Below are 72,089 nucleotides of genomic sequence, written 5' to 3' on the forward strand. Positions count from 1 at the left end.
GTGTATCCTATGGACCTTTAATAAAAGGTAAACTATCTACTAAGGCGTCTAATTATTTCACGAATTTGCTTGGGTTTAGGCAACTAAGTTTAAATTTTAGCTTTCACTGGATTCTTATTTGTATCTCAACATTGGGTGGCAACGTCTATTATATCGATTCTTACCTTAGTAATGAGGCGAGAAATTTTGGTGATGTGAAGGAACTTATTGACAGGTGATTTCTTTCATCCGCATAATAAAAATTAATTTTGTTCATATTATTTACATCATTTTTGGGATTTGACATCATTTACCGCATTTCGCTTGCGCGGACAAAATGCACAGAAGATCAATTGTACAATTTTTTTTTCTGTATGCGCTTTATTTAGTGTTCAGGCCCACATGGCTAATCCATCACGTGTTTGTCCCTGTTAGTTTCAGTAACACTTATACTAGTGAGAGTAAAAGCATGCATGTTAAATTTATTTTTTAGATAATGTATGAAATTAATTTCTATGATCTATGTGTCAGTGCCACTAGCAGCATGTTGGATCCATGTTATGTGGTTTCTAAGTTGCCTATCATTTGGATGTTATAATGGGTAGAACGACATGGCGTCGGCCATTTCAATTGGTATGCAAACATCTTTTATTCCTCTTTTTTGTATTCTTTTCATATTTTGTACATCTTTTGATCATATGTTTTATTACTTTGCAGCCTCATTTCGAGGTGCATCCTTTGTCGGACGGTACACTAACAACCTTCTGTAACCAAATATTTGGGGTTTTGGTTAGAAAAGTGATAAGAAACTAAGGAGAGTTCCACACTCGTTTTTGAGATGTTGCAACTATGATGATACAATTAGAAACTTTGACTTGTTCTTTCAAAACTAAGACGAGGAATGGAACTGTTTTATAAGAAGTATTGAGCCGTGCATAATAAAACTTGATATAATGTCATCATCATTTTTCTTTCAAACATATATATATACTACTCCCTCCATCCATAAAAGAGTATTTTAAATTTAACTAAATTTAGATGCTATTGAACAGAGGAACTACTGCATGGAGCCAACGTGCTAATTTCAGACCTTTTAATGTATCAATCCTACTTTATATTGTATACTACCTAGCAAAATTGGTAAAATTAACCATACAAACATGGGTACGGAAAATGGAAGGAATAAGCTGAAATGTATCTCCTCGTATGCTCAGTGAGTGGAGAGATGTGTTAAAATATATAACCTGGTATTTTCCGTCATTTCGAAATTCTAAAAGTGCATCAATTCAATAAGGAGTAATTCTGCGCACCAAACGAGTAGCTTAACCCCTCTGCAATTCTGCAGTAAGCATTCACTACAGGGCATCACATTTTCCAAATCGAAGTCGATCAGTGAATCCAGTGGTCCAATTTACAGGAGCGCGCATTCTGACAAGGTTACAAGTTGAGTTGAGGGCGTCTGATAGAAGAGTAAAAGTTATGGTACTAGTACTCGTACTACTCCACTTCACTGAAACACTGCTACAGTGCATACGATAATACCATTATGCAAATACAGAGATCTCACTTTAACTACTTCTCTCGTCCAGAGATGCACCCAGAATATCATAAGTTTTGATTTTCACTGGATGCGCCAGTGCGTGCTCGTGACCGAAAGGCAAACCACTAGCGCAGCGCCGCAGCCTATGATGAAGATGAGAGAGAAATTGCGATCGAATCCCTTTACTGTCATGAGTTTCAACTTTCCCATCACATCAATCAATCAGTATGCATGCCAGTCCCCCTGCACAAGGCTCCACCCAACAGGTGTACGAACTACGGTATACACGAAAATAAGTATACTGCTACTTTGCTCTGTGACTGAATCAGCTTTTGAGAAGGCATCCATATTTTGTTTGACCCCACCCGGCTGCCCGGCCGGCGACCGGAGGTGTCTAAATAGTGATTGTCATGGGAGGGCATCTTTAACGGGTCGACCCTTTCGGACATCTAAATTATCCACGCGCGTTCATTTGCATCGGTCCGCGGTTTGCGTCGGGGTATCCTAGTGGTGCGGGTGCATTTTTTTTAGCACAAACATCGTCAAGGCTGTTAACGGGGTTTAACGTGCCATCGAGGCCTACCGCTGACGATTACCGGTTCCCGCGCGACGATGGTCGTACCCATCAGATTAGCGCGTTTCGCCGACATTTCGCGCGCGGGAAATGACCTGCGCGCGAATGCCGTTTCCTGCCCCGTCGTGGCTATATATGGTGGACACCGGCGGGGTGATGGGCACACCTCAACCTAAATCCTAGCATCCATCCATGGACGAGCACAACCTTAGTTGGGGCCAAGTCCACCCAGAGGAGGAGGAGAAGCTAGCCGCTGAGCAGCTGGACCGGGAGGCGGCGGATGCGGAGGCGGCAGGGCGTACGCTAGAGCGTCAGCGGCGGGCGGCGGCCATGGAAGAAATCGCCGACGTAGAACTCCGGGCCGAGCTCGCCGAGGCCAGGGCGGAGCTCGCGGAGGCGCGAGCGAAGATGGCGGCGGCTAGTGCCGCCCTTGCGGCGGCTCTTTCGTTGCCGGCGGTCCCACCCACGGATGCCGTCATCCACGACATCGTCGCTACTGACGAGGTCGAACCCATCCGCTTCATGTTCGGCGGCGACCAGACCGCTCGGTTCGCATCGTTCGAGAGCTTACATCGGGACGCCGATCGCCGTTAGGCTTGGGCAGAGGAGGAGCAAGCTCCCAGCCAAGCGATCTCCATGAGTCGGGCGTACCTGTGCTCCGACCTTGATTCGGTCGCGCGGAGGGGACCGGATCCCACGCGGGTCGAGCAGGAGATCCGTGAGCTAGTGGACGCCATCGCCGCTAGGGACGAAGCAGTGGTGGTGGAGGCTAGGGACAGGGCCCGCTACCACGCCGACATGGCGGCGGCGGACGCGACAGCAAAGTCGGCTGTGAAGAGAGTCCACTGGGACTCCTCTCCGGCCGAGGCCCTCAGCAAGACGAGTTGTCCGATCGTCGGCGTGCGCGGCGCAAGGAGTGCGTCAGGCGATCGCGCTTCGACGACGGCGCCGGCCCCTCTGGCGGCCAATAGTAGGTTGCGCGACTGCGAGTAACCCAATCGTGGTAGGTCGCGCGACCGTGAGTAAGTACGACCGTTGTAGTTTTAGGTTAACTCGACTATCCATCTCTGTAAAGATGGTCATTTTGGCTAATCAGTAGTAATGAAGGATATTTTACTTACCTAGTCACTGCCTAGCAGGTCCTGATGCAATTAACACGATCACTTTGTGAGACGTAAATGTGCTGCATATTTAGGCTATGTTTACATTGTCGTGGCGTCGCTCCGCTGGAGCAGGGTCCAAACGCTTTTTTTCGTCCGCACGGACCTAAACTATCACTCGCATCCATTTGTATCGCCCTGTTGATGGCCGGAGTAGAAAAGTCTGGATGGTTCAGGGAATTATTACTTTGCAGGTCAGGGATCTGGCAGCATTTTTCTAGTATTAAATAAAAAATTGCAGGCTAATTTTAAAGAAAAGAAGTCGTTATTGGAAACCATGAACTAGAGTGGTAGATCTGATTTGAGCTCTCTGGTGGAAACAATCTATACTCAATCGTGGACTTTCAAAGACCATCAAAACTGGACGCTTACCTGATTTCTGGTCAACTTTCGTATTTCGGGATTTTAGACAGAAATAAAAAAAAACAAGTATATGCAAAAGGTATTAAGATACTTCAAAACAACCTGAATAATTGCGTTAGATGCAAAAAAAAAATTGTGCGCACGAAATTTAATGTTTTGAGTTAATAGCATGTTCTATATTCATGATTTTTTTCAAAGCTTATGAAAGATTTCAAGTACAAACCACACTAAATAACTTTGTGTGTTTTGCAGCCAAGTTTGTACGGTTTTGAGAGCATCTCCACTCGTCCCCCGACGAGGCTCCCGGCGAGCCTTTTTTCCATCCGGACGGCGTAATTCGGCCCAGTCGCGCCCCCGGTTCCTCGTTTTCGTCCGGATTTGGGCCTAAATTCATCCGGCGATCCCACGCCATCCCCGGCCCCCGGGGAGCGCTCGGGGACTCCGGACGAAACGAAAGCGCGGGAAATACCGAGGAAACTTCCCGCGCGTCTGGTGGCCCCAACTTGTCGGCGAGAGAAACCGATCGTCTTCCTCATCGCATCGTCTTCCGCACGCTGTAAAAGCCTGCCGCCGGTCTGCATTCGCCGGCCACGCGGCGAGTTAATGTCATCGGCCGCGCACGCATCGTCTTCCGCGCGCACTAAAGGCTGCCGCCGGTCAGCTCGCCGCGGACGCGTCGCATTCCACGCGGCATTTAATCCCCCGCGCCAGCCGCGCCTATATACGCCGCTCCGCTCGCCGCGAGGCGTACCCCGTGCACCACTCTCCCTCCACTCTCCCTCTACTCTCCCGATGGCGTTCTGCGACGACGACGGCGCAGCCAACAACGGCTTCCCCCGCCGGTCGCTCCACGCGTGGGAGGGGCACCTCCTCCACCAGGCGGGGTACCCCTGCCCGCCGGACACGAGGCCTCCCGGAGGCGGCTGGCGGCTAAGTGCTGGCGGCGTACCAATCCCGCCGCCGCGGGGCCACGCCCTCGACGTCGCCATCGAGGAGGCTCGGATGACGATGACGGACGAAGAGCGCGCCGACCCGCGCCACCACCCCGACAACTACACGAGGTGGAACTCGTTCTTCCTCCAGCGGTGGGAGCGGGAGCTGCCGTCCTACGACGGCCCGCCGCCTCCGCCTCCGCGCAACAACGCCGCGGGCCGCCGACGTTGGTGGAGCGCGCCGGGCCGGACACTCGAGGCCGTCCTCGAGCACATCGAGGGCGGCAACTTCCCGGTGCTCACGATGTCCCCTCCATCGAGGGCATCGGCGAGCCGCCGTCGGGAAACGCCTCGGCAGCCACGGCGCATGGCTGCCGGCTCGTCGTCTTCCGGATCGGCGCCGAGGTCATCCTTGGCGACGGTGAAGAGGGAGGAGGCGACGTCGCCTTCGGCGCCGGTGCGCGTCAAGAAGGAGCCGGCGTCTCCGCCTCCGACCGGAGGGCGCAGCGGCGGCGCCCTCGTCATCCGCGACCAGCCTTCCGCGCCGCGAGCGGCCGGAAGAAGACGAAGAAAGAGGCCGCCGCAAACCAGCTCGCCGAGGAGGAGGCGAAGCGCGCGGAGGACGCCGCGATGGCGGAGGCGATCGCCGGGTCGCTGCAGGACATGGAGGAGGAGAAGCGCGCGGACGACGCCGCATCGGGCTCGGGCCAGGCGCGGCCGGGAGCGCCGGGAGGCGGAGCAGCAGCCGGCGGCTGCCGGACCTGGCCGCCGCACGCCAACTCGCCGCCCGCGCCGCTCCAACCGCCAACGATGATGTCGCGCGCTACCGCCGTCCTGCGACACCTCCATCCGGCGTCGTTGTCCCCGTCGTCGACCTCGAGTCCTCCGACGACGAATGGTACAAGCCATCCCCGGGGTGGGGAGACGCCGGTCAGGGCAGCAGCAGCCAGGCCGCGCAGCCGAAGGTCAACGACGACGGCTCCGACGACGACGGCGGCGACTACACGGTGTTCTACCACCATTTCGGCATGTAGAGCGCCGTGTTTTAAATTTAGCATTTGAATTCCCCTAGCCGAATTCGAAATATAGTCGAATTCGGCCTCTATGTATGAACTCCGCCCGTTATATAATAAATATCATTAAATTTAGTCTATATTCACCCGTTTTTAGCCGTAGTTTGTCAAGTTTCCGTTTTTAAATTCGCATCGTCGACTTCGCCCGGGCACGCGGCTGGGAAACTACTACTCCCCACGCCAAATCTTCCTCCAATCCGGACAAAAATTTCGCCGGATTTGGGCGTGGGGAGCGCCAACGAGTGGGGATGCTCTGATTCTCCAGGTCGCCAAAAAATCTAGTAAAAAATGAAGTTTCCCAAGTATGCTACAAAGTGAGAAATCGGCCTCAGTATGATTGTATGTGTCCATACAAAAGGTAGAGAAATCCCGATGACCTTCGGTGTTTTTCCCTTTTCCTTAGGGGTCTTCCTGTAAAAGTTCTGGGACGCGTGTGTCTGTGGGTTTCTCTCGAAGGGTCCGCGTGTGTTGTAACCTGTAACCTCCCTCGCTAATTGAATGGACGCGGCATCTTCTCAAAAAAAAAAGGGTAGAGAAAGAATAATTGTACCTCTCGAAGGCTAGTTGTGCATATTCTTGTTTCTTGGATATGATTTGTAGACTAACACCCCATGACGATGACATACATACAGTGCACCTATGTTTTTCAAAATGTGATGAAAACCAAAATAATCACCTTTCGTAAACCCTAGATAGGGCCCTGGTAAGCCATTTCTGAAATTAGATTATGATTTATCGAGTTATAAGATGTAAGAGAGATCAAACACACAATAGTGCAAGGTTTGAAATGATGAGACCGGCGAGATTAAAAGTACTAATTCAGCAGGACACAAGGGATACAACCTACAAAGTCGCGTTATCATTATGGACCATTTTACCTACGAACATTGCATACATAATCACAATTGTATTAAAAACTACATCAGATCGGAAAATGTAAAAAGTGTGCAAACAACAAAGATTTAAGATAAAGCTAAAATTTACGTAAAAAATACTACAAGCTCATCATCGCCTCTAGCTAACACATATTTTAGCATCTTGGCATTCCCCAAGAGGTAGGTCACCAAAGACCAAACCCGCATAGGTTGCAATAAGAGAGTCACGTCCTCCAAATAACGTTTGGGGGACCATGGACAAGAAATAGAGAAAAAAGGCTCTACGGTTGCGTCCCCCAAAGCTAAACAGCGCTTCATTTTGTGTCTGGCGTTTCCGGTACGTCGGACATAAAAATAACGTCCACATGCATGCAGCCCCTAGTCTTCACATGTCATTCTCTTTTCCCACACTTTCTCTCTCCTACTTTTCTCGCATGGGGTGGTCCCCTCTATTAAAATGCATGCATCTGGACCCTATTTGAGGGACATGGGTTGGGAAGGGTCTCTTTTTTGTATAGATTTTAGTCTCTTTTTGTCCGGCGTTGTCTCCAAAGGTGTCCCAAATCGTCGTGCCAGACGTTTTTTGAGGGCGCGACTGGAGATGCTCTAAGCTCAAAGGTTTTAAAGATCCGCTTTGAGTCGCCCGACCCAACATGCGAGAACAAAATATCGTCCCAACGAATTATGTTTGATAACACACCTCTTGCAATGCGAGTTATTGAACCGTGGTACTGCTTAAGTAGAACTTCATGAGCATCATAGAACGAAGCATGATAAAACTTGACACCAACGCTAAGATTGGCGAAAACAACAAACGATTAACCAACAGATCTAGAGTCGGTGAAATGTGCACCCGGATGTCAGCTAGAGAACACCAAGACAGAGATGGTGCCATGAGCCTCTTATTATCTGCGACACCAAATTCTGCATCAAGACATCGCCACCAACACAGACCTAACAATAAAAAGAGATAGACTATAAAAGAGACATAGATCCTGAGTTTTTCTAGGTCCTAGGTACTGAATCGGCCTCCGCTGATAAGGCTTAAATGGCAATAGCGACGGAAGCCGATTCAACACCTAAGGACAAGGAAAATTCAGGATTTATCTTTTTTATAGTCTATCTCTTTTTATTGTTAGGTTTGTGTTGGTGATGACGTCTCGATGCCAAATTTGACAGTACTATCTGTGATCCATCTTCTGCCAAATACGTAACTTTGTACTCGGCTGCTGATACTGCATTTAACTAGCTAGGACGCGCATCCCATGCGTGCCGGGAATAGCAACTACTAGATTTAGATGTGCGCCTTGGCGCACGATCCCGTGAAGGTCATGCCAATGTTTATTTCGTATAACGGTGATAAAATAGTGATACTTATAAGTTTCATGATGCACACAGAACATATACTATTCCAACTTATCAGTTAGGACATCAAAGAATTTACAGCTCTCCTGAGTTTTCAGGACCCACACGTATCATATATGGGTAGCACTAAGGCAGGAAACTAAGCCACAAAAATAAACCAATGGTCCATAAGAACCAAAAAAAGTTCAGGAAAGAGTGAGGAAAAGGCAAAGACCATTCACATTGCTTACACTCGAACCCAGAATAACATGATGTTAGAAAATGGCTCTATAACCAAATCATATGCAAATCTGAAAGGGAACACACAATGGCATAGACGAGCCAAGTCCTTTTTTCATAGACCTAGATAAGTTCATAGGAAGCACACAATGGCATCAAATCAGGAACTTACAAAGTCTTCCTTCCGACGAGCCACAAAGTCTAGTGCGGAGCACATACTAATAATAAGAACATAGCAGCGGTAGACCAGGAATATACACAAGTCTCTTTCCTGGCCCAAGTACACCAAGTACACCACCCGATGAAGCAAACTGCATAACTAAATAGCTGACAACAGAGAACCAAAAGCACTCGCATATAGCGAACTTCATCGAAGGGTAGAACCACCATCCAACGCACAGAGGAGGACTGCTGCAACAGGTAACTTGTTCATATGTACATGACCACTGCAAAAGGTAGGGGCGTCAAGCAAACAGCTACCAAAGGCCTCCGACGCCTAGAGGAAGCCCTTCTGAAAATGGAACAACACGGTAATAAGCGGTAAATCCTAGGTTGTGAACAACACAGTAATAAGCGGTAAATCCTATGTTGTAATAAACAAGCAGCACAGATTAGTATAGATGCTACTATTAATTCATCTATCACTGGCCTGGTGGGAAATGTCGTGTACAGGGTAACGTGTTGCATACAATCAAGTGAGATAATTTTCAAGAACGAGCAATGTTTCAGATAGACCCAAATGCGTGCCCAACCGCCTGCTCGTGCTCTAATTTCACATACAAGTGTTCAGTTCTTACAAGCATGTGGTTTGTCAAGAACCAAAAACATGTGCGCGCAAATACATAAGGAAAAGTTATGTTATCTTTGGGTACAAGTAGCTTTTAATTCTACAGATAATTTGTGGTGTCATAAGCCGTATATTAATATCATCTGTACACAGCTGCTTTATATGCTCCGACATATTGCAGTTTTAATCACCTACTTGGATATCATTTGGATAATTAGCGAGGGATGTAAGAATGAAGATAGTGAAGAAATTAGCAAATGTGGCCAAAGTAATCCAAAGAATGTACCTCTTTCTAAGTCAAGACTTCTTGTTTTCGCGGAGGCCATCCGCCTGATCACGCGACTGCATACGCCTACAGGCGATTAACAGTAGAAGCTAATCAGCACATACCAGGAAAGTGTATTGCACAAGCTTACTATAACAAAAACCGCCTCAACACTACAAACCTTGAAAACGCATAGCTCTATAAAACCAAGGACTTGCGTAGTCAGCAGGTTAAAACGGACGTAGATCAATCAGTTGCTTAAGCGTTGGAAAGACAAAGCAGTAAATCTAATGCAGGAAATAAAAGTGTGAACAGGAATATGAAAAAAGTAAGACCATGGTCACAGGAGAACACAACACGATTTTAGGGCACGCCTTGTCTAAAATTGGAGGCCGGTGAAAAGAAAGCAACATGTGACAGCAAGAAGGCATAGGTACAACACAGAAAAATGTACAATGAAGCAGAAGCCAAACTCATCTAATTTTTGATGTCTATCTTCAACTAACAAAAATGAGTAAATGGGCACCAAGGGGAATGAAGAACCAACGTGTTTGAGTTTTTGTCCGTCGAAGGAGCAACAGACGGGCCAGGTGAAGATTCAGGAGCCTCGACCATAGGCAAACCAACCTGGCATAGAGAACAAACAACCTGTAACAAAAAAGATGGGTAATGGGAAAACATGCACACACACATTGGTAAAATAGACATATTTCTAGGAATACACGAGGTTAAAGATAAGACTAAAAAATAACCCATTGTATACCATGTTTTGTTGTCATATCAAAAGGCATAAGATAAGATCGTCTTATCAACCATTGTACATGCCCTTAAGACTACTTGGGCAGGAGATGGCTGATTTGGTGGGACCGCTGAGGTGGCATAGCTGCATGTTTAGAGAATTAGGTTAGTGGGGATGAACTTCTTAGTTATGTAGGATAGACATAAACCCACCTCCTCAGGCTCAACTCGAGGAGCCAACTCCTGCACAGCCCCGACGCCATGTTCAGACAATGAGCCAGTGAGCAGAGCCCTCTTGACCTGTGAATCGATATCACACTTGCCATCGCTGCACAACATGCGAGTGGATGCTAAACAATAACCCAAAGCAACCATGTATGTAACTGAGCCAACAAACAAAGCTCATGCATGTACCTAGGTCCAGGAGGCTTCGTAACCGATGGCGGGAGCAGCATTACGGAGCCAACCTATTTACATAAGTCAGCATTAGAAGTTGGATACAGATCTAAATAGAGATAGTCAGACAAGGAAACTAAGGGAGAATCATAGTAGAGGAATAAGCACTCCCACAACACAGCAGGAAATAGTATTCTACTGTGCTCACAAACTCAATATTAAGGCTATGTTGTAGCGTGAGAAATAACTATTAGAAGGACCAGTCTGGAACAGATACTCACCACGAGAGGTAGGCATGTCGATGGAAGCTCGGAGCATCCAAATGACCCCAGTCAATGACCGTATGATTGTCCTGACCATCACTACCTACAGGAACACCTTTGTCTCTAATTCTCTCCAAATATAGCTTCGAGAAATCTGAACCTTTTGTAACATACTTGAACAAGTATTTCATGATGATAGCTTTGTTTCCCCACTCAACATCCATGATACCTCTTTTGAAACTTGACAGTGTGAAGAACTGCAAAGAAAGGCAAGGATCAGCTACCCAACTACTACCCGATTAACGAAGACGGCAGGAATAGGAAGCGCACAAACTGTAAAGCAGAACACAAACTTCATTGGTAAGTGTTGGTCAGTTCATGGTAGCAACTTCATTGTTTTTTCCCTGACCTAAGCCTGCGATTTTAATTGCTAGCTGAATCGAAGCAAGCACAAAAAATGAAGCGGTACTTCTGAAACAAACTTTTTTTATCACATGTGTGCAGTTTATAGTTTAATTGAACATGGCTAAGATCACGTAAACCACTTTAATCATAAAACATGATAAGAAGTTTTACCATAGTTGTACAGTTTACAACCTAACTGCCTCACTTTTGCCAACTTGTGCAGGCAACTTTTCTTTTCAGAAGTTCAGCAAACTTGGCTAACATCATGCAAACCACTTTAATCTTGATCATAAAAACACGTTCAGAATGTTGCACACGCATGAACACCTGTACTACCTGGAAATTATATGGCTATTTTTTGTTTGATTGTACCACTACAACTTGTTTATAACTTAATAATTGCCTCACTGCTGCTGTTCAACTTGGCTTTTCAGAATATGGGACAAATCTATCACCCGAGTAAAACATCTGCTAGACAACAGCAGAGCTGCAAGCCAGCAACCGAAGCAGACACAAGAATTTCATGCTGGAAATAAATTATCTTTTCCTCCCCCTCTCTTTCTTCCTGGCTCTCTATCCTCCACGCACCTTGATAGAAACTAAGATAAGATATATGGGCTGATCTCTGGCCAGCGAAAGAAACATGTACATTACCACCGTGTGTCTACGAATACTACAGAGCGTTTCTTTTGACCTGGTTAAACGCACGCACTCATGTTCTATGCAGATGAGGATGGAACAGAGGGCACTCACCGGGAATACAAGGTAACAGCAGCAAGTAACCTGGAGCACACATAAACATAATATCATTCAGTAAAAAAATGCATCTAAACAGAACAAATAAACAAGCGCTGATACCAAACAGGTAGAGATCGGTACCTGAGAAAGGAGTCGCAGCAACAACTCACAATACCAAATAACCTGAAGCACACAATAAAGGTGAAGAATAACACGGTCAGAATCTTGCACATAGCTGCACATCTGTGCTACTTCAGAATTGTATGGCTATATACAAGTTTCCTTTGGATTCCATCTGAAATAAGCTAAATGATAGTTTTAGATGGTACACTAACTAACTGATGTTGGTTAAATATTTGAGGGCATTCAGGTCTGGATCTTTCAGGACATTTGACTGACAAGCTTCTCGAATTTGCACTTAACAGTATAACAGAGGTGAGACACACACGTGCTTCAGCAGCCAGATTGAACATACCTAAAGAGCAAGGCAACCGCAGAGGAAAAGGAACAAGAAAAGCAAGATACCGGTAATGTAGAAGTGGAAATGATAAAGTACCACGAGACAGCCAAAAGTAAAGCAAGACCGAGAGGAGACTGAACTCGCTTATCTAGAAAAGCACAATCTCATGTATACGAACATGACCGAACGAAACGGTAAATAACTGTTAGGTTAGAAAATGCAAAAAACAGTATCCCCCTCTGCTTGGCTAACCTGCACTATCTGAAGTCTAACATGCATATATAGCACCACACTATCTCCCCCTAGGAAGCCATGCTTAGTTCATGGTAGCAACCTCAGTGGTTTTTCTGTGTCTTAAGCCCGTGATTTAATTTCTAGGTCAACCAAAGGTAGCAGGAAAAACAAAATGCTAGTTCTGAATAACTGTCCTGAGACCTACTACAGAAAGGCAAACAGTTGAACATATACATAAAATTAAATAAACAAAACTGCTTCGTAATACACAATAACTATCTAAATCGTCTCTGCTAAAAGATTACAAACTGTAACATAGCATATGTATATTTTTCTCCCAAAAAAACTCAACCAAGACATGGTCATAGTGAACCAAGTTTCATAGGGCTTCCAACCTGACTTTTCAGAAGGTCAAACAAACATGGGTAAGACCACGCAAAGCACTTTAAGCTTCACAGGGCAGATGCCACATCAAAGTTTAGTTTCTGACAGCTATCACATATACATTTATCATAGCTGCACAATGTATGTACAACCTAATAATTGGTTATGTTATAGATGATTATGAAGCAGAACCAAAGCATCATCAGTTATCAGCTAAGGGGCGTTGGTTTGTATGTTTCTCGGTTTAGAGTGTATCGCTCTGACTCCAATAAAATCTACTGTTAACTGGCTGTAGGAGTGTACGCCACGTGTCTTGGTATCTCATTTCCGCCTCCGGCGAGGTAAATCTCGCCAAAGCCCGTGGTCAGTTAGTAGTAGTAGTAGGAAGCAATGTGCAGAAACAGTTTTGGAACTTGTAAAAAGCAAACAGCGGATCGGATCAGAGTAGGCCAAATCGTAGTTGTTGTAATAATTAAGCAGGAGCAGGAACCTTGGCGGGGTTGCGTGCTTTACCAATGGCACTAATAAACTACACCTCCACCAACCAAATCAGTACGTACTACTGCTACTTACATGGACAGCATAATCAGGTGTGATTTGTTAATCTGAAGACAGGATCAAGAACACACGTTTTTTGCAGGGCTGGAAGATACAGGGAAGAGCACAGCAAGATTTGCATTTACTTTTAGGTTCTCCATCTAAAACTAATATAAAGTAGAACTGCTGTTACTCCCTCTCGTTCTACAGGTGCCGGGTTGGGGAATATTTGTTTCCTGAATGGATTAATTAGGTGTGATTTCTTAATCTGAAGACAGGTTGAAGAACACAAATTTTTTGCAGGGCTGGAAGATACAGGGAAGAGCAGGACGAGGCTCACCACAGGACGAGTCGAACAGCAGGCCAAATGAAGCAGCCGCGGGCAGCAGACGCGGCAATCCCAGCAGACGGACGACCTGCGAAGAGAGGGGAAAAGGAGGACAGTAAGGGGCGCACAAATCGAGCAAGAAACAGAAGAATGAAGGAGGAACGGGGCAGCAGCATGGCCACCGTCGAGTCGCCAGCCGGCGTCAGCCAAGGCCGAAGACCAAGCACGGCCGCGGCATGGAGAAACTCGAATCGGCAACTGACCCGCATCGGTCAAGCAGGGGCTCACCTTAACCGAATCCATGGCAGATCGGCGCCATGAGGCAAGGCCGACCACCGGCGACGGCACGGGACGCGGCGGATGGCACTGGATCTGCGGCGGAGCGGCGATGCGGAGGAGGCGGGGCTGCGAGGACGGAGCGCTCGAAGCGGAAGAGGCGGGGGGTGGGCGGGGGGAAGTGAGGAGGATGGTCCTCCGAAGCGACGGCGCTCGTGGGTATAGTGCCCCGCACAGTGAGAGCTTCTCTCGTGGGCTAATGGCGCGCCGCCACGGAACCGCCCGCACCGGCCATCGATGGAGAAGACGAAGATACCCCGCTATCTACCCGCCCAGGTGAGATATTTCCGGCCACCGTCACGCCCCCATACGAGGCCGCTAGCGAGCCGCAGCGGCAGACACGCGGGCCCGTGCGACCGTGGGGCCCGGACGCACCCTGATGCGGGTAGGGAACGGCTGCTCCATGTCTTCTTTCCACCGCGCTGGACGAACGGTAATTACACCGTGGAGGCTTGCCAGCCAACCAGAAGGCACGCGCGTGGGATAAGGGACGGCCAAGATCAAGTTACTGTGCAAATCCAACGGCTAGCATGCTCAAATCGCTGTGAATCCCCGATGGGGGGCAGCTATTATACCTTCCAATTGCAGTACCGTGTACTCCAACATGTGGAGTGATGCCTAGTCAGAACCGGGTATTTACAACATGTGCAGTGATACGTGTACTACACATGTGGAGTCATCACCTGTATTAAGTTAAATTTTGTGGACTGACAAACTTTTTGCACCCACAAGCGTATGTTCTTGGTGTTTGAAATGAGTTTTAAAAGTATTTCAAAATGCAAAGAATTTCTGACAAAAAAGTGGCCCGTATATCTCAATGTTAACGTTCTATGTGCACGGATGGTTTTTTCACGAAAAACCAATATTTTTGTGTTGTGTGTAAACGAGAAAATTTAGTGCTAAAAATAGCTCTTCGTGAGATAATTTTTTATGCTTTTTAATATAACTTCAGATATATCGGTTTTCCGTGAAACTTAGCGTTCACACATAGAATGTCGAGATATACGCGTGATATTTTTTGGAATTTTTTATATTTTAAAATGTTATTTCTGTTGGCAGAAGCATATGCACCAAAGATCAGAAGTTGATTCTCACCATAAATGTTGTTGCATTTCACCATAAAGTTGATTAAAATTAAAAATACTTTACTTACGAAAAGAGTTACAAGTATAATTATTTAAGGACGACGGAGAAGTATACTTAATTAATTAGTTGAGAGTTTATTCATTCCTCAAATAAGAGGCACACACATTTTAAGATGAAAATCTGACCGAAAAAATCGTACATAACTAGTATGATTACATTTTTATTGAAAAACATTTATTTAATGATACCAATTCTATATTAAGTTTTCAAGAGGAACTAGGCCCTCCATATGAAAAACCTGAATAATTTTAGATGGATTAATTACTACTCAAAGAAAAATTCTATATATATAACTAGGCCCTCTACTTAATTTTCAACAGGGCCCTCCATATGGAAAAGGCTAATAATAATACTGTACGGAAATAGCGCGCTAACACAAACACTACACCACAACACTAGATTCTCAACTGACGTTGGTCGGTAAAAGTCTAGTATACCAACTAACTGTCGGTCGGTAATGATTTCTTCGAACTGGTGGTCGGAGATAGTGGCCTATACTGCTAGACAGTCGGTCGGAAAAGACCTTTGACGACTGGACTAACGGTGTCCAACATGGTTGGTCGGCGAAACTCTTTCCCGACCAACTTTCTGTTGGTGAAAGCTGTTTTCCCAACCAACTTCTCTGTCGGGAATTTAGTGTTGTGGTGTAGTGAAATAGGCTTCAGAAAAATGCTATAGAAGCTATAGCGCGCTATTTTTCAAAATAGCGTTTAACAAAAAAAATGAAAATTCACGATTTCAGCATATATATAATAATAGATATAGCACTCTACAGCTACAAAATCTCGGATATGATATTTTGCAGCCAAACATCAACCAGAGATTGTTCGCATAGTCCATAACTTGATATGGCATAGTCTCAAAATCACAAACCATAGTTCACATTCACATTGTCGCGAACTAGAAGGATTGGAGGAGGGGAACGGAGGCATGGGGTGAATGCGTGAAGGTGAAGCTAGGCGTGGTCGCTTACCACCGATTGACAGAGGAGAAGGGTGGGCGGAGCTGCGCCATCACGTCGTCGCTTGCCGGGCAGAGCAGGTGATAAGGAGTTGGGGAGTGCGCGAGGGATTTAGGATATGCAAGTGGGTCAAAATATGGGATGAGCTACTAAAAACTACTCTGCAAAATAGCGTGCTATGCATAATAGCGAATAGCGCCAAATAGCATGAAATAACGCATCTTTAGCGCGCGTAGCATCATAGCGTGCCTAAAATGCATAGCGTAGCGTTCAACTCGCAAATACACTATAGCGCTGCTATTAGTGTGAAATAGCGCGCTATTTTTTTCGTTGCTTGGAAGTCAATTTATGAATTGTAGGATTTATTATTACTCCATTACTATTCGGATTATTTTTACATCAAATCCTTGTAAAATTCATTAATACGAACCGTATAATATACGCACCCCTTGATATGAAATGTTCAATCAGATTACCACTCAATTGCTCTAATGTTTTTGCGCCAATGCAAATATGATTTTTAAAGGGCTCCTCTCCTCAGGACATCTTCAGCGATCCGACGCATTTCAATCGGCATAAGTGACCGCGTGGACGGCTGGATGAACCACCTAGCTCACGTAGCCTAGGCCGTTCAGGTGGATGGGTTCATGTAGGTTCATGTACGAAGGAAAGTCTCCCGCAACTAGGAAGAAGCTGACAAGTGCACTTTTTTTAATTATTTTCTAGATATTTTGTTTTTTCATTGTTTTTTCTTAAGATTCGAAACTGATCATGACTTTACAATTTTCATGATTTAAAAATGGTATTTTTCGAAATTAATCATGCTATTAAAAAATTATAAAGAATTCAGTACGTAAAGAGATTCAAATTTAAAATTGTTCACACCGGATAAAAATTGGTTCTATTTAAAAAATGTTCAGTTTTTGTAAAAAAAGTCATGGTTTCTAAAAAATATGTTAACAAAAAAATAAAAAAAAAGTCAAAGAAAAAAATACGAAAATGAAAAAAAGATACCTCCTCCGATCCAAATTAATTAACTTCCCCTTATCTAGATATGGATGTGCCTAGAGATACCTAGAAAACAAAATACAAAAATTAAAAGGATACTCCCTCGGATCTAAAAAGGTACACAGGAAAAAACGAAAAAGGGAAAAAAAAAGAGAAAAACCGGAAAGGAGAAGAGGATGGGCCATCCCATGGTACCGATCGCGGCGAGCGAGTCCTATTACCGCTCGCGGTAAGCGATAAATAGCTCATGCGGTGGGCTAGCCGTGCCCTGGTTCGTATAACATGATAGTGTAGATCTAGATGTCATGGCCCAGAGTAGACTAACTTCAGGGAAGGCTATATAATGCGTAGCTGCCGTGTCGCGTTGCATTTCCTAGTCCACCCGTTTGCCTGTTTGAGTTGACTACCATGGAAAAAATAGCGCGCTATTTCGGTACTAATAGCACAATATAGCGTTTCTAGACAGCACGCGCTACATTATTTCGGCGCTATAGCACGCTAATACCGTATTTTTCGGTTGACCCTATTTTGTTATAGCACGCTATTTTTTTCCTTGGTTGACTAACAAAACACGGCCGTTTCTCCGTTTTTTCCTGCACATAAGTGGTGACTCCGAAGTTCGGACAAGCGCGAACACAAAATCCAGTACGGAGCTGAGGCTGCTCCGGACAAAACTTACACGCCTAGCATCCGTTTGTGTTCGTGTGGACTCTCTAACGGCTAGATGTAAAATGACTGCAACGTTTGTTTTAGCCTAAACCTGGTCCAAATTTGCTCCAAAGATGTTCGCGCCAACCCATTTGTTTTGGCATGCTTAGCCCTTCTCTCTCCTAATTTAATTTAATGTATGCACGCTAATGTGACAACTTTTCCTCACACAAAAGACATCATTTTTCTCTCTCCTCCATTGTAGCCAAAAAAGCGTCTCTACCACTAGGGAAGGGATAGATGCATGCGGCTAGGTACGTCACATCGCCTAGCGGCACCGATTTTTTTGGGACCGTTAGCGGTTGGTTCTGATTTCTCGGGATCATCTGCATCAATCGAGGCAAGCGACGAGGAAACTTCGTCGGCAAGCTACGTCAAGCCCATCACCGGCGGAGATCTCGTCGATCTGCTCAGCGGGATGTCTTTCGGGTCGTTCACAGATTCCGATCTGGACAGCGACTCGGAAAGCATCGACAGTTTCAACTTCATCAACAGATCTACTTCTATTCGGGAGGTCTTCGCCGATCGCTACGATGGTGTCACCGACTCCGAAGATGAAAACATAATGACAAAATATCATCAAGTATGTGCAATTGGTGAATCAAGTCACCAGGAGGATGAAGCATCAGAGGCTTTCAATGATTTGGGAAATACATACATCGATCCCGCTGATCTTACGTGAGGATTGGGAAGCAAGTACGTTGGACCTACACCTCGCGAGAAATTACAACTTCCGCAATCAGCTTGGGACAGAGCATCAAGAGCCATGAATGGCACAGAGCCGATGACCACCACGCCTACGGTGGCAGAGCTGCAAGCATATCAATATAGACTCGCGCGTGCTGGTCGAGAGCTGAAAAACAAAGAGTGATACTTGAGCAAAGAAAAGTTGCAGCCTCCGCATCGAGCAGGCGAAGAGCTGAGTTAAGTCGACAATCAGGAACTTCGGGAGATAACCACAGAGCAGCACGTGATAGAGGAAGATCTCGATTGGCGCATGTACCCGAGGATGAGCGGGAGCATCTGATCCAGAACCTCGACATGTCCTTTATGTCGATAGATACAAGAGGAAACATCATCCCCAAAACACCGGAAGCCGGATATATGGCGACTCAAGCCTTCATATTGGCATCTAGGCCACCTCCTGGAGATCCAAGAGAAACATTATACCAAATGGTCATGGCAGGAGTTGGAGCCATGGGAACAGAGTTCGCAAGCTCAAGCACACCACCTGAAGGCGCCCCAAGGCGAAATAGTCCTCGACCCGCCGCGGTAATGCGAGATCTTCCAAGGACAGGTGACGCGCGAGACACAACGACACAAGCACGAGTCGATAGAGCACGACAAGAACGAAGAGAACGTCGGCACTCACCGGAAGTGGATGAAGAAGACATGTGTGGGCTTCCTTGATTCACTCGACGAGTTCGTAAAACTTGGGATTCGTCCAGGTTTAAATTACCCGACAACTACAAAAAATTCGATGGCTTGCAAGATCCTGAGGACTGCTTAGTCGACTACCTGGAGACAGTGAAGTTGACGCGTGGAACTAAAGCAACTTCCATGAGAGCATCCAGGTCCACCTAAGCGGAGCCGCAAGGTCATGGATAAAAAAGCTGCCAGAAGGATCCATCGACAGCTGGGAAACTTTCGAAGATATGTTTGTGAATTTTTTTTGATCCACGTGCAAGAAACCCGCGTCAATAGAGCAGCTAAGGGCCTGCAGGCAGAAGTATGATAAACCAATGAGAATGTATATACATCGATGGAATATTATAAAAAAAATTGGCAGAGAACATATCTGACGAAAGAGCAATAGATGCATTTGTTGCGGGGATCCGAAGAAAGGACTTAATCGAGGATTTGGGAAGGTCTAACCCGAAAACAATAGTAGGGCTCATGGAGATAGAAAATCGCTGGGCAGATGGCGAAGATGATGTTCAAAACAAACGGCACAGGTCACCTGACGAAGACCGCAGCAGAAGCAACAACCAAAATAGGCGACGTTTTTCTCGACAATTCTCACATTATGATGGCCCCAGCCAAGTAGTGGCTGGTTTTCGAGGAAATAGTGGAGGAAATTATCGAAATGACTATCAGAGGAGTAACGAGTAGCGCGGTGATCATAAGGATGCTCCAAGTTCTAGCAGGCAAAATAGTCGGCCGAGGTTCCAAAGGCCATACAATATATCACCCGAAGATATTTTGAATGGACCATGCCAGATGCATTTCTTTCTCGATAATAATGGGAGAAGACAGTCGGGTCATCTTCAGAAGGACTGTCGAACCTTCCAAGCATTGCACAGATACGCAGGACATGCAAACGCACAGGCAGCAGGCAGGGGGCACCCACAGGGGCCAAGGAGTGAGATTCACCTTCAGCCTCCACCCGCAATTACCGACGAAAATCGACATCAGATGCAATTGGCGGCAACCCCAGCCAACAACGGCCCTTACATTGACACAATCGGAGTATTATCAATGATCCAGAAGGGCAGACCCTCGAATAGGGCCCAAAAGGTGATTTCGCGACAAGTTTACATGGCAGAGAAGATGCCTCCACCAACGATCGAGTATTTCAATTGGTCGGCACAGGACATCGGGTTCACCCAAGCGGACCATCCGCCTCAAGTTCCACGACCAGGGCAATCAGCTATGATTTTGCCAGCGGCGATCGCAGGATTCGACGTATCGTGTGTATTCATAGATGGAGGGAGCATCTTAAACCTTATGTACGCAGATACATTGAGGAAGATGAACATATCTCTGGCAAATTTAACACCAACTGACACGCGCTTCCATGGCATCACGCCCAAGAAGCCAAGTTATCCACTGGGAAAGATCAATCTCGATGTTCAGTTTGGAACTCGAGAGAATTACAGAAGAGAGAAGCTGGAGTTTGAAGTCATAGACTTTCCATCGCAATATCACGCCATACTGGGATGACCCGCTTATGCGAGATTTATGGCAGTACCACACTACACATACTTGTTGTGGAGAATCCCTGGACCCAATGGCCCAATCACAGTAAAGGGGAGTTTCGCTTTGGCAGATAAATGCGACAAAGATTTCCACAGGATGTCAAAGACTTTCGGGATGCAGGCCGAATATGCGGCGTCAAGGTTTACAACTGATTATGATGTGTTGCCTGACGGAGGAAGGCCGCTTAAGGAGCAAAATTTTGACACCTCCAAGAACTCTAAAGAAGTACAGATTCACCTGGCGAATCCTAAGAAGACGACAGCTATCGCAACAAACATGGACATCGCATAGGAAAGCGCGCTCGTCGAGTTCCTCCGTGAGCGCTGGTAAATCTTCACATGGTGTCCAGCTGACATGCCAGGAGTACCCAGGGAACTCGTTGAGCACCCCGTTAATATGGATCCAAGGGCTAGGCCAATTCGACAACCTTTGCGGCGTTTTTCGGTGGCAAACCGCAAAGCTATGCTCTCAGAAATTAATCGACTTCGAGAAGAAAATTTCATCAAGGAACTATACACAGAGGCCATATGGGTCGCTAACCCAGTTCTGGCCCCGAAGAAAAACATTGATGTCCTTCGCATGTGCGTCGACATCACGTGTCTCAATAAACATTGTCCAAAGGATCACTTTCCCCTCCCGAGGATCGATCAAATTATCGACTCCACAGCGGGATGCGAACGTCTTTCCTTCCTGGACGCATATTCTGACTATAACCAGATCCGCCTAAAAGAAGAAGATGAAGTCAAAACAGCTTTTATAACCCCTTATGACGTGTTTTGTTACGGAACAATGCCCTTCGGGTTGAAAAACGCGGGAGCTACGTATCATAGGATGATGCAAAAGTGTCTTGCCACACAGATTGGCAAGAAGGTCCAAGTATACATTGACGACATCGTCAGAACAACATAGCAAGGATTGTCTTTGATCGACGATCTAACAGAAACCTTCAACAATCTAGATAAGTTTCGCCTCAAGCTGAACCCGACGAAATGCTCCTTCGGTGTTCCTGCGGGAGAACTCCTCGGATACTTAGTATCAGCCAGAGGGATTGAGGCAAACCCCGAGAAAATACAAGCCATCGTGACAATGAGGAAGCCAACGAAGCTCAAGGAGATACAGCAGCTGACATGTCGTGTCGCAGTTTTAAGAAGATTTGTCGCCAGGCTAGGAGAAAAAGCGTTGCCCTTCTATGCGCTCATCAAACAAGGAGAAAAGTTCGAGTGGAATGAAGAAGCAGACATATCTTTTGAGTACCTCAAGCGTACAATCTCGACACCCCCAATACTGGTGGCTCCAAAGGACAAAGAACCCCTACTGTTATATATCGCGGCCACACCTCAGGTGGTCAGCACAGTCGTTGTGGTGGAAAGAGAAGAAGAATGGAAAATCCATGGAGTCCAACGACTGGTATACTTCATCAACGAAGTTTTATCGCCATCAAAACAGCGTTACCCGCAGTATCATAAATTAGCATATGGAGTGTTTACTATAGCAAGAAAACTGTGACACTATTTTTTGGCACACCCGGTAGTAGTGGTTAACGAGGCGCCTCTTTCAAACATCCTGAACAATCCAGAAGCTACGGGACGTGTCTCCCTTTGGGGAATAGAGATTTCCCCTCGGGACATCACTTATGGAAAAAAAGAAAAGCAATAAAGTCGCAGATTCTGTCGGACTTCGTCGCATAGTGGATGGAATTGCAAAACACGGGACCCTCAGATTTGTCGAGTACTTGGCATATGAACTTCGAAGGATCAAAAAGGTTAGAAGGAGTTGGAGAGGCGTGATACTTGTGTCACCTCAAGGCTACAAGATGAAATATATTTGTGGATGACGTTCCCTAACGCGTCCAATAATAAGGCAGAGTACGAGGCGCTCATACACGGGATGAAGATGGAAAAGGCATGCGGCGCCACCCGATTAAAAATCTTCGGTGACTCCCAGTTAGTGGCCCAACAGGTGATGAACAAGTGCGACATATTCAATGATAGCATGATAGCATACAAGGAGGTGTATAATGAACTCGAGAAACTCTTCGATGGCTGCGAAGTTAATCACATTAGCAGGCTCAGCAACGATGAAGCCGGCGTTTTGGAAAACATCGGGTCGCAATGCCTGCCAATACCACCTGGCGTGTTCTGGGAGGAAATAAGTGAGAGATCAAACAAGGCAAAGAAAGCACTGAGGCAGCCGAAGAAAAAAAGAAGGCTAAGAAAGACTCGGGGGTTCCAGCAGATCCAGAAGCGAATGCATCGGAAGATGAGGAGGAACTACATGAAGTTATGATGATACAAGTAACTTGGATGTAGGTTTACGTGGCATATATCACGAGGAAAGAGGTACCCGAAGATTCGGTCGAGGCAAGACGAGTCATCCGACGATCTAAGGCGTTCACCGTGGTTAAGGGAGAACTATACAAAAGGAGTATCTTAGGGTGTGTTTGGTTGGGGGAGCTGGGTCGACTCGCGTCGGGTCGCACCGGTTCGCCCGTTGTTTGGTTCGCGAGCGGGTAGGGGGCGGAGCGGCCAGGGAGGGAATATACCCAAAATATGCTGTATCGGGGAAACGGCAAAATCGGGCGAATCACCCGGCCCGCGAGTGGAGTCGCTCACTTTCCCTTCGCTCACCACTCCTGCCTCCCTCCACGATGGAACCCTAGCCGCCGGACGTTCCCATCGAAGATCCGCGCCGGTACTACGGGAAGGAGCGGCGGCGGCGGCGGGACGGGAAGGAGCGGCGGCACGGCAAGGACCGGCGGCGGCGGCGGGACGGGAAGGAGCGGCGGCACGGCAAGGAGCGGCGACGGCGTCGGCACGGCAAGGAGCGGCGGCGGCGGTGGGACAGGAAGGAGCGGCGGCACGGCAAGGAGCGGCGGCAGCGTCGGCGACCTTTGAAGCAGCCTCCTCCTGCAGTAGCGGCACCAGCGGCGGCAAGGGACACCGGCGGCCTCCTCCTGCAGTCAACTCGCGTCGGGTTTTCTTCCAGGTACACACATCATTCTACAAAAGGTTGCTTTGCTTCTGAAATCCCTAGAAATTGTTTGCTGAAATTAAATTTTGGATCTGCCTTTAGATGGGAAATCAAACGAATTTGTTAATTTGGGCTGCTGCTGCATATGTTTGGATGGTCATGGTTGTGGTTCTTGTTGAGTCTAAAAAAGAGATGAAGAGCACGACCACCCATTTGCTATGCACCAATTGCTGAAAGAGATAGGATGCGTATGGAGTATTTGAATAACAAAATCTGGAGGGATGAGACTACTTGCACAAACATGCTTAAGCTTGGTAAAGGAGCATTTTTTCGGTTCTGTAATGTGTTCAGGGAACGTCATTTGCTTGAAGATACTATACACTTGTCTGTTGAGGAGCAAGTTGCAATGTTCCTCAACACAATTGGCCACAATCTGAGAACTAGGTTAGTTGCGACAAATTTTGATAGGTCAACTCGAAACTACAAGCGAGATATTTCAACTTAGTATTGCATGCTATTGGTGAGTTGCGAGATGAATACATCAAGCCACCTTCCTCGGATATTGCACCTCAAATTGCGGGCAACCATCGATGGGATCCATATTTTAAGGTAAGATGGGTAGGCAATAGATGTGGGATTTTAGAACCTCTAGAATATTACTAGGTTGCTAACTCGGGTGTAATGTTGATGAATTAGGATTGCATTGGAGCAATTGATGGTACCCACGTGAGATGTTCTGTGCCTAAGGCCATGGAGCCAGCTTTTCGTGGTAGAAAGTCTTTCACTTCACAAAATGTTTTGGCTGCGGTAGATTTTGCTGGGAGGTTCACATATGTGCTGGCTGGTTGGGAGGGCACAGCTCATGATGCAACAGTGTTAAAAGATGCATTAGAAAGACCTAATGGCCTACGTGTACCCACAGGTAAAACTAATAAAATTGTGTTAATTTGCTATGTAGATGACAAATAAGTACCTAGCTAATTAATGTTATGTTGTAGGTAAATATTACTTAGTTGATGCTGGCTATGGGGCTAAGCCTTGATTCCTGCCTCCCTTTCGCAATACAAGATACCATTTAAACGAATGGGGACACCATCCATTTGAAAATGCTGAGGAATTGTATAACCTTAGGCACTCTTCACTTTGCATAAGGGTTGAGTGTTCATTTGGTTCGCTCAAGAGGAGATTCAAAGTCCTTGATGAGGCCAAGCCCATTCACCCATACCCTACGAAAGTTGACATTGTTCAAGCATGCTGCATTATACATAATTGGATGTTGACGGATGGGGCTGATGATATTTTCATAGAAGCACAAAATGATCCACCTGAAGCCCCAACGTATGTTGTACATGCTACAACTACACGAGCCCAAGCTAGAGAACATCAAGCCACCGTCAATCTTATGAATAATATAGCCAATGCAATGTGGGAAGGGCGTGCACAATAACTTGCCAATTAAGATGCTTAGTCCTTTTTTTGTAACATTTATGTAATGAACAACTATTTATGCAATGAATAATATTTGTAATATTTTGAACAATCTATGTAAAGTGTTTAGGGAATGGCTACGGATGCAACGGATGAGTCGGCAGTAGGTTCAGAGGGTCGTTCAGTGGTGTGTTGGACTACTTCCATGTCAACTTTCATGTTGAAGCACCTATGTGCAATTGTGGAAGGTGGTGCAAGGACATCTACAGGATTTAAGATGATGCACTACAATGGCTGTGCAAGGGCATTGAATGAACACTTTCGCCAATCCTTGACTGGAGCACAGATAAGCAACCATCATAGAACTATTAAGAAGAAGTTTGCGATGATCCAAAAAATCAAAGACACAGTCAGTGGTGCACAGTGGGATGATGAAACATCCACCATAAGGATAGAGCATGAAATGGCTATAACATATATTGCGGTACGTTCATTCTTTCATAATATTACTTGCTGGAATTGTTGTATACTTGCATGGAGTTGTTATATTAGTTGCTGAAATCATAATATTACTTGCTGGAATAGCTGTATACTTGCTGAAATTGGTGCATACTTGCTGTATACTTGCTGAAATTGGTGTATACTTGCTGAAATTGCTGTGTATACTTGCTGAAATTGCTGTGTATACTTGCTGGAATTGCTGTATTCTTGCTGGAATTGTCATATTACTTGCTGGAATTGTTATATTAATTGCTGAAATTGCTGTATACTTGCTGCCTTCTTTCATATTCGTGCTGGAATAGTTGTATACTTGCTGCAATTCTTGTATTAACTTGTTGAAACACTTTGTTTCTTTCCCACTCTTTCATATTCTTGTTGTTTACTTGTTAATTTCAGAAGCACAAAGCTGCAGCTGAGTTCATCAACAAACCAATAGAGAACTATCGAGAGATGCAGATCATATATGGTGACCGTTTGGAAACTGGGAAGTATGCTAAAGGGTCAAGCGAACCTATCGGGACTGCTGCAACATCAATGGACTGTGATGAGGATGATGAAGCTGTACTTGCACAATCCAACAATGAAGGGACCTCTGCCACAAGGCAAGTGAAGAAGCACAAGAAGGATCCTACTGAAGAAGAAGGCCTCGTTTCCATTCTTGGTCGTGTAGGATCTGAGCTTGCGGCTGGCATCATCACAGCCGGTGAGAAATCTGCCCCTCAGCCACCTCTTGATGAAATCCCTGATGCACTATATGAAACTTTGTTGGGTATGCAAGGCTTTAGCGAGGCGCAAATTGCTCACTACTTTGCTTTTCTGGTTGAGAATCCTAAAAGTGCCAAAGCTTTCATGAAGATGGGACACACAGGTCAGCAGACTTGGATGGCTAGGTCAAAGAGTGGAAAGATTAGATAAGGTCGAGTGATCTTATGTGTGTCGAACCTTATGTCTGTCCGAACCTTCTATGTATGTGATCTTATGTGTGTCGAACCTTATGTTTGTCCGAACCTTCTATGTATGTGATCTTATGTGTGTCGAACCTTATGTCTGTCTGAACCTTATATTTGTCGAACGAGTATGTGTGTCGAAACCTTCTATGTTTGTGATCTTATGTGTGTCAAAAATTTCGTATTTGTGAGTCTTTATTACAATTATCGTACCAACTGGTATATAATCGGTTGCTGCTCTGTTTTGGTTTGAATTTACTCTAAGGGATCTAATTATATCTTTGCACAAATTTAAAATAACAAGGAAACTGTTTTCTCACTTTTTATGGTTCGCTCAATCAACCAAACATGAAAACTGGTTCGCACCATTTACTCAGACTCAAACAACCAAACACGAGAGTGGTTTGTTTCATTCACTCCCACTCAGGAAACCAATCACGAAATTCGGTTCGCTCCAACCAGACAACCAAACGCTCAGACGAATGGGGTGGCCCGGCAAAATATGGTTGGCCACACCCCATGCAGTCTGAACCCCCAACCAAACACATCCTTAGGAGTACTGCAGAGGTGCGTCACACCCGAGGAAGGAAGAGTTATACTGGTGTGGGGCTTTTTGCCTCACAGTCTTCTCCTTCAAAAAAAAGGAAGAGTTATACTGAAAGATGTGCACGAGGGAATATGCGACCACCACACAAGCAGTCGAGCAATAGCAACCAAAGTTTTCAGGGCGGGTTTTTATTGGCTAACAACAATAGAAGATGCAAAGGACATAGTATGCACCTGCAATGCGTGCCAAAGATTTGCGGCAAAACTTCATTCTCCAGCAGCAGAACTAATGCCAATACCATTGGCTTGGCCGTTTGCCCAATGGGGTCTCGACATGGTGGGGAAGCTACACAAGGCTTGGCCATGAGGATACGTGTATTTGCTCGTGGCTGTCGACAAGCTTACTAAGTGGATCGAAGCAATACCAGTAACTTCGGCAGATGCAGCATCGGTGGTGAGCTTTATCAAGGGCATAGTTTTTCGATTTGGCGTCCCCAACAGCATAGTTACGGACAATGGCAACAACTTTACCTCCAAAGAGTTCAAGGCATACTGCGCAGAGGTAGGCATCAAACTGCACTTTGCATCGATGGCGCACCCGCAAACCAATGGCCAAGTCGAAAAAGCGAACGGTATCATCTGCAACGGCATCAAGAAGAGGTTGCTAACACCATTAGAAAAAGCTTGACACACCTAGGTCGATGAGCATCCTAGCGTACTATGGAGCATACTGACAACACCCAACACAGCGATGCAAGAAACTCCGTTCTTCTTGGTCCATGGAGCTGAGGCGGTGCTCCCGATAGAAATAGAGCATAATTCTCCGAGCATTGCAGAATATGATGAAGACACCTCACGGAAGGCGCTAGAGGATGCTGTTGATGCACTCGACGAAGCTAGGGATGAGGTGCTGTTGAGAGTCACCACGTACCAACAGAACCTGAAAATTTACCATAGTCGACGCTTGCGACCAAGGTCCTTTCAAGTTGGCGATTTGGTTCTTCGACTCACCCAGGATAGCCATGAAAAATTCGAGTCTCCTTGGATAGGAGCATACATCGTCACCGAAGTGATTCCAGGAGGAGCATACTGATTGAAGGACAAGAAGGCAGGGAAGGAAGAACCAAACCCATGGAATGTGGCGTAGCTCCGATGTTTCTACGCGTAGAAGCCAAAATAGTGTCAACTATGTAAGCACACAATGTACTGAAAAAGCTCGCGATTTTTCAGACGCACTCTTTTCCTTTCAGGGCACCAAGTGGGGCTGAAAGGTTTTTAAACAGGCGGGCTCGCGATGCTGCAATATAGTAAAAATATTGGTGATATATATTTCTTTCTTCATCAGGCTCTGGGGCTTAAGCCCGAAGAATTAACAATATATACTCGGATCTCACAAAATATAGCTCGAAACTATTTGCCTTGGTTCAAATACCTCGCGAATAATAAACATAGATACGACCACCGAAACACCCGGGGGCTAGAAGAAAACAATAAACATACAAATTTGCTTTGAGTATACATGAGTCTCGCAAATAATGTTCACAATACATGTGACTCACATTATAAAAACTTTACACTCTGGCCCAACAATGAGAACAATTGAAAGAAAAAACAAATAGCTATAATAGATCATCTATCGTCACTTTTTCGCCCTCAGCGGGAGCATCCAGCGCATCTGCATAATGATAGTCATGGAAGAAAATAGCATCCACCCTCAGAAGCTCCTCAATCATCTTCTCGGAAATCGGTGTCACTGCATCGTTAAGCTTGTCGACATTTCTCCTCCTTTGCCTTAACTTGGAGTAGCAGACATCGATAACGTTATTCAGATCCAGCTTCGAGTGGCAAATATTCAACCAGATCAGTGCAAACCTGACACCAGCCATCAACTGGGCTTTCACAAAATCATCGATTTGATGGAAGTTCTTGAACTTTTTCATCAATTTAGGAAGAGTTTTGGGTTGAGAATTCTGAGGAAACATAGTAATGTACACCATGGCCAAAGTACTAGTGCAGAAGTCAAGAAACTCTCGGACCCGAGTAGCACGATCGTGGAATCGAACATTTCATCGAGTGCGATCCTCGTTAGCCCAGAAATCACTATCATTCTGTCTGGCAAGCCGGAGAAGGATTTCAACTCGCGAATCAACACGTTGATCTTCAGCAACCGCATCAATAAAGGAACCTAGAAAAAAGTCAAGACATGATAAGGTATACGAACATTGTCGAAGATAAAGAAATACGAAGCGCAACGTACCCGCCATATCTTGACTGGCGTCAGTCATCACGTCAAGCATATAATTTTCACGGGCGGTAGCTTGTAAAGCCTCCGCCACCGCAGCTTCCTTTAGCTCCAGAGCTTCCAGAGCTTGTCGAAGAGCAGTTTTCTCCCGCTCGGAAGATTTGCGGGATTGGTCCATAACAGTTATGGCTTGTTTTTTCATGGCTTGGAGTTGTTGTCGAAGTTTAGTTAATTCTTGCAAAGGATCAGCATACGAAGAATCGTCTACAAAATCGCCGGCTGGAGTTCTTCTCGAATAAGATGTGGCAGGAGAAGAATTAGCAGGCCCAGTAGCAGCGGTGTAGTTATCAAAAACCAACTGGAAAAAAGAAATATCGACATCAATCATTCAGCAAGGATCACCCTTTTTCATTAATACTGGAGACATTTACATAATCGAGGCCCTTTACAAGAGTTGACTCCTAGTAAGTCGATAGTCGCAAATCATAAAGATAGCAACAACTACAAAAGGGAAAATACAATACAAAAGGATAGGTTGGTCTACTTGACCTCCGGCTTGGCAGTGCTAGCAGATGTGGCAGGTTTTGCTCCCAAGAAAGCAAGGATTTTATTCGAGTGAGGCTTCGCAGCCTTCACCAAAGTCTTCCATTTTTCCTTGTTCATCCCTTTGGGGCTGCTAGCTTTTTCCCAGTCGACATCTTGGTGGCTGTCAGCGACCAAGGCAATGGTTTCCTCGACTCCAACCTTCAAGTTTTCATGCCGATAAATCAAGGCAGGATCTTCTTCACCTTGGAAGCGGTGGACAAGTTCAGAGAAAATCTCGGGCTGCGTCTACTTAGGATAGAAGTGGGGAAATAGTCGCTTAAACGCGGCACGAGAGTTGGAAATATTAGTACGCGCCAGATCACCGTGCAGCTCGAGGATTGAAAGGGTTTCGAGAAGACGATCCTCGACCCCGTCATGCAAGGTAAAATCCTCACCCATCCTTCCTGCTGGAGCAAAGCAGAGGTTCATCAATATTCAGGGAAGCAAGTAAGGACAAAAACAAAGGCAGACGAAGGAAAACACTTACTAACGAATCTCTGGTTTTGGGTATCCAACCGATCTATGATGGCATTCTCACGTGCGATTTGCTGAGAGATCTTGTCGCTCAAAGCATTCTCGGCATCGTGTATCCTCTGGCGGAGCCCTTCAACTGCAACGACATCTTTTTCGGCTTTTGCGCGAGCCTTTTCGCTGAGCTCCAGCTTAGCCGCAAGATCGTTGCCACGTTTTTCGGAATGGTGGAGAGCATCTGGAAAGATAGTCAGGGAAAAGAGACCAATAATCAAAAATCAGAAACAGTTGATAGGCGAAGAATTTGGGTATCACAGATAAAGCAGGTGTTAACTCTCAAATCTTCGGCTTCATCACGGAACCCAATAAACTAGGTTCCAAGCTTGATGTGATGCTTCATCAGAGGCTGTGAAAAGCACGAGTCAAGAAACAAGTTCAAAAGAAGCAAAGTTCGGCAGCAAGAGAAAGATAGACGAGAAATACAAACCAGAGCCAAAAGAAAGGAAGACTTACATCGTCCAAAGAAGGGGTGGAGGTACTCCCCGCAACAATTGCATGACTATCGCCAACCCTAATATTTGTTCTCTTTGGCTCGGGGGCTCGGGGGCTAGCTATAGGAGTCTGCATCTCCACGTTCTGTTGAGGAGGAGGTGAAGATTCTGGGGCGGTGAAGTGCTCTTTCGAAAGAACCATGGTGTTGGACGTACTCGTTGGAGCCGTACCATGAACCTCGGGTTCTTCCTTTTCTTCTTCCTCCCCGCTACTGCCAACACAGGAAAATGAACATGCCGAATAAAAATGAGAATGCCGGTGAAAATAACAACAAAGAAGCTTACGAGATAACGGAGCCAGCGTCATCGTAAGGGTTAAAAGCATCCTCTTCTTCGGGTGAAGTCTCTTCGACAGGTGACTTAGTGGGCTTGGAGGTGCCGGAATCTTCGACTTCATCCATTTTCCTCTTGTTCCTTGGAGAAACGGCGAGAGGAGGAGAGATGGAACGGCTAGATTCAGAAGGATCTGATTCAGTTTCTTTTTCGGAGGAAGCCGCGTATTTTTGAGATCCTGCGACTTCACTCTCAGGACGAGAGGGTTCTTGCGAGTCATTGATGGCGTGTAAAGCACACGTCCGTTGGGAACCCCAAGAGGAAGGTATGATGCGCAGAGTAGCAAGTTTTCCCTTAGAAAGAAACCAAGGTTTATCGAACAAGGAGGAGCCAAGAAGCACGTTGAAGGTTGATGGCGGCGGGATGTAGTGCGGCGCAACACCAGGGATTCCGGCGCCAACGTGGAACCTGCACAACACAACAAAAGTACTTTGCCCCAACGAAACAGTGAGGTTGTCAATCTCACCGGCTTGCTGTAACAAAGGATTAGATGTATAGTGTGGATGATGATTGTTTGCAGAAAACAGTAAAACAAGTATTGCAATAGATTGTATTCAATGTAAAAGAATGGACCGGGGTCCACAGTTCACTAGAGGTGTCTCTCCCATAAGATAAATAGCATGTTGGGTGAACAAATTACGATCGGGCAATTGACAAATAGAGAGGGCATGACAATGCACATACATGATATGATAAGTATTGTGAGATTTAATTGGGCATTACGACAAAGTACATAGACCGCTATCAAGCATGCATCTATGCCTAAAAAGTCCACCTTCAGGTTATCATCCGAACCCCTTCCAGTATTAAGTTGCAAACAACAGACAATTGCATTAAGTATGGTGCGTAATGTAATCAATAACTACATCCTCGGACATAGCATCAATGTTTTATTCCTAGTGGCAACAGCACATCCACAACCTTAGAACTTTCTGTCACTGTCCCACATTTAATGGAGGCATGAACCCACTATCGAGCATAAATACTCCCTCTTGGAGTTAAGAGTAAAAACTTGGCCAGAGCCTCTACTAATAACGGAGAGCATGCAAGATCATAAACAACACATAGGTAATAGATTGATAATCAACATAACATAGTATTCTCTATCCATCGGATCCCGACAAACACAACATATAGAATTACAAATAGATGATCTTGATCATGTTAGGCAGCTCACAAGATCCGACAATGAAGCACATGAGGAGAAGACGACCATCTAGCTACTGCTATGGACCCATAGTCCAGGGGTGAACTACTCACTCATCACTCCGGAGGTGACCATGGCGGTGAAGAGTCCTCCGGGAGATGATTCCCCTCTCCGGCAGGGTGCAGGAGGCGATCTCCGAATCCCCCGAGATGGGATTGGCGGCGGCGGCGTCTCTGGAAGGTTTTCCGTATCGTGGCTCTCGGTACTGGGGGTTTCGCGACGAAGGCTTTAAGTAGGCGGAAGGGCAACGCGGGGGGCCACACGAGGGCCCCACACACCAGGGCCGCGCCGCCCTGTTGTGGCGGCGCCTCGTGGCCCCACTTCCTTTCCCCCTCGGTCTTCTGGAAGCTTCGTGCAAAAATAGGACCCTGGGCGTTGATTTCGTCCAATTCCGAGAATATTTCCTTTGTAGGATTTCTGAAACCAAAAACAGCAGAAAACAACAACTGGCTCTTCGGCATCTCGTTAATAGGTTAGTGCCGGAAAATGCATAAATACGACATATAATGTGTATAGAACATGTAGATATCATCAATAATGTGGCATGGAACATAAGAAATTATCGATACGTCGGAGACGTATCAGCATCCCCAAGCTTAGTTCCTGCTCGTCCCGAGCGGTGTAAACGATAACAAAGATAATTTCTGGAGTGACATGCCATCATAACCTTGATCATACTATTGTAAGCATATGTAATGAATGCAGCGATCAAAACAATGGTAATGACATGAGTAAACAAATGAATCATAAAGCAAAGACTTTTCATGAATAGTACTTTCAAGACAAGCATCAATAAGTCTTGCATAAGAGTTAACTCATAAAGCAATAAATCAAAGTAAAGGTATTGAAGCAACACAAAGGAAGATTAAGTTTCAGCGGTTGCTTTCAACTTGTAACATGTATATCTCATGGATAATTGTCAACATAGAGTAATATAACAAGTGCAATATGCAAGTATGTAGGAATCAATGCACAGTTCACACAAGTGTTTGCTTCTTGAGGTGGAAAGAAATAGGTGAACTGACTCAACATAAAAGTAAAAGAAAGGCCCTTCGCAGAGGGAAGCATTGATTGCTATATTTGTGCTAGAGCTTTGGTTTTGAAAACATGAAACAATTTTGTCAACGGTAGTAATAAAGCATATGTATTATGTAAATTATATCTTACAAGTTGCAAGCCTCATGCATAGTATACTAATAGTGCCCGCACCTTGTCCTAATTAGCTTGGATTACCGGGATTATCATCGCAATACACATGTTTTAACCAAGTGTCACAAAGGGGTACCTCTATGCCGCTCTGTACAAAGGTCTAAGGAGAAAGCTCGCATTTGGATTTCTCGCTTTTTGATTATTCTCAACTTAGACATCCATACCGGGACAACATAGACAACAGATAATGGACTCCTCTTTAATGCATAAGCAAGTTGCAACAATTAATGTTCTCATATGAGATTGAGGATATATGTCCAAAACTGAAACTTCCACCATGATTCATGGCTTAAGTTAGCGGCCCAATGTTCTTCTCTAACAATATGCATGCTCTAACCATTAAATGAGTGGTAAATCTCCCTTACTTCAGACACGACGGACGTGCATAGCAACTCACATGATATTCAACAAAGAGTAGTTGATGGCGTCCCCAGGAACATGGTTATCGCACAACAAGCAACTTAATAAGAGATAAAGTGCATAAGTACATATTCAATACCACAATAGTTTTTAAGCTATTTTGTCCCATGAGCTATATATTGCAAAGGCGAATGATGGAAATTTTAAAGGTAGCACTCAAGCAATTTACTTTGGAATGGCGGAGAAATACCATGTAGTAGGTAGGTATGGTGGACACAAATGGCATAGTGGTTGGCTCAAGAATTTTGGATGCATGAGAAGTATTTCCTCTCGATACATGGTTTAGGCTAGCAAGGTTATTTGAAAAAAACACAAGGATGAACCGGTGCAGCAAAACTCACATAAAAGACATATTGTAAACATTATAAGACTCTACACCATCTTCCTTGTTGTTCAAAACTCAATACTAGAAATTATCTAGACTTTAGAGAGACCAAATATGCAAATCAAATTTTAGCAAGCTCTATGTATTTCTTCATTAATGGGTGCAAAGTATATGATGCAAGAGCTTAAACATGAGCACAACAATTGCCAAGTATCAAATTATTCAAGACATTTTAGAATTACTACATGTAGCATTTCCCGATTCCAACCATATAACAGTTTAACGAAGAAGATTCAACCTTCGCCATGAATACTATGAGTAAAGCCTAAGGACATATTTGTCCATATGCAGCAGCGGAGCGTGTCTCTCTCCCACACAATGAATGCTAGGATCCATTTTATTCAAACAAAACAAAAACAAAAACAAACCGATGCTCCAAGCAAAGCACATAAGATGTGATGGAATAAAAATATAGTTTCAGGGGAGGAACCCGATAATGTTGTCGATGAAGAAGGGGATGCCTTGGGCATCCCCAAGCTTAGACGCTTGAGTCTTCTTAAAATATGCAGGGGTGAACCACCGGGGCATCCCCAAGCTTAGAGCTTTCACTCTCCTTGATCATATTGTATCATCCTCCTCTCTTGATCCTTGAAAACTTCCTCCACACCAAACTCGAAACAACTCATTAGAGGGTTAGTGCACAATAAAAATTCACATGTTCAGAGGTGACACAATCATTCTTAACACTTCTGGACATTGCACAAAGCTACTGGACATTAATGGAACAAAGAAATTCATCCATCATAGCAAAAGAGGCAATGCGAAATAAAAGGCAGAATCTGTCAAAACAGACCAGTCCGTAAAGATGGATTTTATCGAGGCACCAGACTTGCTCAAATGAAAATGCCCAAATTTAATGAAAGTTGCGTACATATCTGAGGATCACTCACGTAAATTTTCATAATTGTCTAAGTTACCTACAGAGAATTAGACCCAGATTCGTGACAGCAAAGAAATCTGTTTCTGCGCAGTAATCCAAATCTAGTATGAACCTTACTATCAACGACTTTACTTGGCACAACAATGCACAAAACTAAGATAAGGAGAGGTTGCTACAGTAGTAAACAACTTCCAAGACTCAAATATAAAATAAAAATACTGTAGTAAAAACATGGGTTGTCTCCCATAAGCGCTTTTCTTTAACGCCTTTCGCCTAGGCGCGTAAAGTGTGTATCAAGTGTTATAAAGAGACGAAGCATCAACATCATAACTTGTTCTAATAATAGAATCAAAAGGTAACTTCATTCTCTTTCTAGGGAAGTGTTCCATACCTTTCTTGAGAGGAAATTGATATTTAATATTACATTCCTTCATATCAATGTGTTGCGGTCAGAAACCCACCGGCGAGCAGCGACGGGCAACACAGTAGAGCCGGGAGGCTCCCAGGACTGTGGCTGGCCCTGGTCCCTCCGAGCGACGGCCCGCAAAGACTCGGCACGCACGTCTGATGCTGATGCAAGGGCGTGCCACCTGACCTATACCTGGTCAGGAAGGTGTTGGATTGGCCTCGCTTAGTTTCCTGCATGGCATACACATAAACATTAAATACGAGACTCGATCGGCTCTCAGGTTGTCCTGTGAATCGGCTCAAGGAGATGATCCACCCATGATCCGTACGAGGTGTACGATCAGATGGTGGTCCTGCTTGATCAAAATAAAGCTAAAACGACCTACTATGATTTAGGGTTTTCACCACATAATTGGAACATCCTACTCGTGATTGAGCCTGGCGGCCACACACGGTGATCGTAAACCGACCCTAGACAAGGCCTAAAAACCAACATAAAGCTGATCCCCGAACATCCCTGTCTAGGGCTAGCAAACTACACCCTACGCGCCACTGGATCCTTCAACCCGTTTGTAAGGCCTAACTATGCAGATATTAAACTAATCCTTGAAGAACAAGGAGCAATCATAACGGATCGGATCTACTAAATAACGATCAAGCGGAGTGCCGCCCTTACACCTAAGATAGGTGTAAGGGCGGCTAGACGTCTAAGGGTTGCACGACGACAGCATATGATACGATGAACAATGCTAACCCTAACACATCTATGATAACTACGTTGCTCGCCATCAACAAGGCTTCAGCACGAGCAACGCGTAAACGACGAATAAACGTGTACTGCCTAGATTGCAAGATGCGATCTAGGCAGCATGATGCTTACCCGGAAGAAACCCTCGAGACAAGGGAGTTGGCAATGCGCCTAGATTGGTTTGTGGTGAACGTGATTGTTGTTTATTTCATAAACCCTAGATACATATTTATAGTCCGTAGACTTTCTAACGTGGGAATAATCCCAACCGGGCACGAGCCAAACTCTATCTAATCGACACGTATCCTACTATGTTACAGATACACGGGCAAACTAGCCCAAACTTTGCATATAAGGCTGATTCATGTATTTCTTCCATGTATATCCTTCAAGCCCATCTCCAATCGCGGCCCACCTCTGATCTGGTCAAATTCTGGTGATAACACATGCCCCCCTGGTTTTGGAAATGACAATTCCAAAATCACTCTGTTCTTCCTTCGTCGGGTCATGTCGTGGCAGAGCAGAACCGTCGCAGTATCCATCATCATGATGCCTTGCCTTTCCGCGTGACCTGGCCAATTCTCCTTTGGACACCACTTCCTTGGAAACTGCTGTGGCATTGAATCTCCACCATATCCCTTTTATTTAACCGCATCGAGCAATCCGCTACTCTATCCCCTCCTCATCCTCTGTTCCTCCGTAGTACTCGAAAAACCTCCTCCCACCATGGACTCTTCCTCCTCTTCCTCCTCCGGTCTTTCCTACCGGTCTTCCTCCTCCCGCGAGCCGACGCCGGAGGACATACGCGCACCAGAAAAGTGGGACCAGGAGGACCACGCCTCCTCCGTCTGGTCCGAGGACGACAAATCTTTGACCAGCGGAGATGAAGATCTCCAGTTCCTTGCTGATGGGGAACTGGAATCGGAAAGCGAGGATGACTTGTTCCCCTGGGACGGTTACACCTCCTCTGAGGAAGAGGAGGAGGAAGACGACGACGACGACTCCCTCGAGGGTTACCCGCCGGCGAAACGCCTCCGCACCTCGTGGGATGCCGACGACAGCGACGATGACGAGGAGGATGAAGCTCCCGTAGAGGGCTACGGGAGCAGTGACGAGGAGCCCACCGGCAGTAATGCTGATGAGAGCTCCAAGGACGACGACGAGGGCAGCGACGGCCCGTAGACTAGGATCCACTAGTGTAGGCCTAGTAGTAGTAGTAGATTGGTCAACAGACCCTTCTTTTGTTCTTCCTTCCTTGAGAAATCGGCTCTTTCTTTGTAATAAATCCCACTATTAATGAAGAAAATATTCCCCAATTAATTTTGCTTTTTTGTCAACTTTGCCGATCGTCGAACGAAGTCGCTGTACAGAGAGCCGATGGCAGGGCATCGGCTTGCACTATAAACGCGATTTGAGGCCAAGCAATTGCCTATTCACACGGTTCAACAGGTCCAGCTCACGTCCAAACCATCCTCCAACCTTAAACGCGCAGACTGAACTCCTCAGCAAACCCACTAGGAGATTCATCTCAAATATCATGATTTCTGGTCTGACACTGATCTGTTAACCTGCTCAATTGAGCTTGTTCCTCTAGAGTCGATAGCAATGCATCAGCTTTTATTATTCTGAAGTCGATGTCCGTGCATCGGCTGTACTTTCATACTGTTGTCTCCGCATGTTTCCTCAAGTCGATGTCTATGCATCAGCTGTGATTTTTTTTTACTGGCCGATTTAAAATCGGCCTCCATATCTCACTGCCCATCATCCCACATGCTTGGGAAATACTTCTTGAGATGTTGGCCATTGACGGCCACTGGGAACTTCACACCATCCAAATGTTCAAGCATGTAGGCATTGCCCTTCAGAACCTGGATGACTTTGTAAGGACCGTGCCAACTAGGAGACCATTTGCCATATGCTTTATCCCTGGTTCCTAGTGGCAACACGGCTTCCCATACTAGATCACCAACTTGAAACTCCTTTGGTCTCACCTTCTTATTGTATGCCCGAGCTACCCTAGCTTTGTTCTCTTTAATCTTCTCCAACGACCAAAGTCTAAGTTCCGTTGCATCCTCAATGGTGTCACTCATCAGGGTTGCATACTCTTTAGGCGTCAGGTCATTCTGAAACGTGACACGTCTCGATCCAGCCGTAATTTCCCAAGGTAATACGGCCTCCTTCCCATAGACAAGCTGGTACGGCGAAGTCTTTATAGCTCCATGGCATGACATGCGATAGGCCCACAAAGCTTTTGACAACGTCTCATGCCACACCCTAGGGTTCTCGTCAATCTTCCTCTTAATCAGCTTGATCAGGCTTTGATTGGAGGCTTCGGCTTGCTCGTTGGCTTGAGCATAGTATGGAGATGATCGGATTAGCTTTATCCCCATGTCATCGCAGAACTTTCTGAATTCTTTAGAGACAAAAACCGAACCTCCATCGGCTGTGATGGTTTGGGGAATCCCGAACCTATGAATGACATGTTCTTTGACAAATTGGATAACATCTTCCGATTTTACCTTCTTCATGGGAACGGCCTCCACCCATTTGGTGAAATAATCTGTAATGGCCAGAATCCACTCGTGGTTCTTGCTCGACGGAGGATGGATTTTGCCGATCATATCCATGCCCCAACCTCGAAATGGCCAAGGTTTGATGATGGGGTTCATCGCTGATGCGGGTACCATCTGATTTTTTCCGAACATCTGACACGCTTGGCATCCCTTGTAGTACTTGAAGCAGTCCTCAAGCATGGTAGGCCAATAAAACCCTGATCGCCTAATTAACCACTTCATCTTATGAGCCGATTGGTGAGTTCCACATGCGCCTTCATGCACCTCATGTAAGAGCCGATTAGACTCAGTTGGTCCTAGGCATTTGAGTAGTAACCCTTCCAACATCCTGTAGAACATGTCATCTCCTATCAGAACATATTTCGTAGCCTTATATCTTATCCTTTTAGGTGCCCCCCGAGCCGAATCCTTCAAATAATTGAAGATATCGGCTCTCCAATCATCCTGTTCCAGGAACTGCACCTGAACTTCTGACCCGTCTGGTATGTCCTTGTATCCCGACGCCATCTGTGCGAGATCATTGGCGTCGGTATTCGAGACCTTGGGACCCAATTGAAATTGATGTACCGAAAATGTGTCATCAGCTCACGACACTCCACCCAATATGGAAAAAGTGACTCACTCTCGCACTTGTATTCGTCCGTGAGTTGAGAGATCACCAACTTCGAGTCTACAAAAAGCTCCACTGCCTCTGCCCCGGCTTCCAAAAGCAACTCCATTCCCTTGCGCACCGCCTCATACTCAGCAACATTGTTGGTGCAAGGGGTAGATAGCCTGATGGCGAAAGAATATGTTGCCCCCCGAGGCGACACGAGCAGAATGCCGATGCCACAACCATCGTCACAAGCCGATCCATCGAAGAACATAGCCCATGCACGTACAGATAGTGTTGCTATATTAGTATTAATCCGTTCAGCTATAAGATCGGCCAACGCTTGTCCCTTGATTGCTTTCGCGAGCCGATACCGAAGATCGAACTCCGTCAACGCAAACATCCACTTACCAAGCCGGCCTTTCAAAACGAGGGCCGACAAGCATGTGCTTGACAACGTCCGACTTGCATATGAAGATGATCTCTCGCCGTCAAAAGGATGTGATGAAGCTTGGTGCAGGTGAAGAACAGGCAAAGGCAAAGCTTCTCGACCTCAGGATACCTTGTCTCCGCGTCCAACATCCTTCTGCTGAGGTAGAAAACGACCTTTTCAACACCCTCATAGAGTTGCACCACCACCGAAGCGATGGACGTGTCAGCCTATCGATAAGTAGATATAGAACGGCCTGTCTTGTTGGGGTGGAACTAGCACAGGCGGCGTTGTCGGATACCGCTTAATCTCGTCAAACGCCCGCCGCTGTTCGCCCCCGCTGAAACTCGTCATCGGATTTAATCTTCACCAGCCGCCATGAACGGCTCGATTCATCCCGACGAGTTAGAGATGAATCGTCGGACGAAGTTGATCTTGCCGATAAGACGTTGGAGCTCCTTCTTCGTGGTGGGCGACCGCATGGTACGCACTCGCCTCTTGACTTTTCGAGGCTGATCTCAATTCCCCGTTCATGAACCAGAAAACCTAGGAACTGACCGGCCGTCACACCAAAAGCACACTTCTTTGGATTCATTCTCAGTCCGAACTTCTGAGTTCGGTATAGGATGCGTCGCAAATCGTCCAAGTGTCCCTCCATGGAGACAGACTTGACTACCACGTCATCGATGTAGATTTCCACCAACTTGCCGATCAGATCGTGAAATATATAATTCATGGCTCTTTGGTATGTTGCACCAGCATTCTTCAACCCAAAGGTCATGACTACATATTCAAACAAGCCTACTGCCCCTGGTACTCTGAATGCGGTCTTGTGTATATCTTCTGGAGCCATGAAGATTTGGTTATAGCCGGCGTTGCCATCCATGAAGCTCAACACCTTGTGGCCAGCAGCTGCATTGATCAACGTTTCTGCCACAGGCATCGGATATTCATCTTTTGGAGTGGCTCTGTTGAGATCTCGGAAATCGATGGCCACACGCCATCGGCCGTCCTTCTTCTCTACAGGAACGATACTGGGAGATCCATTCAAGCATATCTCGCATGGCCCGATGAACCCGGCGGCCAACATCTTCTCGATCTCTTTCTTGACCTCTTCCAGAATTTCGGCCTTCATCTGACGTGCTCGTTGTTGGAACGGCCGAAATCCTTTCTTAAGGGGCAGCTGATGTTCAATGATGCTCCTGTCTAACCTGTGCATCTCCGTGTAATCCCATGCAAAGCAATCTGGGTATTCTTTTAACGAGCTATCATCCGACCCCTAAGATGTGGATCTAACTTCTTGCCGATAAAAGTTGGTCGCGGCTTATCCCCAGGACCGATGTCGACTTCTTCTAGCTCATCAGCCGATGTAAACCCATACCCTAACTTTCCGTCACTCGTGAGGTCGACACCAAATACAGGGCGAACGTGTGGTAAGGATAATACGGGCCGATTGCCGGAATCGGCCTTCATCTTGATTGTAACCAGGATTTTTTGGAAGTGTCGGGGCCGATCGCGTGGAACGGCTTCCTCCTTGTCCTCGCTATGAGAGCAGCTGCCCTCGTCTATGTCCTTACCAGGGTGGCGCCCAAGTCCTATCATGTTGATGTTGAACGAGAATCTTGGCTGGCACCTCCCAGGGTACGTGCACTCCACCATGTCAACGGCGTATGCCGGTGAATTCGGCACTTCTGGTGCTGTCAACGCGAATGGCAGCGGTGGACGGGACTGGAGTGGCATCTCTCCTTGGTGAGTCCCTAGAGCTGGTCCCGACGGAGAGTACTGATGCCTCATGATTTCCTGGATCACGCGAAGAGCGACACGCTCCAAAGTGTTCACCAGGCTCTCGTAATGGCGGTGCAGCGAATGAGCTACCATGAAGTTAATCTCCTCGACGCGAGACCCGGTGCGTTCTTCTGACGGGGCGGACAGGTCCACTCCATCGAGCGCGCCTTCAGGTGAGAACCCTTTCCACCTGATGTCGTGTGAGCGGGTTCTGTGAAAAGAGCCGACGAGGTCGGCTTCGAGGATTGCTTTGACCTCGTCATACTTCTTCTTGAGCTCCTCGGTCAGATCCTCGTACGTGACTGGAGTGCCTTCCGCCATCTCAGATTTAGATGGCGATGCGGTTGATGTCGAAGATGGTCCCACCGGGCGTGCCAGAATGTGTTGCGGTCAGAAACCCACCGGCGAGCAGCGATTGGCAACACAGTAGAGCCGGGAGGCTCCCAGGACTGCGGTTGGCCCTGGTCCCTCCGAGCGACGGCCCGCAAAGACTCGGCACGCACGTCCGATGCCGATGCAAGGGCGTGCCACCCGACCTATACCTGGTCGGGAAGGTGTTGGATTTGCCTCGCTTAGTTTCCTGCATGGCATACACGTAAACATTAAATACGAGCCTCGATCGGCTCTCAAAGTTGTCCCGTGAATCGGCTCAAGGAGCCGATCCACCCATGATCCGTACGAGGTGTACGATCAGATGGTGGTCCTGCTTGATCAAAATAAAGCTAAAACGACCTACTACGATTTAGGGTTTTCACCACATAATCGGAACATCCTACTCGTGATTGAGCCTGGCGGCCACACACGGTGATCGTAAACCGACCCTAGACAAGGCCTAAAAACCAACATAAAGCTGATCCCCGGAACATCCTGTCCAGGGCTAGCAAACTACACCCTACGCGCCACTGGATCCTTCAACCCGTTTGTAAGGCCTAACTATGCAGATATTAAACTAATCCTTGAAGAACAAGGAGCAATCATAACGGATCGGATCTACTAAATAACGATCAAGCGGGGTGCCGCCCTTACACCTAAGATAGGTGTAAGGGCGGCTAGACGTCTAAGGGTTGCACGACGACAGCATATGATACGATGAACAATGCTAATCCTAACACATCTATGATAACTACGTTGCTCGCCATCAACAAGGCTTCAGCACGAGCAACGCGTAAACGACGAATAAACGTGTACTGCCTAGATCGCAAGATGCGATCTAGGCAGCATGATGCTTACCCGGAAGAAACCCTCGAGACAAGGGAGTTGGCGATGCGCCTAGATTGGTTTGTGGTGAACGTGATTGTTGTTTATTTCATAAACCCTAGATACATATTTATAGTCCGTAGACTTTCTAACGTGGGAATAATCCCAACCGGGCACGAGCCAAACTCTATCTAATCGACACGTATCCTACTATGTTACAGATACACGGGCAAACTAGCCCAAACTTTGCATATAAGGCCGATTCATGTATTTCTTCCATGTATATCCTTCAAGCCCATCTCCAATCGCGGCCCACCTCTGATCCGGTCAAATTCTGGTGATAACACAATGATAGCTCCAACAGTTCGAAGAAAAGGTCTTCCCAATATAATGGGGAAAGATGCATTGCATTCAATATCCAAGACAACAAAATCAACGAGGACAAGGTTATTGTTAACGGTAATGCGAACATTATCAATTCTCCCCAAAGGTTTTTTTATAGCATTATCAACAAGATTAACATCCAAATAACAATTTTTCAATGGTGGCAAGTCAAGCATATTATAAATTTTCTTAGGCATAACGGAAATACTTGCACCAAGATCACATAAAGCATTACAATCAAAGTCATTGACCTGCATCTTAATGATGGGCTCCCAACCATCCTCTAGCTTTCTAGGAATAGAAGTTTCAAGTTTTAGTTTCTCTTCTCTAGCTTTTATGAGAGCATTTGCAATATGTTTTGTGAAAGCCAAGTTTATAGCACTAGCATTGGGACTCTTAGAAAGTTTTTGTAAGAACTTTATAACTTCAGAGATGTGGCAATCATCAAAATCCAAACCATTATAATCTAAAGCAATGGGATCATCATCCCCAATGTTGGAAAAAAATTCAGCAGTTTTATCACAGGCAGTTTCAGCAGTTTTAGCAGTTTCCGGCAGTTTTGCAGGCTTTGCATTAGAAGTGGAAACATTGCCAACACCAATTATTTTACCATTATTAGTAGGAGGTGCAGCAACATGTGAATCATTAACATTACTAGTGGTGGTAATAGTCCAAACTTTAGCTACATTGTTCTCTTTAGCTAGTTTTTCATTTTCTTCTCTTTCCCACCTAGCATGCAATTCGGCCATCAATCTTATATTCTCATTAATTCTAACTTGGATGGCATTTGCTGTAGTAACAATTTTATTTTCAATATCCTTATTAGGCATAACTTTCGATTTCAAAAGATCAACATCAGAGGCAAGACTATCAACCTTAGAAGCAAGAATATCAATTTTATTGAGCTTTTCCTCAACAGATTTGTTAAAAGCAGTTTGTGTACTAATAAATTCTTTAAGCATAGCTTCAAGTCCAGGGGGTGTGTTCCTATTATTGTTGTAAGAATTTCCATAAGAATTACCATAACCATTACCATTATTGTAAGGATATGGCATATAGTTATTACTAGAATTTTTTCGATAAGCATTGTTGTTGAAATTATTATTTTTAATGAAGTTTACATCAACATGTTCTTTTTGGGAAACCAATGAAGCTAACGGAACATTATTAGGATCAACATTAGTCCTATCATTCACAAGCATAGACATAATAGCATCAATCTTATCACTCAAGGAAGAGGTTTATTCGACAGAATTTACCTTCTTACCTTGTGGAGCTCTTTCCGTGTGCCATTCAGAGTAATTGATCATCATATTATCAAGGAGCTTTGTTGCTTCACCAAGAGTGATGGACATAAAGGTACCTCCAGCAGCTGAATCCATAAGTTCCGCGGAGAAAAGTTCAGTCCTACATAAAAGGTTTGGATGATCATCCAAGTAGTCAGTCCATGGGTTGAGCAATCTATACCTAATAATAAAGAAAATAGCATTTCCGTGGTTTGGTCCGTTCGTTTTGGTCCGTCCGTCTTTTTTGGTTCGTCCGTCGGTGTGTCGTGGTGATTCAATTTCTTTCGTCGTCCAAGTGGTTCTGCCCACGTACGGGAGGAGGTCACGTATAGGTGGAGGTCGCCCGTATACGAGTTCAGACAGAAAAGGAAAACGTGGAATCCTTGAGATGTTTTGGCTCCCGTGATCCATCAATAAATAACGACCCAAAGAAGCCTGGCCGTCATGATCTAGGTCCAAGTGCTGAAACCAAACAACTGCTATATACGGATCGAGGGCATCGTCGGCCTGATCTGGAAAAAATCGATCGATGGATCGATCCGTGGCCGCCCCCGGCAGGCGATGTTAGAGCACAGATGACAGCAGTCATGCTGCTAGCGATGGGGGCGCACCACCGGCGGCATCTTCTTCAACAACGGCGACGTTATCGCCGGACCTTCGGCCGCACCGACGGTGACATGGTCATATTCTTCGGCAGCTAATGAGGTCCGATGCATTACCCTGCGCAACAACAGGCGAGCGTTACAGTTATGAACACCGCCGCCATCATATCATACCGAGACGAGCCCAGCCTTCGTGCCAAAGCCGGTATCAAGGGCGACCAAAGCCGGTCTCAAGGGGCCCTCGACGCCGTGCTACTGCTGACTACGGTTGCGTGCACACGCAACTGTGCTTCCTGCGGTGCTGCATCTCCCTCTGCATCCCGTTCTGGATATAGCCGATGTATGTTGTTGATGGTCATGCTCATTTTATTTAGCACGGCGGCTCGGTTGGCTGGCCGGGCCTGAGCAGGGCATCATGCTGGGACCGGCGGCAACGCTCGCGGGAGCATTTGAGTGGCAAGGGCAGGATCTTGGTGGGATTACAGCGCGCAGCGGGAGCGGCCTTCCGGCACGGCGGCTACTTGGCCAATGCGGCGACCCTGCTGCCGACTTGTTCGCTTCTTTTGGCGCACGCTCTTTAACCCTACTGCCTGGCTCGAGTGGATGGATAAGGCGACGTAGGGTATTTTACATCAGGTCGACAATCGGTGCCTCAAGCTGCTGGAATCGAGCTTGTTTGATGCTACTTGCTTCTACTTCGTAATTGATTCACAAGCACACTATCTGTGCCAAGTAAGTTCACAGAACCATGCTTGATGCATAGTGACGTAATTAATCAAGGTAAAATTATTCATATTGAGCCATCATAATTAACAACATACAATATTTTTCTCCAGAAATAAGTTTAGAGAGGGCACCATAAAAATAGCACACAAGAAGAGCAATAAAAACTCACTTAAATTGTTGAACCATCGAACTGTGATTGCTTTGATTGTGGTATATATTCTTCTAAATCCTGACAATAATACCAACAACTCTCGTACTTCTCGACATATATGACCTACCTTTTCGTTCTTGCTTGTGAAATTGGTTTCTATAGTAATACAAGTAGTCCCTCCTAGACAAATATAAAATTAGACAAATGCCAGATTTTTACACCCTACAAGAATAGAAATCCAGTAGAAGAATATGAAAGTTGATCATTGCTACATTGGGACTTAAGTTTGTCTCTTTTCTATTTCTTAGATGCACACTGAGGTATGAAGCACACATGATGGTTGATCGATAGTGGCGGATTAAATTAGAAGGAGATTAGGATGTGTAGATTTGGAAAAAACTTAAAACAAAGTATAAAATAATAGATTATTGAAAAAATGTATAAAACAGTAGATGATATCAAAATATATTTAAATTTGAAGATTAACGTGAAAGGCTAAAATGAGGCTAGAGTTATGCCGATTAACTCCCAGGCAAAATATAAATTGTACTAGCGACTTTTTTAAAGTTTGTTTTCTCCCGGTGCAACGCACGGGCATATTTCCTAGTTTTTAACCAAAGATTTCATTCTTTCCCATGCTTGTGCAACATGCTCATTATCCAATTGTTTAAAATTCATTATGCTACTCCTCAAAGATATAATTTTAGCAGGGGCATAATATCTACCAATAAAAGCATCCTTGCATTTAGTCCATGAATCAATACTATTCTTAGGCAGAGATAGCAACCAATCTTTAACTCTTGCTCTTAATGAGAAAGGAAATAATTTTAATTTTATAATGTCACCATCTACATCTTTATACTTTTGCATTTCACACAATTCAACAAAATTATTGAGATGGGCAGCATCATCATCAGAACTAACACCAGAAAATTGCTCTCGCATAACAAGATTCGAGAAAGCAGGTTTAATTTCAAAGAATTCTGCTGTAGTAGCAGGTGGAGCAATAGGTGTGCATAAGAAATCATTATTATTTGTGGTTGTGAAGTCACACAACTTAGTATTTTCAGGAGTAGCCATTTTAGTAGTAGTAAATAAAACAAACTAGATAAAATAAATGCAAGTAACTAATTTTTTTTGTGTTTTTGATATAGAGTGCAAGACAGTAAATAAAGTAAAGCTAGCAACTAATTTTTTTTGTGTTTTGATATAAGTGCAGCAAACAAGAAAGCAAATAAAATAAAGCAAGACAAAAATAAAGTAAAGAGATTGGATTGTGGAGACTCCCCTTGCAGCGTGTAATGATCTCCCCGGCAATGGTGCCAGAAAAAATGCTTGATGGCGTGTACAGCACACGTCCGTTGGGAACCCCAAGAGGAAGGTATGATGCGCACAGTAGCAAGTTTTCCCTCAGAAAGAAACCAAGGTTTATCGAACTAGGAGGAGCCAAGAAGCACGTTGAAGGTTGATGGCGGCGGGATGTAGTGCGGCGCAACACCAGGGATTCCGGCGCCAACGTGGAACCTGCACAACACAACCAAAGTACTTTGCCCCAACGAAACAGTGAGGTTGTCAATCTCACCGGCTTGCTGTAACAAATGATTAGATGTATAGTGTGGATGATAATTGTTTGCAGAAAACAGTAAAACAAGTATTGTAATAGATTGTATTCAATGTAAAAGAATGGACCGGGGTCCACAGTTCACTAGAGGTGTCTCTCCCATAAGATTAATAGCATGTTGGGTGAACAAATTACAGTCGGGCAATTGACAAATAGAGAGGGCATGACAATGCACAAACATGATATGATAAGTATTGTGAGATTTAATTGGGCATTACGACAAAGTACATAGACCGCTATCCAGCATGCATCTATGCCTAAAAAGTCCACCTTCGAGGTTATCATCCGAACCCCTTCCAAGCATTAAGTTGCAAACAACGTGACAATTGCATTAAGTATGGTGCGTAATGTAATCAATAACTACATCCTCTGGACATAGCATCAATGTTTTATCCCTAGTGGCAACAACACATCCACAACCTTAGAACTTTCTCGTTACTCGTCCCGGATTTAATGGAGGCATGAACCCACTATCGAGCATAAATACTCCCTCTTGGAGTTAAGAGTAAAAACTTGGCTAGAGCCTCTACTAATAACGGAGAGCATGCAAGATCATAAACAACACATAGGTAATAGATTGATAATCAACATAACATAGTATTCTCTATCCATCGGATCCCGACAAACACAACATATAGAGTTACAAATAGATGATCTTGATCATGTTAGGCAGCTCGCATCCGACAATGAAGCACATGAGGAGAAGACGACCATCTAGCTACTGCTATGGACCCATAGTCCAGGGGTGAACTAATCACTCATCACTCCGGAGGCGACCATGGCGGTGAAGAGTCCTCCGGGTGATGATTCCCCTCTACGGCAGGGTGCCGGAGGCGATCTCCAGAATCCCCCGAGATGGGATTGGCGGCGGCGGCGTCTCAGTAAGGTTTTCCGTATCGTGGCTCTCGGTACTGGGGGTTTCGCGACGAAGGCTTGATGTCTACGGGAGCTTCTATTCTTGTAGACAGTGTTGGGCCTCCAAGAGCAGAGGTTTGTAGAACAGCAGCAAGTTTCCCTTAAGTGGATCACCCAAGGTTTATCGAACTCGGGGAGGAAGAGGTCAAAGATATCCCTCTCATGCAACCCCGCAACCACAAAGCAAGAAGTCTCTTGTGTCCCCAACACACCTAATAGGTGCACTAGTTCGGCGAAGAGATAGTGAAATACAGGTGGTATAAATAAGTATGAGCAGTGGCAACGGAACCGTAAAAGTGCTTTGCCCGAGACCAGTAAACAAGCAGTAGTAACGCAGCAGTAGTAACGCAGTAAAACCGTAAACAAGCAGCGATAGCAGTATTTAGGAACAAGGCCTAGGGATTAGACTTTCACTAGTGGACACTCTCAACTTTGATCACATAACAGAATAGATAAATGCATACTCTACACTCTCTTGTTGGATGATGAACACCACTAATTGCGTAGGATTACACGAACCCTCAATGCCGGAGTTAACAAGCTCCACAATATTCAATGTTCATATTTAAATAACCTTAGAGTGCATGACAGATCAACACAACTAAACCAAGTACTAACATAGCATGCACACTGTCACCTTCACACTATGTAGGAGGAATAGATCACATCAATACCATCATAGCAATAGTTAACTTCATAATCTACAAGAGATCATAATCATAGCCTACGCCAAGTACTAACACGGATGCACACACTGTCACCATTACACCGTGCAGGAGGAATAAAACTACTTTAATAACATCACTAGAGTAGCACATGGATAAATTGTGATACAAAACACATTGCAATCATAAAGAGATATAAATAAGCACTTCACTATGCCATTAATAACAACGAATAAGTATTCTGTGAAATATAGCCTAAGAGACCCACACGGTGCACACACTGTCACCTTTACACACGTGGGACAAGGAGTCTCCGGAGATCACATAAGTAAAACCCACTTGACTAGCATAATGACATCTAGATTACAAGCATCATCATATGAATCTCAATCATGTAAGGCAGCTCATGAGATTATTGTATTGAAGCACATAGGAGAGAGATTAACCACATAGCTACCGGTACAGCCCCGAGCCTCGATGGAGAACTACTCCCTCCTCATGGGAGACAGCAGCGTTGATGAAGATGGCGGTGGTATTGATGGAGAAGCCTTCCGGGGGCACTTCCCCGTCCCGGCGGCATGCCGGAACAGAGACTCATGTCCCCCAGATCTTGGCTTCGCGATGGCGGCAGCTCTGGAAGGTTTCTCGTACCGTGGCTTTTTCGTATCGGGGTTTTAGGTCCAGGGGCTTTATATAGGCGAAGAGGCGGCGTCAGAAGGTCAAAGGGGAGCCGACACTATAGGGGGGCGCGGGCCCCCCTTGGCCGCGCCGGCCTAGGGTTTGGTGGGCCTGTGCCCCCTCTCTGGCGGTTCTCGTGTGTTCTGGATGCTTCCGGGCAAAATAGGAACCTGGGCGTTGATTTCGTCCAATTCCGAGAATATTTCGTTACTAGGATTTCTGAAACCAAAAACAGCAGAAAACAGAAAATGGCCTTTCGACATCTCGTCAATAGGTTAGTTCCGGAAAACGCATAAATATGACATATAATGTGTATAAAACATGTAGATATCATCAATAATGTGGCATGGAACATAAGAAATTATCGATACGTCGGAGACATATCAGCATCCCAAAGCTTAGTTCTGCTCGTCCCGAGCAGGTAAACGATAACAAAGATAATTTCTGAAGTGACATGCCATCATAACCTTGATCATACTATTGTAAGCATATGTAATGAATGCAGCGATCAAAACAATGGTAATTACATGAGTAAACAACTCGAATCATAAAGCAAAGACTTTTCATGAATAGTACTTCAAGACAAGCATCAATAAGTCTTGCATAAGAGTTAACTCATAAAGCACTAAATCAAAGTAAAGGTATTGAAGCAACACAAAGGAAGATTAAGTTTCAGCGGTTGCTTTCAACTTGTAACATGTATATCTCATGGATAATTGTCAACATAGAGTAATATAATAAGTGCAATATGCAAGTATGTAGGAATCAATGCACAGTTCACACAAGTGTTTGCTTCTTGAGGTGGAGAGAAATAGGTGAACTGACTCAACATAAAAGTAAAAAAGAATGGTCCTTCAAAGAGGAAAGCATCGATTGCTATATTTGTGCTAGAGCTTTTATTTTGAAAACATGAAACAATTTTGTCAACGGTAGTAATAAAGCATATGAGTTATGTAAATTATATCTTACAAGTTGCAAGTCTCATGCATAGTATACTAATAGTGCCCGCACCTTGTCCTAATTAGCTTGGACTACCAGATCATCACAATACACATGTTTTAACCAAGTGTCACAATGGGGTACCTCCATGCCGCCTGTACAAAGGTCTAAGGAGAAAGCTCGCATTTTGGATTTCTCGCTTTTGATTATTCTCAACTTAGACATCCATACCAGGACAACATGGACAACAGATAATGGACTCCTCTTTAATGCATAAGCATGTGGCAACAATTAGTGTTCTCATATGAGATTGAGGATATATGTCCAAAACTGAAACTTCCACCATGATTCATGGCTTTAGTTAGCGGCCCAATGTTCTTCTCTAACAATATGTATGCTCCAACCATTAAGGTGGTAGATCTCTCTTACTTCGGACAAGACGGACATGCATAGCAACTCACATGATATTCAACAAAGAATAGTTGATGGCGTCCCCGTAAACATGGTTATCGCACAACAAGCAACTTAATAAGAGATAAAATGCATAAGTACATATTCAATACCACAATAGTTTTAAAGCTATTTGTCCCATGAGCTATATATTGTAAAGGCGAATGATGGAATTTTAAAGGTAGCACTCAAGCAATTTACTTTGGAATGGCGGAGAAATACCATGTAGTAGGTAGGTATGGTGGACACAAATGGCATAGTGGTTGGCTCAAGGATTTTGGATGCATGAGAAGTATTCCCTCTCGATACAAGGTTTAGGCTAGCAAGGTTATTTGAAACAAACACAAGGATGAACCGGTGCAGCAAAACTCACATAAAAGACATATTGTAAACATTATAAGACTCTACACCGTCTTCCTTGTTGTTCAAAACTCAATACTAGAAATTATCTAGACCTTAGAGAGACCGAATATGCAAACCAAATTTTAGCAAGCTCTATGTATTTCTTCATTAATGGGTGCAAAGTATATGATGCAAGAGCTTAAACATGAGCACAACAATTGCCAAGTATCAAATTATCCAAGACATTTTATCAATTACTACATGTAGCATTTTCCGTTTCCAACCATATAACAATGAACGAAGCAGTTTCAACCTTCGCCATGAACATTAAAAGCTAAGAACACATGTGTTCATACGAACCAGTGGAGCGTGTCTCTCTCCCACACAATGAATGCTAGGATCCATTTTATTCAAATAAAAACAAAAACAAAAACAAACAGACGCTCCAAGTAAAGTACATAAGATGTGACCGAATAAAAATATAGTTTCAAGGGAGGAACCTGATAATGTTGTTGATGAAGAAGGGGATGCCTTGGGCATCCCCAAGCTTAGATGCTTGAGTCTTCTTGAAATATGCAGGGATGAACCACCGGGGCATCCCCAAGCTTAGAGCTTTCACTCTTCTTGATCATTGTATATCATCCTCCTCTCTTGACCCTTGAAAACTTCCTCCACACCAAACTCGAAACAAACTCATTAGAGGGTTAGTGCATAATCAAAAATTCACATGTTCAGAGGTGACACAATCATTCTTAACACTTCTGGACATTTCTCAAAGCTACTGGACATTAATGAAACAAAGAAATCCATCCAACATAGCAAAAGAGGCAATGCGAAATAAAAGGCAGAATCTGTCAAAACAGAACAGTCCGTAAAGACGAATTTTAAAATGGCACCAGACTTGCTCAGATGATAATGCTCAAATTGAATGAAAGTTGCATACATATCTGAGGATCACTCACGTAAATTGGCATAATTTTCTGAGTTACCTACAGAGAATTAGGCCCAGATTCGTGACAGAAAGAAATCTGTTTCTGCGCAGTAATCCAAATCTAGTATTCACTTTACTATCAAAGACTTTACTTGGCACAACAATGCAACAAAACTAAGATAAGGAGAGGTTGCTACAGTATTAACAACTTCCAAGACTCAAATACAAAATAAAAGTACTGTAGCAAAATAAACACATGGGTTATCTCCCAAGAAGTTCTTTCTTTATAGCCATTAAGATGGGCTCAGCAGTTTTAATGATGCAATTGCAAGAAATAGTATTTGAAGCAAAAGAGAGCATCAAGAGGCAAATTCAAAACAAATTTAAGTCTAACATGCTTCCTATGCATAGGAATCTTGTAAGTAAACAAGTTCATGAAGAGCAAAGTAACAAGCATAGGAAGATAAAACAAGTGTAGCTTCAAAAATTTCAGCACATAGAGAGGTGTTTTAGTAACATGAAAATTTCTACAACCATATTTTCCTCTCTCATAATAACTTTCAGTAGCAACATGAGCAAACTCAACAATATAACTATCACATAAAGCATTCTTATCATGAGTCTCATGCATAAAATTATTATTACTCCCAACATAAGCATAGTCATTCTTATTAATTGTAGCGGGAGCAAATTCAACAAAGTAGCTATCATTATTATTCTCATCAAGTGTAGGAGGCATAGTATAATCACAACAAAATTTACTCTCCATAGTAGGTGGCACCAAAAGACCACTATCATTATAATCATCATAAATAGGAGGCAAAGTATCATCAAAGAAAATTTTCTCCTCAATGCTTGGGGGACTAAAAAGATCATGAAAACCAGCTTCCCCAAGCTTAGAACTTTCTATATCATTATCAACAATGGTGTTCAAAGCGTTCATACTAATATTACTACCAGACATGCAAATAAGGTTCCATAGGTTTTTTAATTTTCGCATCAAACCATCCATGTCTTAAATCAGGAAATAGAATAAGAAGCTCATTGTTGTCCATTATGCCAAACTAGTGTAAACAAGAAACAAAAAGATGCAATTGCAGGATCTAAAGGAAATAGCTTCGAGTACTTACAACGACGAAAATAGCTTAGTAGCCGAGATCCGGAGTGTGAGTATCTTTTACCTTTCCTCCCCGGCAACGGCGCCAGAAAATAGCTTGATGTCTACGGGAGCTTCTATTCTTGTAGACAGTGTTGGGCCTCCAAGAGCAGAGGTTTGTAGAACAGCAGCAAGTTTCCCTTAAGTGGATCACCCAAGGTTTATCGAACTCAATGAGGAAGAGGTCAAAGATATCCCTCTCATGCAACCCCGCAACCACAAAGCAAGAAGTCTCTTGTGTCCCCAACACACCTAATAGGTGCACTAGTTCGGCGAAGAGATAGTGAAATACAGGTGGTATAAATAAGTATGAGCAAGTGGCAACGGAACCGGAAAAGTGCTTTGCCCAGGACAGTAGAACAAGCAGTAGTAACGCAGCAGTAGTAACGCAGTAGAAACAAGAAACAAGCAACGATAGCAGTATTTAGGAACAAGGCCTAGGGATTAGAATTTCACTAGTGGACACTCTCAACTGTGATCACATAACAGAATAGATAAATGCATACTCTACACTCTCTTGTTGGATGATGAACACCACTAATTGCGTAGGATTACACGAACCCTCAATGCCGGAGTTAACAAGCTCCACAATATTCAATGTTCATATTTAAATAACCTTAGAGTGCATGACAGATCAACACAACTAAACCAAGTACTAACATAGCATGCACACTGTCACCTTCACACTATGTAGGAGGAATAGATCACATCAATACCATCATAGCAATAGTTAACTTCATAATTGTAATATCCCAGGTATTGGGGTTACAAAAATAGAGGAAACAGTTGTGTGCATTGCATTCATGCATAGAAAATCTGGGGAATTTTCGCGCTTTAAAGTAAAACAGTCACAAGAATCGAAGTTTCACTTGACCTTGATGGAATTGAAGTAGATCATCAAGCCAAGTGCTATAAACCTCAATGTGACTTTCTTAAAACCTTGTTTTGGGAAAAGATGATTTGATCTAAGGGGTTAGATCAAATGGAATTAAAACCAACACAAGAACATATTAATCAAGGATCAACTACTTGGTCTTATTAAAGATCATAATATGGTATTCCTTGCCATAACATATGAACCTCTATTCAATTGGAAAGCAAGTAACAATATAATGGAGAAAACATTCTTGACTTATCTCTTCCTTGTATTTAACAAATAAATATTCTTACCATGAACCTCATGGTATTTCTTGAACTAAACTCTTGAACTTAACACCAACAAAAGCTTATCATTAAACACTAGAGATGGGAGAGGTATATAACCATCAAAGAGATAAGAAGCAAACTCTAAATTATTAACACTTAAAAGTTAAGCAACTAACTTGAGGTACAATTGAATTCACTTTTAAATTAATTACTAAATATGGTAAAACACAAGGACCTAAGTGCATAAAAGCCACACATTATGATTTTAATCATAACTTATTAAATATGTGGAATATTACAAAACTAAATTCGTTTACATTACGAATTATAGTTCAAACTATTTGAATAAAATAAACTATGAGTAGTTTGAAACTCATATGATCATGCCTTGATGAAATCAAACATCATCATTCAAAATTGGGGTGTAATCCTTATCTTTGACATTTTGATCCCAATAATAATATAAATACCATCACATATGATATAGTGACTCAACCACAAGCATAAAATCATTCACAAGATATTTAGTAACAAAAGCCACTTGGCTATCCAAAAATAAATCACATGAGAGGATAATCTCAATGCCACATAGGATGAAAATATCTACATAGCTTGAATCCTAAGCTATGCCACCTCATGCTTAAAGGATGAGAGCATGACAACCAAGCACCTTACTCATCAAATTAAAGCAAGAGTCATCCACCCATGTGTCATGTTACTAGAGCATGCCCAAGCCTATAAAAGGAGCCTCACACTTCATCCATTTCATCATCTTGCACCTTGATGCAAGAAGACCAACACATTGAGCCACTCCATAAAATAGTTAGGAACAAGATGAAGCAGCTAGAAGGTGGAGGCATGCCACAAGATGCAGGTTTATCAGAATTCCTAAAGAACAAGCTACAAAAGATAGCAAAGGTAGAATTCTTAGGCAGACCACATGCTTAGATAATCATATCATCATTCCTTGAGTAGAACTCTAGAATAATCCATTCCAAAATAAGAATTGGGAGTAGAAGACATTGAGAATAAGTTGCTCATGATAATTCCATGATCATGCTTGGGAGAAATAGGAAAATACGCCATAAGTTAAATCCTAATAGGATAAGTAGATATCATTCACCACATTAAATTATAAGGAGATCATTAGTAAGCAAACCCAGGCTTATATTCCAACCTTAACTTGTGAATCACTTGGTGATCATAAGTAGAATCTTACCACATCTATATTTCATTTATTCCCAAATTAAGGAACCTAAGAAAACCTTAGAGTCAAACTCTATACTTTATATGGTGAGAAACCATTCATCCATATAACCAAAGTTAACTATAAAAAGAACTATAATCACTCTAGTTACTTTAATGGTAGATTAAAGATAATCATAAAAGTCTATTGGTATAAGATAGAACCAGTTCTCAGATCCTTAGTAATTAAAGGAGAATAGAAAAAATTAAGCAAGTAACCATAATACCTTGATTATGGGAGATTAAACCCTAGCAAATGCAATATGATGTCATCTCAATTCTACAAACTAGAATTATATCTCAACCCTAGTTATGGTATCACTATGGTGATTACCATATAAACCTAGACCATAATTGGGAATTAAATCAATGTCCATTAGGTAAATATCACTAGAACCCTAGTATGGCATATTAATAAAATCTTATGCTTCATTTATTAAACCTGAGGAAAAGCATTGTGATACATCTTATAATTAAAACCATAAGTGTAATTATCCACCACTTATCTATTTAATTAAGACCCAACCTTGAGGAGAGTAATATCTACTCTAGGTATTGCAAAGTGTTACTAGACCATCACACTAAGGTTAATTTTAACATGAGTTATCAACAAACCTACAAAACCTTACTAGAAATTGCTCACATAAAATAACATGCAAGTGATTAATTAGTCAAATAGGAACTAAGATATCACAACAACTTCAGAAATACCTTGAGAAGAAAGTATCAACTCCTACATTTCTAAATTAAATGGAATTCATAATAAAAAGGAAATCAAAGTGAAAGTATAATTCATGTCTAATTGTTATTTTGAATAAGCCAACAATATGCAATATAATCCAATACAAAATAATTGTTTCAAACGAAATAATGGTGTAATAATTATTGCACCAGATCTTAATCAAATTCACAAATGAAAGATCTGCAAAAATAAATAGAATTCAAAGATGAAATTCAAATAGGAAATATGAAACAGAAAATGAAAACAGAAAAAGGAAAAAAGGGAGAAAAACCTTACCTTGGCTCACCTGGCCGTGGCAGCCCAACAGGAGCCCAAGGTCCAGCCCACCTCGGCAGCCCAACAGCATGGCCCAAACCCCAGCCCGTACCCCTTCGTCCAAAATATCGAGGACGAGTTCATCCTCATCCCCTCCGTGCACTGGAGGCCACGGCGACGCCGTGCTCTTCTTCCCCTTCGCGCTGTCGACCTCCCCTTGCTCCGAATTCGTGACGAGGCGCATTCCCGAACCCTATAAGTACCCTGGTCGACGAATTAGCTCCGTTTCCCCTCGTTCCTCCCCAATTTCATCCATGCCGAGACCCTGGCTCCGCCAGTCTCTCTTACCGCCGGCGAGCGAGGCCTCCCCGAGCTAAGCCGTGCACACCACCGTGACCGCCGTCCTCGACAAGCTACTCCCGCGGGAGGAATCGAGCTGTGGTGTCCGAGATCGACGCCGACGAACTCGTCTTCTCCGGCGCCGCATCGAGCAATTCCGGCGATACAAGCCTCCAGCGACCTCGCCGTTGCTTCTAGCTTGCTCACGGTGAGCCACTGAATCCCCGGAGCATCCCAGCTTCCCTCCTAGCGCTTTGAATCATGCCTGTGCCATATGATCTTTGTCCGCCGCCGCGGTACCTCGCCGTTGAGCATGCTCCGGTGGTCATTAGCGGGCGGCGCGACCCTCATTCGACGTCCCTTAGCGAGCTGAGTCGAGTAGAACTAATCCCCCGTCCACGGGAGCCCGGGATCGGCGGCGCCGTCGTGGATTTTCCGCCGGCAGTAACCACCCTGGACATGAACTCGATTTGGACCCAGTCCAGCCACGTGGCAGCCAACGTGGATCCCTGGCCCACCAGTCAGTCACTGGGTATGGGCTAGCCCGGGTACATCTAGTTAAATTGTTTCTTTTAATTTAAATTCCTAATTACTGAAACTTTGCAGATTTATAGAAAATTCGTTATAACTCAGAAAAAAAATAAGATATCAAAATTCTTATAGAGATAAACTCTATCCAATAAAAATATAAAATGAAATTTTTTATTTTTAATAAAAATTCAATTATTTTATACTTGTTATTTAAGCCCTAATTATTAATTCTAAATTCAATGAAAAATTCAATAATTAGGATAACTTTCCAAATTAAACAAAAAACCAGTAAATAAATAAAGAAAACATTAAAACTAATTTTCTTTATTTGTTATTTTGTTAAATCTTTATTAGGGAGATTTAAACCCTGATTAATAATTACCCTAATTATTAATTATTTAAAAATAATAAATGCCAAATGAAATATTATTTTCAATCTTAAGTTATTAATAGCTTCAACTTTATAATAAAGTTATTAACCAAGAACTAAGTAGTAATTATGAAACCCTAGTTCCAATAAAAGTAACATTGTGGTTTCATAATTTCATGTGTAATCCTAAAACCCTAATGCCATTTAGACCTTAGCTCCATTACTACATGTGAAACCCAATTTACTTCTAACCTAAAACCAAGGTTAGAACATGTGACCATGGTACTTTATTTCAAATCATAGAGCCATGATTAGCAAATAATGACATACCTATATCCACATAAAATGTAGAACCCTATCACTAGCAATGTAGTATTCCATGTATGCATGCCCTTAAACCAAGATGATCAAGTAGGATCAACCAAGTGTAAAACCCTAGTTCCTATTTCCAAGACAACCATCCTTAACTATCCATGATTAACATCACACCAATGTGATGAACCTCAGAAGCAACCATGCCAAATCTTGAGCATTACCTAACCACATTCCACTAAATCCTACTAGTATTGGATACTTATCAACCATCCTATTTAGGAGCCAATTATTCCTTATTTAATAGAACCAACAGTAAAACCTAGACCACCTCAACTCTAATTGATATACTTCTTAGTTAAGAAGTATGTTCTTCAAAAGTTATTCTTTTGAAGAAAATATAGAATATTCATCAACCCTGCCTAATAGAATCCATAAACCCTAGCCAGCTATCACCAGCAAGGTATACCAACCATGATAGCAACCATGTTTAATGAATTGCCCAAGATGTACTTCCAACCTTGTTAGGATCCATCTAATCCTTAATCCAGAAGATACTTGGAACCATAGTAAACCCTAGAACCCACAAACCCAATTATTATACTTGTTCTTCATTAAAGAACATGTTCTTCAAAAGTTATTCTTTTGAATTATATAATAAGTAATCATCAACCATGCACTATAGGATTTAAAAATTGACAACTGCTCTTTACTTATTATACAACTATTATTCCTTGGTGTGTATGATTGTTACTATGCATTTTACCACTTGCTTATGATTCTAAAACAACACAACCCTGGATAAGAACCTTGTTTGCAAATCACTCTAAAAGTGCAACACACCCTAAACCAATCATTACAACTCACTGATCCTAAGTCATCAGGGTTAGATCACGCTTAGAGCGATTGCATCTCATACTTATGCATTATTGCATCCTTGGCAATCTTTTAAACATCATCCTTACCGGACGATGATGCTATTTCAGAATTGGGAGTTATTACGTATCGAAGACCTTGTCTGCATAATCTTGCAGCCAAGAAAGGCAAGTTCATCGCTTGCTCATGTCATTTGAGTATTTTTATCAAATTACTTGCAAAGTACTATGATTATCACTATTGCATAAAAACCAAAACCACTATTTTCATAACTATGAATATGACTATGTGGTGGGCAATGGAACCATGGATTGTGTTGATATGGTGGAGGTTCCATTGCAAGGGTTAATATCCATCTAGGATTAAACAACAAATGTCGCCAGTGATTCTTGTGCCGTAATACCCGTGTTAACCATAAGATCCGGAGTGGGACGGAGTAGTCAAAAGTGTTTCCACCTCTCGTACATCAACGGATGCGCTTACCGTAGACACTTGACCCAGGTTGGGCAAGCGGTGGGGTGGGGATCCCATTCTAATTCCCCACGGTAAGTGGTCTATGATGGGTTGCAGCTACCGGCGAAGGATTTTGGTTAACGAGTCCCAAACTGTTGTCGTGGTCCGGGTCCATCCTTAATTGGTGTAAGAGGACCGACGAGGACCCAGGGTCGGGGTATGCAACAAAGGGTGGGTGTGCGAGGTAGCGGAGGAACATGATTGGCTAGACCTTATACTGGGCCTCACACCAAAGGAAGTGTGGACGGGAACATATGCCCGGTTGGCACCAAGGTTAAGATCTCTTATGGGTAAAGCAACACACCTCTCGCAGAGTGTAATGAACCGTGACTCGTCACTCCCCGTTCCGGGATATGGAACTGCGAACGCGGCCGGAAAGGAGCTCCATGAAGTTCTAGTAAACCGGTGAAGGCCGACGGACATAGTTCTTCCGAATAAAAGCAACCTTTTGAAGAAATGGTTATGAAAACCTGCATTGGTATTAGACTTTCTGGTCTAATGTTGTAGCTAGTGCATTAAACACCTCTTTCCTATAATGAACTTGTTGAGTACGCTCGTACTCATCCCACTCTTAAATCCCCTACTTAGATATGGAGGCATCGAAGGAAGATCTAAAGTGCAACACGAAGATCGAGGAGTCAACAACTACTTCAAGGGACAGGAACCTGTCAGAACAGGCAGATACCACATCCAACAAGGAGAAACCTAGATTAGCAATAGAAAGGAACTAGCTTCCTAAACTTAGCTCCTATTTAGCTAGAATCTATTCATAGCCTCTGTAGCTAGTTAAATACTCTACAAATAGAGTTCGTGATAAGACTAGTCTACGAGTCGTTCTTCCGGAGTTATTTGCGCTTTACCTCATTGTAAAGTAGGATGCTCGTGATGATCTTATGTAACCGAGTCAATGTTGTAATTCTATAGACATACCTTGGACCCGCATATGTTTCGTTGTACCACTCTGAGCGATATAATACTAGTGGAACGGTGTTTCATTGGTGTTATATCAGACTTGCATACTACACCATGCAGTGGTATGCCGGGTCACCACAATAATCTACAAGAGATCATAATCATAGCCTACGCCAAGTACTAACACGGATGCACACACTGTCACCATTACACCGTGCAGGAGGAATAAAACTACTTTAATAACATCACTAGAGTAGCACATGGATAAATTGTGATACAAAACACATTGCAATCATAAAGAGATATAAATAAGCACTTCACTATGCCATTCATAACAGCGAATAAGTATTCTGTGAAATATAGCCTAAGAGACCCACACGGTGCACACACTCGTCACCTTTACACACGTGGGACAAGGAGTCTCCGGAGATCACATAAGTAAAACCCACTTGACTAGCATAATGACATCTAGATTACAAGCATCATCATATGAATCTCAATCATGTAAGGCAGCTCATGAGATTATTGTATTGAAGCACATAGGAGAGAGATTAACCACATAGCTACCGGTACAGCCCCGAGCCTCGATGGAGAACTACTCCCTCCTCATGGGAGACAGCAGCGTTGATGAAGATGGCGGTGGTATCGATGGAGAAGACTTCCGGGGGCACTTCCCCGTCCCGGCGGCGTGCCGGAACAGAGACTCCTGTCCCCCAGATCTTGGCTTCGCGATGGCGGCGGCTCTGGAAGGTTTCTCGTACCGTGGTTTTTCGTATCGAGGTTTTAGGTCCAGGGGCTTTATATAGGCGAAGAGGCGGCGGCAGAAGGTCGAAGGGGCGCCGACACTATAGGGGGCGCGGGCCCCCCCTTGGCCGCGCCGGCCTAGGGTTTGGTGGGCCTGTGGCCCCTCTCTGGCGGTTCTCGTGTGTTCTGGATGCTTCCGGGCAAAATAGGAACCTGGGCGTTGATTTCGTCCAATTCCGAGAATATTTCGTTACTAGGATTTCGAAACCAAAAACAGCGAGAATAACAGAATCGGCCTTTCGGCATCTCGTCAATAGGTTAGTTCCGGAAAACGCATAAATATGACATATAATGTGTATAAAACATGTAGATATCATCAATAATGTGGCATGGAACATAAGAAATTATCGATACGTCGGAGACGTATCAAGGCTTTAAGTAGGCGGAAGGGCAACGCGGGGGGCCACACGAGGGCCCCACACACCAGGGCCGCGCGGCCAGGACCTGGGCCGCGCCGCCCTGTTGTGGCGGCGCCTCGTGGCCCCACTTCCTTTCCCCTCGGTCTTCTGGAAGCTTCGTGCAAAAATAGAAACCTGGGCGTTGATTTCGTCCAATTCCGAGAATATTTCCTTTGTAGGATTTCTGAAACCAAAAACAGCAGAAAACAGCAACTGGCTCTTCGGCATCTCGTTAATAGGTTAGTGCTGGAAAATGTATAAATACGACATATAATGTGTATAGAACATGTAGATATCATCAATAATGTGGCATGGAACATAAGAAATTATCGATACGTCGGAGACGTATCAGTCATCGGTGACAACAGCTCGCTCATCCACCTCTCCACCTTCAGGAAGGGGAGGAAGAGAAGATAGAACTTGGTGGTTCTGTAAAATGAGAAAGCAAGACCAAGATGAATATACAAAGAAAATGAGGAGGCAGTTGAAAAGTAAAAAAACACAACTCGAAGAAAAAAGCTACTTACTTCGGGAAGGGCGTGGCTGCCACTATACGGCTCCACGCGACAAGAGGTTGGAACCTCGTCTTTCTTTCTTAGCGAGGAAAAACGTCGAATGAGCTTCTCCAATTCCTTCACAGAGAGATCTTTGGACAAGCAATCAACGTCTTTTTCGCCAGAATACATCCAAAGGGGGTTTTCGCGAGCCTGCAGGGGTTGCACCCTGATCCTAAGGAAATAAGAGGTTATTTTAACGCCTGACAGTTCTTCACCGTGGTTGTTCTGGAGTTGATGGATGCGCTTCATCAGAGCCTCCGTGGCCGTCCTTTCTTCGGCAGTAGCCTCAGCGTCCCAGGAGCGACGTCTGAGAATTTCTCCGGCACCATCAAAAGGAGCGATGCCGTACTCCTGGGAGTTGTTGTATTCCTCCTGGACGTACAACCACCTTCTGCGCCACCCTTGAACAGAGTCGGGGAATTTGGCGTCGAAGTAGTCAACATCGGGTCGGACGCAGATGCACACGCCGCCCACATTGTAGGCGATGTTGCGGGAGCTGTTGCGCCGGAGATAGAAAATGCGCTTCCACAGGCCTCAATGAGGATGGTTCCCAAGGAAGCACTCACACAAAGTGATAAACATAGAGATGTGGAGGATGGAGTTCAGGGTCAGCTGGTGTAGCTGAATCCCGCAAACAAAAAGAAGACCACGAAGAAATTTGTGGATAGGGGTGGAAAGGCCGCGAATGAGGTGGTCGATAAAAGTTACCTGATATCCAATTGGAGGACGCGGGAAGCTTTCGTCGCCAGGGAAGAGCAGCGAGCCCTCCTTCTTCAGCAAGCCAAGCTTCTTGAGGGTCTTCTGGTCCTGGTTGGAGATTTTGGATCTCTCCCATCCAGAGATCTCCACCTTCTTGATGCGTGTAGTTGACACGTCCGTTGGGAACCCCAAGTAGAAGGTGTGATGCGCACAGTAGCAAGTTTCCCTCAGTAAGAAACCAAGGTTTAATCGAACCAGTAGGAGTCAAGAAGCACGTTGAAGGTTGATGGCGGCGGGATGTAGTGCGGCGCAACACCAGGGATTCCGGCGCCAACGTGGAACCCGCACAACACAACCAAAGTACTTTGCCCCAACGAAACGGTGAGGTTGTCAATCTCACCGGCTTGCTGTAACAAAGGATTAGATGTATAGTGTGGATGATGATTGTTTGCAGAAAACAGTAGAACAAGTATTGCAGTTGATTGTATTCAATGTAAAAGAATGGACCGGGGTCCACAGTTCACTAGAGGTGTCTCTCCCATAAGATAAATAGCATGTTGGGTGAACAAATTACAGTCGGGCAATTGACAAATATTGAGGGCATGACCATGCACATACATGATATGATGAGTATAGTGAGATTTAATTGGGCATTACGACAAAGTACATAGACCGCTATCCAGCATGCATCTATGCCTAAAAAGTCCACCTTCGAGGTTATCATCCGAACCCCTTCCAGTATTAAGTTGTAAACAACAGGCAATTGCATTAAGTATGGTGCGTAATGTAATCAATAACTACATCCTTAGACATAGCATCAATGTTTTATCCCTAGTGGCAACAGCACATCCACAACCTTAGAACTTTCTGTCACGGTCCCAGATTTAATGGAGGCATGAACCCACTATCGAGCATAAATACTCCCTCTTGGAGTTAAGAGCAAAAACTTGGCCGAGCCTCTACTAATAACGGAGAGCATGCAAGATCATAAACAACACATAGGTAATAGATTGATAATCAACATAACATAGTATTCTCTATCCATCGGATCCCGACAAACACAACATATAGCATTACGGATAGATGATCTTGATCATGTTAGGCAGCTCACAAGATCCGACAATGAAGCACAATGAGGAGAAGACAACCATCTAGCTACTCGCTATGGAACCATAGTCCAGGGGTGAACTACTCACTCATCACTCCGGAGGCGACCATGGCGGTGAAGAGTCCTCCGGGAGATGATTCCCCTCTCCGGCAGGGTGCCGGAGGCGATCTCCCGAATCCCCCGAGATGGGATTGGCGGCGGCGGCGTCTCGCATAGGTTTTCCGTATCGTGGCTCTCGGTACTGGGGGTTTCGTCACGGAGGCTTTAAGTAGGCGGAAGGGCAGGTCAAAGGGCGTCACGAGGGGCCCACACACCAGGGCCGCGCGGCCAGGGGCCAGGCCGCGCCGCCCTGGCGTCTGGCCGCCTTGTGGCTCCACTTCGTCTATCCCTCGGTCTTCTGGAAGCTTCGTGCAAAAATAGGACCCTGGGCGTTGATTTCATCCAATTCCGAGAATATTTCCTTACTAGGATTTCTGAAACCAAAAACAGCAGAAAACAACAACTGGCTCTTCGGTATCTTGTTAATAGGTTAGTGCCGGAAAATGCATAAATACGACATATAATGTGTATAAAACATGTAGATATCATCAATAATGTGGCATGGAACATAAGAAATTATCGATACGTCGGAGACGTATCACTTCTCCATCGGAGCGTTGGAGCCTGGAGTTGTGTGCTTCATCAGCTTTGTGCGTGGCGGCATGGAAAGGAGCTTTGGTGGAGAAGAAGGATGATTGGAAGCACGAACGCGTGGAGCTTGGGGATAGCAATGGCGGAACAGGAGAGAGAAGAGAGATGTGCGGCGCGGTGAAGGGGGAGAATGAGGACGAAGAGGCAGTTTTATAGCGAGCAGGTTATCCGTCGCACCGTTGGATGAAGAGGAAATGAATCATACACCTTACGCATGTCAACAAGGGTATAATAGTCTTTTCAGTATGAAGTTACTGGACATGAGTTACTGCGCGCGTGCCGTAAATTGCGTAGGACCTGTCCCCCACTTGCGCAACGTGTCGACCGTGCAGAACTTTGGAACCACGTTTTAGAGAAGTGACAGGAGCTATGGTTTCCAAGGAGGTGGTCATGGCTATCATCAGCAATGATATCACTCTGAAGAAAACGACAAGTGTTCTTTGCAAATATAGCGACAGGAAAAGCACGAGTGTGCTGACCACAAAAAATGTCGGGAGCTTATGATCAAATACAAAGCATTTGATCATACGCTCGGGAGCTACTCTTATCAGAAATATGGTTCATATTTCTGCTAAGAGGGAGAGGCGACAAAAGAAAATATTGAAGTTGATACAAAATAGAAAAAATTGAGCCTACAACCAAGTACAAGTACTTGGGTGTAGCCTCGGGGGCTACTCCCATCGGGAACGCTGGTCGCGCACCCGATAAAAATGAAAAAGATGGGAAGCTGACAAAATAGCGAAGACAGCAAAAGGTTGAGCCTACAATCAAGTACAAGCACTTGGTTGTAGCCTCGGGGGCTACTCCCATCGGGAGCGCTGGTCGCGCACCCGATGAAATATGAGGAGTATTATCATACATCTTCGAGTTCAAACATAACTCTTCATATACTCCCATCGGGAGGTCAAGATAGTAAGTCATCATATGACTTGAATAAATATGCCATTCCAGTAGCCGGAAAAGGCACCCGACAATATATTCTCAGAGCGCGTCTGCCGCGAAAAAATCTATGAATGCCATAATATTTTACGAAGGTAAGTCCCCGGGATCCGTCCTATGTGGCGTGGTATCGCACCCGAATGTGCTCTGCTACTTTTTTCGGTGTCAACACATGCGAAGAAAAATCCTAACGGACGCGTTAGGTACTCGATAAAATATGACTGGAATTCGGATCATGGTAAGACCTTAAGCGGCACATGTCGAATTACGCCAGTATACCGAGGTCGAGTCCAGGGACTTGACCTTGAAGTAGGTTTTTGCTAGATTGTCACGAGAGCAGTTTACTGGTACCTGATCCGTCAGATGAACCAGCCTCATTTACCATTATCCCTGCACAATATATAACTATCCTATAAAAATTGTCCAGAGACTCCAAGAAATTATGAGTTAATTTTAATGATGGAGATTTTACTCGATTCCACGATTCAAGCAAAATCTTGGGGGCTACTGACATAGGCATCCCAAATGGGCCTGCCAAAGAAGGTACCCGGGGATTTCTTAAGGCCCACAACCCGAAGATTACAAAGCCCGGAAGCCCAATAAAGCATCGATATGGAAGATAGAGATATATTAGGAATAAAGACTTGTACTTGTACGGGACGAACTCAAAGACTCTCCCGTTGTTTGTAACTTGTACGTCACGAAACCCTCGGCTCCACCTCCTATATAAGGGGGAGTCGAGGGAGAAAGAAAGTATCGATTCATTGTTAACACAACCCTAGTTTTTAGCAGTCGAGCACCTTTTCGGCTGAAACCTTCGAGATCTACTTGCCCTCTACTTTCCGCGAAACCCTAGTCTACAACTTGTAGGCATTGACAAGTTGATACCTTGTCACTTCCTTCGCAGAGAAAAAAATAAAAGCCAACCGCGAAATATAAATGAAATTTTGCAGTTTGTTTACATTTGCTTGTTCAATGTTTTTTTAGTGATTCTTATCGGGGTCATTGGTGTGCAACCTCTCCTTAAATTAGAAGACATGTGTCCACCTCTCCTGATCCCCACCCCAAGCCTAACCGCCGCCTCCGGTGCAAAGACCGACGGGGCGTGGAGGCGGCGGGGGCCCTTCCTCGTCGACATGGGTGACGGTGGACGGGATCTCCTCCTCGACGCATACGGTGGTTCGGCCGGCGCGGGTGATGGGCGGTGGCGGCTCTGAGCCGCGGACCCCCTCCCTGTAGGCTCTTCCCCATAGCACAACGGCAGGGGCTGGTGGTGGGCGGCGGCCAGGCCATGGCATGTGCCATCTCCTCCCCCCCCCCCCCGCCTCTCGCCGGTGAGTGGAGGCGATCTCAGGCTTCTTCCGCGACACGAGGTCGCCCGGGGCTGCAGCCTTGGGTACGACGGTGGAGGTGGCCCTCTTCTTCGCCGGAGAGGGTCGGCCTACGGTTGTTGGTGGTGGATCTATCGATCTATCACCGCGTTCCGATGGCGTGTTGGAGGAGCATGGAAGCCGCCGACGGTGTTGCCGATGGAGGGTTGGAGCGGCCAGCCCGGGATGGTCGCCGATGTGGGGGTCCGACCTGTATAAAGGTGGCGGTCCTAGGGCCTCTCTTGCGTGAAGAGGAAGACCTACCGGAGGCCTAGACTCGTGATCTGGCCGGTGTGTTGAGTTCCGGAAGGCTCCGCCAACGAATGTAACAGTGCTTTTTGCCCGGAGTTTGCTGGATCGGTGGTATTCTGTCATGCGCACCCATGCTTTTATTCCGACCGATTGGTTCTGGAGGGAGCGGCGCGAAGCTCTTTTTCCGTGTTGACATCAAGTGACTATGGATCCATGATGAAAGTCGGAAGAAGAGAATTTCATGAAGGCCGGAGGGGAGGACTAGCTAAGGGAGGTTCAAGTCTCTGCGCTATTGAGAGACTTGCTTGGTGTTTTAGGCTTCACAGCAGCGGTATGAAAGTGGGGGCGACAACACAAGTGAAGTTCAGAGTCCTACCTTTAAGGGTCAAAACCCAAGATCTGGCCTTAACTGGTTGTGTGTCGTCGTGGGGAACAGACAGATGCCATAGGATGGCTTAAGTTGGGGCCGAATGGACGCTAGAGGATTCGGGGGAGGGTTTGTGACTAGATGTGATGAACTTCCGGATGCTTTCCTCAAGAACTTAGCCAAGGCTAGAGGTAGAAGAAGAAAGACACAAGGAAGAACTCGCTCTAGATCTTTCTCTTCATTGATCTCAACATGGTACAGGTTTGTGTTTACAGGATTTCCCTCTAAGCTAATCGTATATTGTCTCTCCGTGTACGGGTGTGCCCCCTCTCCTTATATAGGGGAGAGGGTGGCTTACGAGAGGAAGAAACCCTAATGGCATCTTTGACTAGACAAACTACTTTACAAAGTTACTTTAATCATAAATGACACCGGGGTCTTCTTTAATCAGGGAGGCTGACGTCTTCCGGCTTCTTTCAGCGTCATCCTCTTCTTTATCGTCAGGCCTTCATTTAAAGCTACTTTGCTTAGCTCATCTTTGTCCTCTAGCTCTGGAGAGAATCTTTGACCAGCCCTGCCGACGTGCTACAGTGCACTTCTTACCGGTAACCCGGTGTATTCTCTATCCGGTTCCGGTATACCCCTCCTGGGGATACCGGCTTAGCTTCACTCAGCCAAACTCTTAACTTCGTGTTCCGGTATAATCATTAAACCGGTATCTTAATGGCCTAAACCATCCGGTTTTGGCATGCCTTTGGCATACCGGGGGTCATCCCCCCAACATTAGTCCCCGAAGCTGGTATAGTCCGGTGGATCCTATCCGACGGACCATGCCAGGTTCTCATTTCTTAAGGTACCGGTTTAATCTTTCCGGCGATGAGCTTAGATCTCCGGCATCTTTGCCGGACTTACTTCTTTCCCTCTTTCCAAGGTGCCTCCGGTATCTTATTCCCCGGTATCTTAGACATTAACTCTCTCCTCGGCGAAGTCGAGAATTTCTCGGGTACAGTGCCTGTCAGTGACATGCGCACTGTGCCTGACGCGCCAGTGTCAGGGGTCACTTCCCTTCGGCTTCTGCGCCAGCATTTATGGCGCCACACCGGATCCTTGCGGCCGTTTCGGATCCGTGTGGCCTCCCTGTGGCATGTTATTTTCCGCGCGTGTATCTGCGCGCCACGTGGCGGCCCATGAGGCGAACCGCCGCGGCCCGACGGTTTTCGGCCCACTTCCTTTCCTCTCTATATAAGGGCGGAGCTGTTCCACTTCATCTTCTTCTTCGCATTTGCCCCCATTTCCAGAGCACTTCGAGCCCTTCGCCCCTTGCTTCCTCGCCGCCGCCGGTCGCCGCTAGAGCGTTGTTCCTGTCGACGTTGCGACGCTGCTCCTCCTGCGCTGAAGCTCTTCACCGCGCGGAGTTCCTGCTGCATTCCCTCTCCGCTGATGATTTGGGCTTCCTCCGGCGGACTTCGCCCTTCTCCGTCGCTAGCCTCCGTCGGCGCTCACGAACCTCCCGCTGCTCCGGCGACCTTCTTCCTAAGCGCCTCCGTCGTCTCAGGTTAGGCTCAATACGCATTTACTTCTTTTCTCTTTGCTTTCCAGATCTTGGGTCGGTAGAGTATTTACTTCCTCTTTTCTTTTGCTTTTCTTCTTACTCGTAGATCTTCGCGCGAGGGTAGTTCTTGGGAAAAATGTTTTGCGGGTAGATACCGGCGTCCTCCAGATCCACATGTCTAGCGAAGAATCTCTTCTCGCCCCATCTTCTAGTAGCCAAGAAAGTAGGACTTCCGATGGGATAAACGCAGATCTTGCCCGAATGGAAGCCGAATCCGGCAGAGACCAAGAGGCCGGCAGCTCCAGCCGGGCCCCCGGAAAAGATCTTTCCGGTATCACACGCGGAGCCTGGAGAGGTTCCGACGTGACACAACACGAGATTGACTGGCTTTACCGGTCTAGGAGGATACCGGAGGGAGTCTCCTGTCGGCTTCCTGGCGACGAGATCGAACCGGTGCTTGAACCCGGTGAGGTCATTGTCTTTCTTGCTCACTTTGAGCGTGGCTTCGGCCTTCCTGCCTCTGACTTCTTCCGCCAATTTCTTGATTTTTATCGACTCCAGCCTCACCACCTTCCCGGCAACGCCGTTTTCTATCTCTCTTGCTTTGTTGCCTTCATGGAAGGCTACATCGGCATCCGTCCCGCTCGCGAGACCTTTGCCCGCTTCTTCTCTCTCCGGATCAATTCGGTCCGAGGGCAAGGATATTCCCAAGCCCAAACCCCCCGTTCAATGCGGGTCTTGTATTATCGGCTCCCGCCAAGGGAGCCCCTTTTTTAAGTTCTCCGGTCTCGAGTCTTGCCGGTTATGGCAAACGACCTTCTTCTACGTGAAGAACAATGGCACCGCGGATCTTATCAATCTGCCGGCTTTTAATCCGGCGCCGCCCACCAAGGTCAACTGGGGCTACTTCCCCGGTACGAATCACATAGAGACGAACCGGGTGGTACGCTTCATGGAGAAGCTGATGAAGGAGACCAACATCTGCTCCGATGATATCATCCGCACCTTCATCTGCCGCCGGGTGCTTCCCCTTAAGCGCCGGGCTCATAAGATAAGCGAGATGTACGGCCACGGCGATCCCACCAAGATCACCGGCCTTCCCTTAAGCAAAGCGGATGTAGTCCGCAAGGCTAATCAAATATGCCAAACGGACATGCCGGATGACTGGGAGTGGGGCTTTCTGCCTCTCAGCTCCCTCAACCCTCCAACCAAGGAAGTAAGAGATTGCGCCACCCGGGCTGTTCTACCGGTAACTTTTATGCTGCGGCTAACTGATTTTCTATTTGTTTTCAGGCCAAGGACCGCTTCCCTCGCATCGAATCAGATCGGCGAGGCCCTTGCCGGAAGCGCCCTTTGGACAAGGTTGATCCAGATCCCTTCGTCCCTTGGCACGATCTCAAGATGGGCCGCATCCCCACGCAGCGCCCTGGTAACTTTCCTTCCGCGGCTTCCGGTTCCGATGATGAGCTCACCATGCTTGAGGTAGTTTCCTATTCCGGTCTCTTATGTATTGTTACTTTTTTCCTTCTGTAGACGCTCCCGCAGATGGCCCCGAACCACAGGTCCACGAGCACGCGGCTCCCCTGCAGGCCGAGGTTGGCCACGAGTTCCTGGAGAAGCTCATGCCTCAGAGCAAGAAGAACAAGGCGCCTGCTCCTGACGCCGGCTCCAGCCAAGCTCCCCCCGCCAAACGCTTCCGGACGGAAGTCTTGGGGGGAAAGAGACTGGCAAGAGGCGCTACAAGAACAAGCAGATGCCGGTTGCTTCTGGGTAAGATCTTTATTTCTCTATTTGCTTCGCTTCACAAACTTTCCCTTTCTATTGCTTATTTTGATTTTTTATCTCTCTCTTGTTCAGCCCTGCGCTCAAGCTCTCCAAGAGCGCCAGCGGCTCGAATCCGGAGACCTCCGAGGGAACCGCAAGGACCCCAACTCCTCCTCCTCAGTCAAGCCCGGTACCATCCGGTACCGGTGACCTTTCTGCCTCCCCTCTGGGAGGCACCACAAGTGCAGGGCGCGCGGCCCCTACACCTCCTGATCACCGCGCGGAGGAGGATCTCACCTCCCCTCCAGAGAACCAAGATACCGGCGCCAGCAACACCGGCG

Source organism: Lolium rigidum, chromosome 6 (assembly GCF_022539505.1).
Source record: "Lolium rigidum isolate FL_2022 chromosome 6, APGP_CSIRO_Lrig_0.1, whole genome shotgun sequence".
Lineage (NCBI taxonomy): Eukaryota > Viridiplantae > Streptophyta > Magnoliopsida > Poales > Poaceae > Lolium > Lolium rigidum.